Below are 72,089 nucleotides of genomic sequence, written 5' to 3' on the forward strand. Positions count from 1 at the left end.
AAAAAAAAACGGTATAGAAGAAACATACCTCAACAGAGTAAAAGCCATATATGACAGACCCACAGCTAGTATCATACCAAATGGGGAAAAACCAGAAGCCTTTCCTCTAAGATCTGGAACATGATAAGAATGCTCATTTTCACCACTGTTATTCAACATAATACTGGAAGTCCTAGCTAGAGCAATCCAACAAAAGAAAGAAATAAAGGGAATTCAAATTGTAAAGGAAGAAGTCAAATTATCCTTGTTTGCAGGAGATATAATTCTATATTTGGAAAAACCTAAAGACTCCACCAAAAAAAAAAAAAAAAAAACACTATTAGAACTAACAGACAAATTCAGTAAAATTGCAGGATACAAAATTGACATACAAAAATCAGTGACATTTCTATGTGCCAAAAGCAAACAAGTTGAAAAACAAATTTTTTAAAATCCCGTTTACAAGACCTACAAATGAAATTAAATACCTAGGAATTAACCAAAGAAGTGAAAGATCTCTATAATGTAAACTATAAAACACTGATGAAAGAAATTGAAGAAGACACAACAAAATGGAAAGATACTCCATGTTCATGGATTGGAAGAATCAATATTGTTAAAATGTCCATTTTACCCAAAGTAATCAACCGATTCAATACATATCAAAATATCAATGACATTCTTCACAGAAATGGAAAAAACAATCCTAAAATTTATATGGAACCACAAAGGACCCAGAATAGCCAAAGCTATCTTGAGCAAAAAGAACAAAACTGGAGAAATCACATTACCTGACTTCAAATTGTACTACAGATCTATAGTAATCAAAACAGCATGGTACTGGCATAGGAACAGACACATAGACCAATGGAACAGAATAGAGAACCAAGAAACAAATCCATACATCTAAAGTGAACTCATTTTTGACAAAAGTGCCAAAAACATACATTGGGGAGAGGGCAGCCTCTTCAATAATGGTGCCAGGAAAGTTGGATATCCATATGCAGAAGAATAAAACTAGACCCCTATTCTCTGGCTATATATAAAAATCAAATCAAAATGCATTAAAGACTTAAAATCTAAGGCCTCAAACTATAAAACTTTTTCAAGACAACATTGGGGAAACTCTCCAGGAAATTGGATTGGGCAAAGATTTCTTGCCTTTCCCACAAACAAAGGCAACCAAAGCAAAAATGGACAAACGCAATCACATCAAGTTAAAAAGCTTCTATACAGTAAAGGAAGCAATCAACAGAGTGAAGAGACAACCCACAGAATGGGTGAAAATATTTGCAAACTATCCATCTGTCAAAGGATTAATAACTAGAATATATAAGGGGTTCAAGCAGCTCTATAGAAAAAAAATCTAACAATCTGATTCAAAAATGGGCAAAAGATCTGAAGAGACATTTCTCAGAAGACACACGAATGGCAAACAGACATATAAAAAGGTGCTCAGCGTCACTGATCATCAGAGAAATGGCAAATCAAAACTACAATGAAATATTATCTCACCCCAGTTAAAGTGACTTTTATCCAAAAGACAGGCAATAACAAATGTTGGCAAGAATGTGGAGAAAAGGGAACCCTCATACACTGTTGTTGGGAATGTAAATTAGTACAATCACTATGGAGAACAGTTTAGAGGTTCCTCAGAAAAACTAAAAACAGAGCTACCATATGATTCAGCAATCCCATTCCTAGGTATGTACCCAAAAGAAAGGAAATCAGTATATTGAAGAGATATCTGCACTCTCACGTTTATGGCAGCACTATTCACAATAACTATGATTTGGAAGCAGCCTAAGTATCCATCAGCTGAAGAATAGATAAAGAAAACATGGTACATATACACAATGGAGTATTAGTCAGCCATAAAAAAGAAAGGTATCTTGTCATTTGCAACAACATAGATGGAACTGGAGGTCATCGTGTTAAGTGAAATAAGCCAGGCACAGAGAAACAAACTTTTTTATGTTCTCACTTATTCTTGGGAGCTAAAAAATTAAAACAACTGAACTCATGCAGCGAGAGTAGAATGATGGTTATAAGAGGCTGGGAAAGGTAAGAGGTCGGGGGGAAGTGAGAATGGCTAATGGGTACAAAAACATAAACAATGAGTAAGATCTAGTATTTGATAGCACAACAGGATGCTATAGTCAATAATAATTTTAAAATAACGAAGAGTATAACTGGATTGTTTGTAACACAAAGGATAAATGCTTGAGGTGAGGAGTACTCCATTTACCCTGATGTGATTATTATGCATTGTATGCCTGTATCAAAATATCTCATGTTCCCCATAAATATATACACCTACTATGTACGCACAAAAATGAAAAATTAAAAAGAAGCATTTTAATAAACCAAATAATGTACAGAGAATGTATTTTTACATTATTTAGCAATAATAATATGTTAAAAACAATTATGGCTAACATTGATATTGATAATATTACTATTGGTAATATTGGTGTCAATTACTTAGTCTGCACCAGCCATGATGCCAAGCATATTACATGGATTATCTCATTTCATCTTCTCGGCCCCATGGAGTAAGCTTATTCAATATAAATTTAATTCAGAAGAATTTCCTACCTGGAGTCTGAGACCCTCTGTTATTGGCATGTAATGATTTTTCTGCAGCAATGTAAGGATACATGTTGTATCTATAAATCACTATTTTGCCTTACTACATGCAATTTACAGACAATCTTGTCCCTCTGTATCCCAAACAAGGCAGAAGAATATTGTGAATCAATATCTCAATGGGATTCTATTTAAGTTGTGGCAAAAGTCATAGAAGGAGTCAGGCTATTGTTAGGCTTATGTCACAGGTCTACCTAGCTTTACACTTTCATATAAGACAGTGTCTTGGTTTTTCTGAATAGCTACCTCTGGGAAAGAAAAACAAAGTCAAAATACAAGACGTTGCCCAGTATAGTGTTTATTGCACAAAGTACTGAATTTAAAGACAAAAGACCAAGAGTCAAAACTCTTCATGATACTTACTAGCTGTGTGATCACATGCAAACTTCACACACTTATTTCCCTTTCCTCATCTGTGGTATCTTGAATTTCTTTGAGTTTCCTCAAAATGGCTATTTGAATTCTCTGTCTGAAAAGTCACATATTCCTGTTTCTCCAAAATTGGTCCCTGGTGCCTTATTTAGTTCATTTGGTGAGGTCATGTTTTCCTTGATTCTCATGATTCTTATAGATGTCCATCTGTGTCTTGACACTGAAGAGTTAGGTATTTATTGTAGTCTTCACTGTCTGGGTTTATTTGTACCTGTTCTTCTTGGGAAGGCTTTCTGGATACTGAGTGTTGTGATCTAAGCTGTATTTGCTTTAGGGGGCACCCCAAGCCCAGTAATGCTGTGGTTCTTGCAGACTCATAGATGTACCACCTTGACAGTGCTGAACAAGATCCGGGAGATTTCTCCGGATTACCAGGCAGACTCTTATTCTCTTCCTTTACTTTCTCCAAAACAAGAAGCTGCCCCCTTCTCCCTCCTAACCCTTGTTTTGAGCCACTTGAAGCTGTAACACCCCTGTGGCCACCACCACCGGGACTGTGCTGGGTCAGACCTGAAGCAAGCACAGCACCAGGTCTCACCCAAAGCCTGCTGTAACCACTCTCTGGCTACTGCCTGTGTTTGCCCAAGGCCCTAGGACTCTACAATCAACAAATGGCAAAGCCAGGTCTGTGTCCTTCCCTTCAGAACAGCAAGTTCACCTAGGCCCCGGGTAGGTCCAGAGATGCCATCTGGGAGTCGGGGACTAGAGTCAAAAACCTTAGAAGTCTAACTGGTGTTTTATTGTACTGAGGCTGAGCTGGCCCTCAATCCACAAGACAGTTCTTCCCACTCTTCCCTCCTCTTTCCAGTGGTAGAGGAGCCTCATCCCTTGGCCACCCCCACAGGCCCATTAGGACTACTGCCAGACTAAGGCCAATGTTCCCTTAAGGCCCATGGGCTCTTCAGTCAGCTTGTGGTGAATGCTGCCTGCCCTGGGATTCACCCTTCCAGGTAGTGGGCTCCCCTCCGAGCCGGAGCAGGTTCAGAAATGCCGTCCAAGAGCCTAGGCCTGGAATTGGGGACCCCAAGAACCCACTTGGTGCTCTCCCCTGCTGTGGCTGATGTGGTACCTTAAGGTATAAGATTAAGTCCCCTTTACTTTTCCCTTTGCTTTTCTTAAGCAGAGGGAGTCTTGCCCCATAGCCACCACAGCTGGGAATGTGCTGAGTCTCACCTGAAGCCAGAAAGTTTCAGAGTCCCACCAAAGGCCCTCGATGTAGTACCCGGGTATCGCTGCTGGTTATTCAGTCAGCAAGTGATGAATTCTGTCAGAACTGGGTCCTCTCCTTCAAGGCAGCAGTTCCCTTCTGGCCCAGGTGTGTCTAGAAATGTAGTCCAGGGACTAGAGCCTGGAATGGGGGCCCATGCTGCTGTGGCTCAGCTGGCATCCAAGATGCAAGACAAAGTCCTCCCCACTCTACCCTCTCCTCTCCTCAGGCAGAAGGAAGGGGTCTCTTTCGGAGCCATGAGCTATGCAGCCTGGGGCTGGGGAGGGGTGATGCCAGCACTCCCATAGACACCCCAGCTGATGTCTCAGTAGGTCACGTGCCCCCTCAGTCCTCTGGCTCTGGGCCCAGTTTAGCACTAGGACTCATCTAAAAGTTGCAGTACTTGTGGTTCAGACTGCCTTTCAAGTTTATTTACAGCCCCTAAGCACCTTAGCCCTTGGTGGCAAGGTATGTGGGAACTCAAGTTCATACCATTGCGATCAGAAATCCCCATGGCTTGGGCTGGTTTAAATGCACCCTCCGTGGGCAGGCATCAGCTAAGTTTGGTCCGGTTTTCCTTTTTGCTCTATTTTTTTTTTTTTTTTTTTTTTTTTTTGAGACGGAGTCTTGCTCTGCCGCCCAGGCTGGAGTGCAGTGGCCGGATCTCAGCTCACTGCAAGCTCCACCTCCCGGGTTCACGCCATTCTCCTGTCTCAGCCTCCCGAGTAGCTGGGACTACAGGCGCCCGCCTCGTCGCCCGGCTAGTTTTTTGTATTTTTTAGTAGAGACGGGGTTTCACCGTATTAGCCAGGATGGTCTCGATCTCCTGACCTCGTGATCCGCCCGTCTCGGCCTCCCAAAGTGCTGGGATTACAGGCTTGAGCCACCGCGCCCGGCCTCCTTTTTGCTCTAACAGGACAGAACTGAGTTCAATGCCTCACAGTTGCTGTGCTCTCCCTCCCCAGTACCCGGAGATGCTCTCCACACATGCTGCCACCACAGCAGATGGGGAAGAGGTGGCGTCAGCGATTCAAGGCTGTTTTTTCCACCTCTTCAGTGCCTCATACGGTGATACAAACCAAAACCAGGTACTGAGTGGTCACCCGATTTTTGGTTCTGATAAAGGTGTTGTGTGTGTGTGTGTAGTTGTTAAATTGGTGTCCTTGCAGAGGGGGTGGGGGACAATCTGTGGAGCCTTCTCTTCTGCCATCTTGCTCCACCATCCCCTTTTCTTATCTGTGGGATTGATGATAAAGGCACCTATCCACCAGGTAATTTATGACGATCAAATGCAGTACTCTGGCTCTGTGACAGCACTTAGTGTAGCCGATGAAATAAGCGCTGACTAATCATTTGTTTTCTTTCTGCAGAAGAGTATAATTTATTCAGTCATCTGTCCTTATCCTATGAAGAAGAAAATAGACTTTCACCAGCAAATTGTGGCGCACATGTCCTCAGTCTGTTTTTAGTCACTTCTCAGTCCTACGTAATAAGCATACTAGCTAGCCAAACCCAAATATGTTTCTGCTTGAAGGCTTGGCCTTCAAGCTTTGGCACTCTGGGAGACAGCTTGCTACTAGCTCTGTCTGGTTACCAGAGTTCTAACTTCGGTGCCACCCCTTCAAGACACACTAGCACAGCCTTGACACATGAAAGTTGATGAACAAACTCAACACATTTGTCCTATAATTACAGGCTTTGGCAGCCAAGTGTCAATACATTGATTTGCTAGACTTTAAAAAGCTTTATTGGGTCTTAATGACCAATTCAACCTTGCATATGACCAAAAATGACTGACCACAGCTTTGGAACTCTTCTGGATTTGACTGAGAATATGTTAGCCCAGTGCTCCTTGTTGTGGTCCCTTCTCCACTTGCTCCTGAACCTCCAGGGGATCGCATTAAAATGCAGACTTTCCCCAGAGCTACTTAATCAGAATCTGGGGGTGGGGCCAGAGATCAGCACTGTTAACAAGCACTACAGGTTTTTCGATGATTACAAAAGTGAGGGCTGGTTGAGCAAATTCAAGGTTATCACCCAAACTACTAAAGGCTTCAAGGACTATATATAAGAGATAATGCTTCCATCCAGGACAATGTTTAAGTATATTGAAATGCTTAATTCTCAAATACGAGTTATGATTTTAAAAAGGCAGTGCAACCTAAGAACTGTAAACTGGTGGCAAAAGACCTTAAAATTTGCTTTGGATTTCTACCCACATTAAAAAGAATTTTTTTTTCGTATATCACAAGTCATTAAGCAACTACTCACATTAATCAAGTGTATTGGTTGCACTAAAATAGGTAGATCTGTCCATTATGCAATAAAATGATTGACTTTAACGACTTCAGTAGAGTAGGTATTATATCAGTCTCTGATAATCAGAATAAGCACAGTAGATAATCACTTGCCAAGTCAATCACTAGCTATAACAATTGAATGTGAACGTCTGTTTTGAACTTTGAGTTGGAGTTAAGTAGGAAAAATACAATACACTGAGCAGTAGAACTTCCATTTCAGGCTCAATTAGAGAAAAAAATATATGCCATATTTTTCCCTTCCATTTCCCTTAATTGGGTCATCTAAATAAATGTTTTGAGGCTAATGGGAGCCAGATTTTTCAGTGTGGAACCAGGAAGTTATAAGTAGGTAAAAGAGGCTAAGATAAACCCTGTGATGTTGGATTGGAATTGAAGGTATCAGTTTTTAACAAAGACAGATAGATGGATGGATACAGGCTTATAAATAAAGTTCTTCACTAAAAAGAGCCAGAACACTAAAGAAATGACTGACTCCAGGACTTTGATAGGGAAATGGCTAATAAGCCTAGAACTTCCTGTTGTACCAGAAAGTAAGTGCTCAAAGAATGATGGGGACATGTCAAAAGGACATATAAGCCAGATCAATTAGGCTAATAAATAATAATACAGGTAAGAAACATTGAACAAAGTAAAAATCCATGAGTCCATATTTATATAAATAAATGAATGAAAATATAATAAAATGGAAGGAAAAGGAAAACTCTACCTTACAACAAAATGCCAAATCATAATGTAGGAATTAAAAAATTACCATTTAGCAACTTTCATGGTAATAATTGATTTGGTCATGAATCATCAATGGATGCTAAAACTAATGCGTGAAAATTTGATGAGAAGCAAGATATTTATATAATCTTAAAGAATCTCTCCACAATATATTTATTCATTGCTTATTAATAAATATGTACATAGTTATTAATTTTATATTAGAGTAACTTGGCAGACATCATCTTAACAAAGTAATAAATGTGAACAATGACAGTAGGAGGACGAATATCATGTGCCTCCTAATATTGTGTATTGAGAAGAGCACATCATTTCTGTAGTATTTCTGCCAAAAATGCATAATCTGAATTTAATCATCAGAAAACATCAGACAAACTCAAATTGAGGAATATTTTGTTTTCATTATTTCCACCATTGTTTTTTTCTATCTTAGATTCAACAGGTACATGTGCAGGTATGATACCTGGGTATACTGAAAGATGCTGAGGTTTGGAGTATCAATGATCCTGTCACCTAGGTACTGATTATAGTCCCCAATAGTTTTTCAACCCTTGCTCTTCTCTCTCCCTCCCCCACCAGTAGTCCCCAGTTTATACTCTTGCCATCTCTATGTCCATGAGTACTCAATGTTTAGCTCCCACTTATAAATAAAAACATGCAGTATTTGCTTTTCTGTTCCTGCATTAATTTGCTTAAAATAATGGCCTCCAGCTAGATTCATGTTGCTGCAAAGGACATGACTTTGCTCTTTTTTATGTCAGCATAGTATTTTGTGGTGTATGTCTACCACATTTTCTTTGTTCAGTCCACCATTGATAGGCTCCTAAGTTGATTCCATGTCTTTGCAATTGTGAATACTGCTGCAATGAACATATACATGCAAGTTTCTTTATGGTAGAAGGATTTATACTCCTCTGGGTATATACCCAGTAATGAGATTGCTGAGTCGAATAGTAGTTATGTTTTGTTTGCTTGTTTGTTTGTTGTTGTTGTTTGAGACAGGGTCTTATTGCCCAGGCTGGAGCGTAGTGGTGCAATCATGGTTCACTGCAGCCTTGACCTCAAGCAATCCTCCCACCTCAGCCTCCCAAGTAGCGGCGACTACAGGTGCATGACACCATGCCTAGTTTTTTTTTTTTTGTGAAGTGGTGTGGGGGTCTCACTTTGTTGCCGAGGTTAGGCTGGTCTTGAACTCCTGGCCTCAAGTGATCCTCTTACCTCAGCCTCCCAAAGTGCTAGGATTACAGGTGTGAGCCACCACGCTTGGTCTGTTTTAAGAACTCTCCAAACTGCTTTCCAAGTGGCTGAACTAATAATTTACATTCCCACCAACAATGTATAAGTGTTCCCTTTTTTCCACAGCCTCACCAGCATCTGTTGTTTTTTGACTTCTGAATAACAGCCATTCTGACTAGTGTGAGATGGTATCTCATTGTGGTTTTGATTTGCATTTCAAATTGAAGAATATTTTAAACAGCAAATTTTAAAAACTGTCAATGTCATAAAAGATAACGAAAAAATGAGGGAGACTAAAGAGAAATGACATTTTAATGTAACCTATGACCATAGATTGGATTTTGGATCTACAAAAGGTATTGTTAGGACAAATTTTAATGAGATCTATGGGTTAGGTAATAGTATTGTTCAACATTAGTTTCCTATGGCAGCTCTAGTTTACCTGCCACAGTCTTCCTATATCCCATCAGTCTCTGATGGGAAGAGATGCAAAGATAGCTATTCGTGAAAAGGGCCTCCTCCTCTCTACAAATCCCTTATCTCTTCTGGGTATGCTATATGGTGCAAGTGGGGCTCCTTGGGAAGTTGATTCTGAGATGAAGATCAGCATGCACTTAGTTTTGTTAGGAAGTACCCACAGAAAACAGCATAGAGAAGAAAGGGAAGCTGAGCTGAGATGTAGTCTCAGTGAAGGCTCAGCCAATCCCTTGGGGAGTTCTGGCACTGGATGGCGCTTTGGAATTCTGGGGGAATATCCCCAGTAATGGGATGGCTGGGTCAAATTTCTAGTATTTCTAGTTCTAGATCCTTGAGGAATCGCCACACTGTTTTCCACAATGGTTGAACTAGTTTACAGTCCTACCAACAGCGTAAAAGTGTTCCTATCTCTCCACATCCTCTCCAGCATCTGTTGTTTCCTGATTTTTTAATGATTGCCATTCTAACTGATATACCTAAAGGATTATAAGTCATGCTGCTATAAAGACACATGCACATGTATGTTTACTGCAGCACTATTCACAATAGCAAAGACTTGGAATCAACCCAAATGTCCATCAATGACAGACTGGATTAAGCAAATGTGGCACATATACACCATGGAATACTATGCAGCCATAAAAAAGGATGAGTTTGTGTCCTTTGTAGGGACATGGATGCAGCTGGAAACCATCATTCTCAGCAAACTATCACAAGAACAGAAAACCAAATACCGCATGTTCTCACTCATAGGTGGGAATTGAACAATGAGATCACTTGGACACAGGAAGGGGAACATCACACACCGGGTCCTATCGTGGGGAGGGGAGAGGGGGAAGGGATAGCATTAGGAGATATACCTAATGTAAATGACGAGTTAATGAATGCAGCACACCAACATGGCACATGCATGCATATGTAACAAACCTGCACGTTGTGCACATGTACCCTAGAACTTTAATAAAAAATATATATATATAAAAAAGAAAACTCCAAGACCCCAAGCAAATGGGTGATAGACAGAAACAGACCATTAACACAGGAAAAACACATAATAAATACAAAATGTTCAATTACTAATAACTAACTAAATAAAATGCTACCTTTTAAATTAAAAAAAATAAAAGAAAATAAATAAAAGAAAAAAAAAAAGAATTCTGGGGGAGCCGAACCTTTATACATCCACATCAACCAGGCCTTGACTAAGGGCATAACACTGAGCAAAGCAGCTGTCATTGGCTGGTGTACTTCCTAAAGGGGCTGATGCCTGAGGATTATCTGCCAGTAGCACTCTCATCCCAGCAGCGAGCAGATTTTAAGGCCTTCATTCCTGAAGGGGAAACAGACTATTTCAAGGGGATCTCACACACACACACACACACACACACACACACACACACACACGTAAGATCCATGGCACTCACCAATGCCTTTAGAACTTTTTTTAAGAGAAGGGACAGAGACATGCTACAAAATACCAGGACCTGAAAAGAGAGAATTAGGCTGCTGAAAAGATCCAATCACATTCGCATTACTTTTATTATGCGTTAAGAAGTTTTAAACTGCTTACTAGGAAGATGAACTATCCCCTGCTTTCTAACTCATCTTTCAAAATTTGCCTTCCATAGTTCTGACTCACTGCACATCTGAATACCTATTTAAGTGTTCCCAAGTTCCCAAGAGAATTCGGGGACTGCTGTCTGCTCAAGAATGCAGTTCTCTCTGCGGCCTCACAGGTCTTCAACTGGCACTTCATCTTTGCTTCCCTAAACTTCTGCTATCTTGGACCTCAGAGACTATTTGATGCTACAAGAGTGAAGGTGTCTGTTTCCTTCTACAGTGCCAGGTGTAACGTTTGGCACATAATAAGCGCTCAATAAGTATCAGTCAGTGAGCTGACTAAATGGTGTCTTCCAGTTAAAAGTTTAAACTTCTCCTTTGATGCTGGCAAATGTTTCCAGTATTTGTGCTATGGTTTCCCTTTATTTACCCAAAACATTTTCCAGAAGTTTTGCTGACTTAGAACCAAAAGGATTAAGATTACTTCTCAGGCATCCCTCTGCCCAGATATCCAAATGCATAATCTGGTAGTTAATTTAGTTCAATCCTTGAGTGCGGGTGGCGGGGAGGCCGGGGGAAGAAAAGAAAAAAAGTTGAGGCTTAGACAGTTACATAACTGTTCAATGAGAATTCAATATTTTACAATTAAAAGTCAAGCATACACACACATAGACCCCAACCATAATCCTCCCTTGGTAAAGGCAAACTAAACTTAGCAAAAAAGGTACCTATAACATTTTAAAACTGCTTTTTGTAAAAATAAAATCATTCTAGATGAAGATTCAGAAGTCCCTACTTCAATTCGCAAAATTTCTGCAACTATTTTTTCACCTTTTTCTGCCTGTTTACATAACCAAACTCTTAGCCCGAGCTAGTGGATTCTCTTTGCCTACATTTTAAAATATCTCTGCTTTTTGGCCTGGATTCTCCCTGCTATCACTAGGCTGCTCTGACCGAAAAGGTGCGTTCATGTTCTTGGCTTTGCCAATAAATTAACTTTATAGCTAACTTGGCAAGGTTCCTTGAGTCGGGGAGACAGAAGTGGAGTATCAAGTGGTCAAAGAAGGGAAAAATTTAGTTTACAGATTAATAAAACTTGAGGATGGACACTGTAAACTTTTAAAAGCACTGTTAGTTTTAAAGTAGTGAAGTTATACCACATAAAGATATGTACAAATAAACTGTAAAATAAAGTGTCCGGCTGCATTAGGTTCATAAAAAATGATTTTGTTTGGGATAAAACATAAAAATTAAACATCTCAATTTCTTTAATACTTTATTCAAATTCTTAGGTCTAATTTTTATAAATCAGGGTTATTTGACTGTATTTGGATTTTATGTATCTGAGCAATTAAATGTCTGACACGATTTTTAAAATATTTATATTCACAACAAATACAGTGGGTCTTTGCTTCTTTTAAAAATGTCACAAAATTTTTTAAAATGTCAGAAAAGTATTCAGAAAGAAAAATATCTTTCTTAGTAATTTTCCCAAGGTTTTGTCATGTCAACATCTCTAGGATCCTAAAAAACAATTTAGTGATCACCTCTGCATATCACATCAAACGGGGGATCCGTGAGCCCCACAACAGCCATTCAGCGGGTTCTGTTTTCTTAGTGCCTAGCACAGATGCCTGGTCCAGAGCAGGGACTCAATAATTGTTTAATAAATAACTGAACAGAACTGCCTCATGGCAGAAAACAATCTCTGACGATCTGATGATGTAAAAGTAAAGAACATTAGCAGAAGTAGTATACGTTCATGAATAACACAGGGAAAGAAGGAGGAAGAAAGGGAAGGTAATATGGAGATTGCCAGTTAACACCTTTGATACTTTGGAGGATTTTAAGTCTAAGAACTCCTTTCTGTTGTGCACCTTAAGAGCATGCTGCATCATAAAATGATTTTGGCTGCATAAAACTAATGTACTTATTTTATGCCTAATACATTCCAGGCACTGTTCTAGATAGTGAACACAGCTATGAACAATTTCCCTACTCTCATGGAGTTATACTCCAGTGAATCTACATCACTACCCTAAAAGACAAATATTGATCTGACACTCATTTTTATGAGTAGGGAAATGACAAAGTTTTTCTCTCATAGTATGCTTGAGATCCCTGCCTATCCAGTGGTTAAGTGGCACAGGCTTTGCATATGCCTACTCTAACTGAAGTCAACTATAATTACAGAAGACCAACCCAATCATTTAACATTGTATCATACCAGTTGATATGTTAAGCAAGTTTTCACCAACAGGAAAAGGATCCATTAAAAAATATATACATACAGCTGGGCAGGGTGGCTCAGGCCCCCATGGGATTAGAAATCCCAGCACCTTGGGAGGCCGAGGCAGGCGAATCACTTGAGGTCAGGAGTTGGAGATCAGCCTGGCCAACATGACAAAACCCCGTCTTTACTAAGAACACAAAAATTGGGTGGGCATAGTGGCGCATGCCTGTAGTTCAGCTACTTAGGAGACTGAGGCAAGAGAATCGCTTGAACCCAGGAGGCGGAGGTGGCAGTGAGCTGAGATCACGTCACTGCACTCCAGCTTGGGTGACAGAATGAGACTCCATCTCTAAAAAGAACAAACAAAAAATTTAAAATATATATATACACACATATACACAAACACATTTCCTGTTTTCATGTTTATAGGCATATTAGAAAGATTAATATGACCTGATTGTGCATAGTGTTAAGTATTGTTATATATTTTAATTAGACTTCAAATGTGATGAATAATCAAGACAGGTTCCCCCCACTCCCACCATGTAACTCTTCTTTCCCTTATAAACCTATTTCCATGGGCTTACTTGAAATTTGACCAAGTAAAATTTTACCTGAAAAATGATGTTACATGCTAGAGTATAATATTTATAAATTCAAAATTAAATATGTGATTTAATAAAGATTATTCATTTCAACTTTCTAGAACAAGACAATATATAAAGAAAGTTTGTTCTCAAAAAGAAACAAATCCCAGTCTCCTTGAAAGATATTATAGACCTAATCATTGGAAACCAACTACATATTAAGAAAAATCACTTAATCCTAAAACCTTTAATGGATTTTACAAATTGGATATATTAAACATTTTGAGAGCATTTAAATTTTATGCTGAATAAAACCATATTTAACTAACTTTATAGGATTCATTAATGTTATAATTTACCCAACAAAACATATTGGGCTCTATCTTCTTTGGGTTTCATCAAGCACTATGTGTGGTAGCAAGAAAACTAGATCTAGGAGACTCAGGAGGGCTGGGTTCAGGTCACATCACTGATGTGTGACCTTAAAGGTGTCATTTAAACACCTTGAGTATTGTTTTTTAATCTGCAAAATGAAAATATCTTTCCATCTCTAAAGATCCATATAAAGACTGAGTAAAAGTAGGTGGAAGTACCTTGAAAACTGTAAGAAGTTAATCTGTGTGCTATTTGTTACTACTACTCAACTGCCCTCCTGGTAATAGAGAAACTTAATCAGAGGTCTCACCACCCCAAACTGAGGGGCTAATATCCCAATAGCTGCAAGGTTCCTATAAAAGCAGGCCAGACCACAGTGAACTCTTCCTATTAGGTGGTACAAAGGTGTCCTTCATCTCCAGTTGGGTGGTCTTGTACACAAAAAGAAAACTGGGCTCACTCATTTGAGAATGACTCTGTGTCTCAAACTCAATATATTTAGTGTAGTTGCAGTACAACAAACTCATAAAATCACCTCTTAATTTTATTCATTTCTGGCAACTCTAGTCAGCCATATGGTTTCGGATTTCTTTTTAAATTCAGATAATGGTTGTAGTAAATTTATTCTGAATTATCCTCCACTGATTACTTTCTGACCATGATAAATTGGAGTATTTGATGATAGGGTGTTTATCTTTGCTGCATCTCAGGTTTTCACCTAAACTGTCTTGACTAGATTAATCATCTCTATTAAAACTTTGTGCACATATTACCACCTTTTTCTCTCCCACTCACCCAATTATCTTTTCTGCCATGCCTTGCTGATTATATTTCAAAACCCTTTCCTAAAAGTCATTCTTTAGTCAATGTTGGTAATTTCACCATATTTATCAGCTCCATTTTTCTCCCAACAAATGCTTTATTATATCCATAGGAAAACATTAGGTACTTGGGATATGCAAGACACAGCCTCTACTCTCAACCTCACCTCTACTTTTCCACTTAATCATTTCCTTTAATTACCTTATATACTTAAGAGTAACTCCTCTGTATTCATATTTACTCTCCATGAATATATCCCAATGTTATTAAAAATAATTTCCTAGAAATTGGAACATTAACTGGTTATATGATGATTAAGGATTAGTGTGAGATGGTATCATGGTTTATGTTTTTAAAAAATGAGACTTTACCACTTGAGATAAGTACTGAAATACTTATGGATAAAATATAATCTCTGGGATTAGTCTTAAAATAGTATGGGTGGGTAGAGAGGAACAGGACCAGATTAGCCATGGCATTGGGCCTGATTTATAAGTATATGGAGAGTTCATTATACTATTCTATCTACCTATTTTAATATTCTCCGTATTAGAAATGAAAAAAGATTTTTCTCTTCATTTTCTACAGTCTGGGCTACTCTTATAAGATCTAACATAATATTTAGATAACTTTTGTCATTTAAATAACACTATAAAACTCAATAGCCAGCCAGGCGGGGTGGCTCATGCCTGTATCCCAGCACTTTGGGAGGCCGAGGCTGGTGGATCACAAGGTCAGATCGAGAGCAGTTTAGCTAACATGGTGAAACCCCGTCTCTACTAAAAATACAAAAAATTAGCTGGGCGTGGTAGCACGTGCCTGCAGTCCCAGCTACTTGGGAGACTGAGGCAGGAGAATCGCTTGAACCTGGGAGGCGGAGGTTGCAGTGAGCCGGGACCGCACCACTGCACTCCAGCCTGGGCAACAGAGAGAGGCTCTGTCTCATAAAACAAAAAACAAAAAATAAAAACCAAAAAACTAAATATGCAAAATACAAAATTATATGCAAATTATATATACTATTAATAGCTACCATTTGCTTACATGTACTAGGCTACTAGGCATTGTCAAGGTAATTTATGTACATAAATTATCTCACTTATTCTTCACAATTAGCTCATCAGGTAGTTATCACTAAAAGCCCAGAGAAATTAAGAAACTTGCCCACTATCATCAGGATAAAAATAAACTTTGAACGTTCATTATTAGTTCCTAATACGAAGAAAATATCCCACAATGACTTAAACACAATGCCCGCATCCATATCGATATCCTTTGTTTCCAAATTATCATAAGCTATTAAGCAGACTTGGCCAAAGACAAATTTGAAATCAGTTTACATTTACCTAGTTAAGTCAATACTTGGACTTACAAATTTTATTTTATTTGCATTCACAAAGAAATCAAGTATAACGCTGACTGTGCAGAGTCACTGTTTACAGCCACATTTGGGAGGGAGGGAGGGAGGTGTCAAAAGTATAAAGGCAGCAGGTTCAGCCCCTTAAAAATGATCAATAACCATATACAATCATGAGAAATCTTGGCCTAAATATCACAATGATCAATCCCCTACATGTTAGGGCATTGAATCCTCTGAGCAGTTCACAAATTTTAGCAATTACTTTATATCTTAAACTTTTAAAAGTTTCATGCAACTGTGGATTTTAATGCAGCACAATTCCTTAAAATTGTCAATACTTCCCTTAATGGAATTAGTGCATTCCTAAAAATACATGCATTTTTACAAATTATTACAACTAGATTCCCCTCTATACAATATTTAAATACCAGGAAATAAAACTTCTTAAAATGCCTATTTAAGGGGCAAAATATTTTGTTTTTGGTTTGTGCAACCTGCTGGCTTTTAAAAAGGGTGAGTTTCTTTGGCATGAAAGGAAAACATAGGAGACATACAAATCTTTGCAGTTGCAAATGAACAAGTGAGGGCACACACTTCCTGGAATACAAATCTCACTAAATACTTTTACTAAAATACCTCGGTCAAGGAGACCAGAAAAGTCTTATAAACGTTTTTAAGAAATTTCAAATTGATTTACTATGTAACACATCCAGTAACAAATGTCTTTACACAATTTCTTTAAAAGCAAGTCCTTCTCCTATCATATGGTAAAGTATTTTATTTACAAAAATTACATACAGTTCTCATGAAACTGAGGTATTAGAAAATTAAGATATTCATACAGCAAAGAGGTAGTCATAAAAATCCATATCTAAATATAAGCTTATTTCTTAGCATTATAAAAACCTTACATAATTACACTAAAACTATTTCATTATAACCCCCATATTGCATAAATAGTAGTAGTAGAAGATAAATTTGGCACTTCAGTGGTCTTTGTTATTTCTAAGTCTGTTTCATATTGAGATTAAACATTGACTTGCTCCCAAAGTAATGCGTGTTTTGAGCTCTTTCCTCAACAGTGTTAACAGGTTGTACCAAGCCTGGCACTGTCTTTGTATCCACGTGTTTGCTATCCCTATTTCTGCTCTTTTGATGAATTACACTTACCAGATGACCAGCGAGGGTCAAGGAACACACCGTGGTGATGGAAGACAGCAAAATTAATCTGGTTCTTCTAGAAATAACATTGGCCTTTCGCCTCATCCCTTAAGTGGATCTTGGAGGTTAAAAATATGACAGACCTCCATGTTCCAACTTCACCACTCATGAGATGACCAATCTCATTTAGAAGTGAAATGATTTTAAATTCATCTAAAATGAGAAACTATTAGGGCCAACTATACAAATATTTTAAGGCTAAAAAGATGAGTCTCGTCAGAAACAACTTTTGGCACTTGAATCTGCATCTCTGCAACCCAAGGAACTTCCAACAATAAAATCTGAAAGGGCTGCTTTTCTCAGAAAGGCTACATAATGAGGGCAGTGGTTGGTGGGGTGGAGAGTGGTCAAACACTGTATTAATGAAATATATTGTCAGTATAAACAGTTCAGCTATACTTTTGCTCCAAGGTAATTTTTAGTGTTATTTTAAAAGATTTTTCAGAGAGTCTTGCTATGCTGTCCTGGCTGGTCGCAAACTAACATCTCAGCCTCCCAAAATGCTGGGATAACAGGCATGAGCCACCACATCTGGCCTAATTGTGATCCTTCCGTTTTACATTTCAACCTATACAAACACTCTCTGTTATTACCGCCTAAATTATCTAAAGCTCTGCTGTCCAATACAGTAGCCACAAGCCACATGTGGCTAACTTTAATTAAAATTACAAATTCAGCTCAATCATCCCAGCCATACTTCACGGGCTCAGTAGCTACATGTGACTAGTAACTACCATATTGGGGAGTGAAAAGGACACATCTATCCTCATATGAAGTGTTACTGGACAGGAGTGATCTGAAGAAAGTGTAACCGTGCTATGTTTATGAGATTCTAAAAACTTTTTTTAAAAGTTGCTTATAAAAAGAGTATCATAGGCTGGGCATGGTAGCTCACGCCTGTAATTCCAACACTTTGGGAGGCCGAGGTGGGCAGATCACTTGAGGTCAGGAGTTCGAGACCAGCCTGGTCAATATGGTGAAACTCTGTTTCTACTAAGAATATAAGAAATTGGCTGAGCATGGTGGCATGCGCCTGTAGTCCCAGCTACTCGGGAGGCTGAGGAACAAGAATTGCTTGAACCCAGGGGGCAGAGGTTACAGTAAGCCAAGATTGTGCCACCACACTCCAGTCTGGGCGACAGAGTGAGACTCTGTATCAAAAAATAAATAAATCTAACACTTCTGGGCTACAGGTTAATGATGATGCGTTCACTGGTGTGAAAAAATGGTATCAACCTTCTGGTTCTTAGACTTTAGACTGAATTTATGAAGTATTTAGGGTTCCATATAAGGCCCAAATAAAACAAACTCAGATAATTTACAGCATTACTATAAAGAATAATGTAAAGATTTGGCATGCATGATAAAAGTAATTTAGCAGTTAAATGATTAAAACAGATCATTTCATCTTTCCACTTAAATCTGAAAATCTTGACATATAGAAGTATTCACAGCTATTTAAAGCTCCTCACAAGACAGGGGCAAAGGCTCTTTAGATATTGCTCTATTTTACTTTGGTGTCTTACCAAGGGTGGGGTGGGGGGAACATTAGGTGGCAGTGTACAGACAAAAAAGTAAATTAAAATAAAAATTGTCTTAGAAATAAACTGCTATGAAACAGACTAAAAAGATAAACTTTTGACTGAACACATGGAAAATGTACTGATATCTGACATATGAGTTGACTAACTGAATACTTTTAGGAAAATCAAGTTCACATTATTTTCAAATTTACTTTGTCAGAACACACAACAGTGATGACAATTATGTAATACGTCTTCCCCATAACTCTTAGATGAAAGGCAGGAAGTGGGAAATAATATATTGCTTGTTGCTGTTTTACTTAGTGGGTAAAAGCAAAACAACCCAATCATAAAATGCACACAGCTGTATCTAAAAGAAAAATGCAAACACAACTTAACCATACTTTATTTGACTGCATCTTATTTAGACAGCTTGCACATTTCAAATCCCATTAAATCTCTCTCCAAAAGGATATGGGACAATAGAAGAAAATTATGCAGCAATATCCAGTCAAACAGCAGTCCAATATTTTGAGATACACGTGATATTTTATAGATACTCAACTCATATCTGACGTCAATATAATTTATGGTTATGTTTTTACAAACCTGAAAGCCCTGTAACATTACAGCACTCATTTTAGTGATGTCATGGTGCACTGAAAAGTAACTCTGATGCACTACCAATTTGATTTTATCTATACTTCTGAAAAGTGATGAACTTCATGATTTTTAGACACCATAATAAATATACACATCCAGTCTTAGACATGTCAGCCAGTACCATAACACAGGGCAAGGTAAAGTTAAAACATGAAAAACAAACTGCTTTACATAGATTTGTCGAGCAAGTGGGAAGGGTAATTTGGGAAAGAGGCAGAAAATATTAAAATTGACTTTTTATTTTTTCGTATTTTGCTGGTTTCAACTTCAAAAACTACTGTCTGGTTTCTGATCTGTGGACTTTGCTAAAGTAGTTTCATCCCAATGTACAGGAAATTATAATCAGCCCACACATCAAAAATGATAGTATACCCGTTAGCTTCTTCAATACTAACATATATAGCTTCATGGTAGCATGTATAAAAATGTTCAGCAGTACCAACTGCCAAACCAGTGTCAGTGGATAGTACAGTCAGTCCTAAAGAGGCAGCACCCCATTAAAAGAAAGTTGCACCTGTTTTGCTCAGTTTTAGCCAAGTGAACCCATGCTATCAATTTCAAATAGAATTATTTTAAGCTTATTTAAGAAAAATAACAGCCTATTATCAAAAAGTAAATTATTGTTTGAGGCTACTTCAACCTGAATGGAGTCTTTCAGTGTTGGTGTTGGGTTTTCATGCTAGAGGTTAAAATTTTAATCTACTTAAGTAAAAAAATTTTTTGCATACCCAATTAAAGACATAAGGCATACACTGACATTTAACATACACCAAACAATATGGCAACCATCTGACTTTTTAGTCACACAGTTAACGTCATGTTTACAAACACTCAATCAGTTCAGTTAATTCGGCAATTTCGGAGGAAAAGGTCAGTATGATGGTTTCATTGACAATCTGGCAAAAACACTAAAATGGTTGAACCAATGACCTACCATCTATCTACTTTACAACCATCCCCATTAGTGATTCAAGCAAATATATGTTCATCAACCATTATGCATCAACCAGCAAGTCAAATATAAAGGAGTGAAATAAAATTTGATGACATAAATATGTTTTAGTTCAATTTCCTTCATATTAAATAACAAAAGCATCACTATGGTTGGTATTCTTCTAAATGCTAGTGCCTAAACGAAGTTTAACCAAAAACATACTGAAAAGCTGAGTACTGTGTGGTTACCACATTTTTATTATAACCAGTATCCTGCCCATTAAACTTTCACGAGCAATATAAAATGGAAAACGTTGTCTTTAAAAATAAAGAACTATAAGTAATTCCACCAGCAGAAAGTTTTTATTTTCAAATATAAATTGTGTATATTTTTAAAGTATTTGTTACTATGTTCACCTTCAAAACACTATACTGAGCAAAGAGCAGCTTTCCTTTTAAAAAAAAAAAAAAAAAAAAAAAAAGCAACAAACTTTCCTGAAAAGGGGCCTTTACCAACTGTTAATGGAGGTAGGGTTTTTTAAAATACAGTAATTAGAGCCACAAAATATATTCCAAACCAAATACTAGAGCAGAAGTAGATTATATTCAAATGAAAACAACAACAGATTCCTACAGTTTTCACAGAGAATGAATCTTTTTTCTTATGGGTACCTAGGTTTTCCAGTTAAATAAATTATCTATCACAGGTTTACTGACTCAATTGAAAGCAATTAACTTTAAAATTTGTTACATTGCATTGACTGGCCAAAACACAATGTAACTAATAAACATGGTGGCGGTTAAGAAAACCCACAGAACTCATTCCAAAAAAGATCTTCATTTCCCCCTTTTGTTTTTCTGGCAGAAGAAAAGCAAAGCTCCCCTAAGAATTTGCTCATACAAGTGAAAATAAAATAAAGCAGCTTAAAATGGATACAATGCACCTTGAAATTTATTTCCAAGACCAAGAACCTAAAGGGGAAGCATTTTAAGAAATGAAAGCAATGTGAATCCAAATCAAGTGGGAAAAACAAATTCAGCTACTTTGTAAAAGCTGTTCTTCACAGCGTAGCAGTAATTTTGATTAAATAAAATCATATCAATTTACACTAATTTTCTATTCTTTTCCAAAACTTCCCTTACTCTCAAAAGAAAAAGTGCATCTAAAACCCAGCAATTCCCGGCTCCATCAACTTTTCTTATCTTTTTTGGGCCATTTATCAATTTTCCAAGTAGATTCAACTTGTTACTGTAAGGAAAAAGGGACTTCTAAAGTAAACCATTCTGTTATTCACCTGAAAAAAGTATCCAAATTATAAAAATCTGAAATAATTTATTATCAAATTTAGAATTTAAATAAAAACAAAAGTTTGCTTGCAAAGGCCTTAAAGAAAAGGAAAAGATAGCATGCATTCAAAAACTAGAGATGAAGACAAATATACTCATCTACACAGGCACCGGCAGACAAAATTTAATTGTTACCTTTACTCATTGTAAGACATACCCCACCCTACATTTTTTTCATTCACTAATCACTGAGGTACCAATATTCAAGAATGGAAAATTTAATATTGAAAAAATTAAACCTAAAACTGAAGCGTCTTCTCCCTCACCCCCTTCAGAAAACTAGGGCAGGTTTTGTGTGAAATGTTAGTATACTTAGAGGCTTTTACAATCCACATTGGCTTTTTTAAGGAACAAAAATTATGTTCCACTTACTGGTTCTGTGAAAAAATGATCACTGTGTAAATAACATTGTCAGCAGACTTTGCAAATGAACACATAAATCTTGGCTATCAACTGGCACATCTTGTTGGTACCAAAAGAACTCCTGAAGTTTAAAACAATCTTTTAATTCAGAACAAATGCGCCATGCCAAAGTGCAACAAATATTGTGCGACACTCAATGAGACACTGACAGATAAGAGCTGCATGGAAATTACTAAATCCACCTGCAAAGCAATTCTGTACAAATTGCATTGCATGCAAAGGTCGATTCTGTGTGGTTGAAAGTTGTTTCTCGATGTCAGTTTCTCAACGCAGCCACAGTTTAAGTCGCAGTGCATCAACTCCATTTAAATAGTATCTGAACAGCCTCTTATCTCGAACAAAACCAAGATTTTCATAAAGTTTCAAAGCAGACTTATTTGTTATTTCGGTTTCCAAAACAACCTTCAAAGAAATGAGAAAAAAACTAAGTTATAATTACATAATTTGAAAAATCACTTACCAAGTAAACAATTTTTCAAAAATCATGTTATTTTAAAAATTGATAGTGAAAACAATAAATAATATACAGAAATAACTCAAAAATAGTCATCAAAATTGTAATATTGTATTTGGGTCAAGGGCTTGGAGGACCACTGGAGATGTATCTTCTGTTATACTGATTTTTGTGATGTTTGAAATTTTTAGCAATGAGAGTATGTTTTATACTAAAACAAAGATTAATTATTTCCCTGTGGGGAAAGGTAAAATGACTAAGGATGAAAATAAAATCAACAATCAAAAGTACTGGTTTATTTCCTTAAAATAATAAGCCATATTATTAAAAAGAGCTATTCAGATTGACTTCCAACTTCCATATTTTCATTAATGTGTCATTTATCCTGGCAATAACTACAACATTTGTCTGGAGTCTAGACCAGAGTCTGCAAACTATAGACTCTGGGCCAAATGCGCCTGCTGTCTGTTCTGTAAATAGAAGTTTTAGTCAAACAGCCATGTTTATTTGTTTACATGATGTCTGTGGTGGCTTTCTCAATACAAGGGCAGAGCTGAGCAGTTGCCACAAAGACCTATGGTCCACAAAGCCTAAAATAATTACTAATGGGCCTTTTACTAACAGTGTTTGCTGAATCCGGACAAGAGGTATTCAAAATGTTAGAGTGTGTCATAATCACCTGAAGGGCCTGTTAAAATAGATTGCTAAGCCCCACCCCCAGAGTTTATGAGTAGGTTTGCAGTAGGACACAAAAATCTGCATTTTTAACATTTTTAAATTGCCAGATGATGATGTTGCTGCTGGTCAAGGGACATTTGAGAACCACTGGTCTAGACAGTACCTCAACTTATATCCAAAATTGAATTCATAATCTGCTCTTCCTCCACAATTCTATATCTCAGTAAACAGGATCACCATCCCACCACATCAATGCCTCAAACCTGAAACCCAAGAGTCATTTTTGAACCTCATTCCTCTCCAACCACCTATATGCATCCAAGCACTGATTTTGTCAATTCTCCCTGTTAAATCTCTAAGTAGTCCTCTTCTTTCTATGCTCGATACACCACAGTGCAAGCCGCCATCAACTCTCACTATAATTACAAGAGCCTCCTAACTCAAGAGGTCTCCCATTCTCTATAAATAGAGTTAGGCTGATGCTCTTGTTAATTCTCTACTTAAAACTGTTTATTGATTCCCTCTTGTCCTCAAGAGAAAGTCCACAATCTAAAAACAATACCAACAGACATAAAAAGTCCATCAATATACTGGCCTCAGCTTTGCTTTAGGTCTCTCTCTTCTTGCTTTCCATGCTCAGCACTGAATTTTCAGTTTCTGGGACCCACCATGATCTCTCCCACCTTAGACCATTCAAATAAACTGTTCTCTCTCTGGAAGCATGCTCTTCCTATCCTCCTCTCTTTTGGCCCTACCTTGTCACTTCCAGATTGGGGACAGTGCCCCTTTCCTTTTATATCACCCAGCAGCATTCTGCACTGTTCCTATGACACATTCTTATTCAACATTTGATGAGTGGTATGTCATCTCTCCTAGCTGGTAAGCCCAACAACAGCAGGGACCAATGCTAAATCTAAACCTTTAAAGGATCTAAAATGAAGTAATTAGTTCAGGATGAAGAAAATAAATATGCTAAGAAAACCTAAAATAAAAGTTGTACAGGAAATAAACTGGTTTAAGATAAGTAAACGTCAATTTCTCTCTGCACTTAAAAAAACACAATTTGGCCAGGTGCGGTGGCTCATGTCTATAATCCCAGCACTTTGGGAGGCCAAGGCGGATCACTTGAGCCCAGAAGTTTGAGACCAGTCTACGCAACGTGGTGAAAACCCATCTCTACAAAAACTTTAAGAGTTAGCCAGGTTTGGTGGTGTGTGCTTATAGTCTCAGCTACTTAGGGGGGCAGAGGTGGGAGGATCACTTGAGCCCAAGGGGTTGATGCTGCAGTGAGCTGTGAGTGCACCACTGCACTCTAGCCTGGGCGACAAAGCTAGACTTTCAAAAAACAAATTAAAATACTCACCTATACACACACACACAATTAAATTTCTAGTAACGTATGTCATACTAGAGTCTGTAACACCTCAGTCTGGTCAATACAAGTTTTTAGTTTTTAACAATTCTCTTGGGTAATTCCTGCAATTCTGTTATTAGGTCCAGCACCTAATTATAGCTAAAACGTTAAATCAAAGCAATTTTTTTTTTTATTTTATTTTATTTTTTTTTATTTATTTTTTTTTATGTATCCCCGGAGGGGGTGCATCGTTCCTGGAGGTACTGCAATACCAGGTCGATGCGTGGAGTGGACGGAGCAAGCTCCTATTCCATCTCCCTGCTCCAAAAATCCATTTAATATATTGTCCTCGGATAGAGGACGTATCAGATATTAAACAATTTAATTTGAGAAACACTAAAGTCGCAACAACTCAAAACTTGGAATTGATTTCAAATAAAAAGTGACAATTTTAAAATATGACAGCTAATATTTATTGGAGCTGTACTATGTGCAATGTAAAGCATTCTACATGTATTATGTAGCTTTATTTTCACAATAACCCTATGAAATTGATGTGGTTATCCATTTTACAGATGAATAAAACTCAAGGCCACCAATAGAGCAAGGACAGAACAGGGTCCAATTATGAACTAAAGTTTCATAGTAGCTACCCTACTGTACCTCCCCCGATTATTTCCCAAAGTAAAGCAAAGCAGTGACCAGGAAATCTAACCTACTTAACATGAAAGGGATTCTAAGTCCACCATCATTAATATTCAGCAATCTAAAATATTCCAAACACATCTGAGGCTACCACCACTACGCAAATACACACTTGAGATGTGGTTAAGAACTGAGTTCAAGTTTGTTGGCATCCTAATAGATTAATGAAATGAGGCTCAATTACATAGAGAAAAAATTACACCGAGGTCTCACTCAGTTAAAATGTAAAGATTCTCCTGGCATACTCATATTTTCTAAACAAAGTGATTCTTTCTTTAGAAAATTATTTGACACAACAGAAAAATGCCAGGATAAAGTAACTAATTTTTAATTCTCAAATTCTTATAAACATATTAAAAGAATATCTGGATTTATATTAGAAATTCACCATAAAACGAGGTTATTTTGGTCCTAAAGAAACTTGACAGAGTTGAATTCTACTTAACAGCAAAAAAAAATTACAGTGAAATTCCACTGATCCTCTTTGCAACAGCAACAGACCATTATCAGGATAAGCCAAACCATTACAAAACATTACTGTTTAAGATAGTATTTTTTAATACTGTAGGCTGGAAGCTCCTGGAGGGCAGGCTTGTTCATTGCTAGAAGTTTAGCACTACCACACTGTCTGGGACCTAGAAGCCCTTCCACTGCTATTTGCTGAATAAACAACAAACAGTACTGCTCTTCACAACATCTCTTTAAGATCAGAATTAACATCATGTTGCAGAGACAAAGAGAAAGACCAGAAAAAGTTAAACAGCCTGCCTACAGTCATACAACTGGCAAGTGACAGAAGATAAATACGGAAACCAGGCTTCTCATACTCAGTTATTAGGCCAAACTACTCACCCAAAATCCTTGCAGTTTAGCTAACCCCACTGTATTCTGTTCTTTACCTTGCAGCCTCTATCACATAGCAAAATATTTCCAGTGAAACTAAAGATGTTTTATATATATACACATATATATAATTAGAAAATACTTAATAAACGTAATAAATATAGTTAATTAAAAAGCTAAAAAGTAATCTTTCATATCATGGGGGAAAAAGAATGACTGTACCTTTTCTAAGTTGGACTTTTCTAACTTAGAAAAGTATAAGTTATTTCAAAAAATAACTTAGATCTCCTTGTGGCTCCTAATAATCTAATTTAGTCATTAGTGCTAATGTGATCTATTTTATTCTTTTAATTGTACAAATACAGTCAGCTACCAGATTATCTGTCTAAAAATTACCAAAATGTCTTTTGCATTACCTTTATATTGCTAGAAATAAATAGCATTAGGTAGGTCAAGCAAATCAGGTTGTAGGTAAAGTCATGGGTTTGAATAGCAGATTGTAAACAGTCCGCAACAAGTTATATAGCATGCTATTTACAGAAGAAACTGTCTAGTAAAAATAAAAAATGTATGCAACAAAAAAAGAAAGAAAACACCAAATTGGATGTGTGATACTGTTTGGCTGTGTCTCCACCCAAATCTCATCCTGAATTCCCATGTGCTGTGGGAAGGACCCGGTGGGATGTAACTGAATCATGGGGGCAAATCGTTCCCGTGCTGTTCTCATGAGTGAATTAAGTCGCACGAGATCTGATAGTATTAAAAAGAGGAATTCCCCTGTACAAGCTCTTTTCTCTTTGCCTGCCACCATCCACGTAAGATGTCACTTGTTCCTCCCTTGCCTTCTGCCAGGATTGTGAGGCTTCCCCAGCCATGTGGAATTGTAAATCCAATGTGGTATTCTTTCTTTTGTAAACTGTCCAGTCTCAGGTATGTCTTTATCAGCAAGGTGAAAACAGACTAATACAACGTGCTACAAGGGTAGGTAGTGAACTTTCTTCTTCTGTTTCTCAAGTTTTCTGTAATGTTCATTATGGTTTTTCAATGGAAAAAATGTCTTTAATGTAAATAAGCAAAAATTAAATGACATGATTTTCAACTGAAAATATTTCAAGATACTATAAATTTAAATTCCATTAAGAAATCCTAATTCCACTGTATTCTGATCAGCTATCTCTGGCTATTCACATCACAGTAATCGACCTAAAACTCTTTTTTTTTTTTTTCCTTTTTGGTGAGATGGAGTCTTGCTCTGTCCCCCAGGCTGGAGCACAGCGGCACGATCTCAGCTCACTACAACCTCTGCCTCCTGGGTTCAAGCGATTCTCCTGCCTCAGCCTCCCCAGTAGCTGGGATTATAGGCACACACCACCACACCTGGCTAATTTTTGTATCTTTTTAGTAGGAACAGAGTTTCACCATATTGGTCAGGCTGGTTTCGAACTCCTGACCTCGTGATCCACCCACCTTGGCCTCCCAAAGTGCTGGGATTACAGGCATGAGCCATTGCGCCCAGCCTAAAACTCTCAAAACAAACAAACAAACAAAAACAAAAAAAAACTTGAAGTTTTCAGAGATTAAGATTTTTTTTTTTTTTGAGATGGAGTCTTGCTCTGTCGCCCAGGCTGGAGTGCAGTGGCCGGATCCTAGCTCACTGCAAGCTCCGCCTCCCGGGTTCACGCCATTCTCCCGCCTCAGCCTCCGGAGCAGCTGGGACTACAGGCGCCCGCCACCTCGCCCGGCTAGTTTTTTTTTTGTATTTTTAGTAGAGACGGGGTTTCACCGTGTTAGCCAGGATGGTCTCGATCTCCTGACCTCGTGATCCACCCGTCTCGGCCTCCCAAAGTGCTGGGATTACAGGCTTGAGCCACCGCGCCCGGCCAAGAGATTAAGATTTTAAGGATATCAATGGCATAAACATCGAGGCACTATTCATCATACTGATACTGATCAATCACCTGCCCAAATTCTAATTTACTTCAGGAAAAAAAGTCCATAAATGTAAATGGCCACCAAGTAGGTTGATTTTAGGTACACAGATCCTACTTTAAAATCTACATCATAGAAAACTCATTCATTCTATATGTATTTATCTTATTCTTTCTTCTATTGTGAAACATGAACCTAAGGCACTTGTCCTAGCTGCTACACATCTGGCAGCCAGAGCATGTGGGGGTGTAAATAAATTTAAGCCAGATCAGCACACTGGTAATGTATTTCTTACTCATGAAGTAACAAATCCACTTGTTTCCTCTTTTGATACTATAATTATTTGTGTCAGCTCCAAATACATAAAAATGAAAAAAATTTTTAGCTATACTGTTTTAACATATACCTAATTCTGATATGAAAAGTTGGGAAAATCACAGTAAGACAAAATGAAAACATCAACTAGACCAGGAACAGTGCAGCATTATTTGGAGAAAAACATTATCTACCTTTCAATTCTGTGATTACTAATAACTCTGGCTGAATACTCTGAGCTTAAAATGACTAGTAACAACAAAGAACAATATAAACATGACTCAAGGTCACAAATTCTGTAGACAGAATAGAAAGTGAAAATTGTTTGATGTGCACAGTAAGCTTTCACAGAGATTTCCAAATGTATCTTTTTTTTTTTTTGCCACGGAGCACGGTAAGGTTTCACGGAGATTTCCAAATGTATCTCTTTATGAGACAAAGTCTCACTCTGTCTCCCAGGCTGGAGAGCAGCAGTGGTGGCGGTGCAATCTTGGCTCACTGCAACCTCCGCCTCTAGGGTTCAAGTGATTCTCCTGCCTCAGCCTCCTGAGTAGCTGGGACTACAGGTGTGTGCCACCACGCCCAGCGAATTTTTGTATTTTTAGTAGAGATGGGGTTTCACCATGTTGGCCAGGCTGATCTCAAACTCCTGACCTCAACTGATCCGCCAGCCTTGGGCCTCCCAAAGTGCTGGGATTACAGGCATGAGCCACAGTGCCTGGTCAAATGTACCTCTATTAAAAGGTTCACAGATTTTAAAATCTTTATCTTTGTAAGAATTTTAAAAATAGCAGAATAACCTAAGTAGTAGAAAATCTAATTTAAAACCCTTGTCAAATGTCTTTCATAGATTTGCAGATAATTTGTCAAAATTTCTAAACCCTTTAAAAGAAAGGAAGGTTGGTCTAAATTAATGAAAGTGAAAGCACATGTTTATTTGCATTTTCATTAATCACTGTATTTTTGGAGATTTATCATTTCAAAGGCATTTTAACAACTTGGAAACCCTGAAGATGCCTTTTAAAAAAAAAATGCAGCCAGGCGCGGTGGCTCAAGCCTGTAATCCCAGCACTTCGGGAGGCCGAGACGGGCGGATCACGAGGTCAGGAGATCGAGACCATCCTGGCTAACATGGTGAAACCCCATCTCTACTAAAAAATACAAGGCCGGGCGCGGTGGCTCAAGCCTGTAATCCCAGCACTTTGGGAGGCCGAGACGGGAGGATCACGAGGTCAGGAGTTCGAGACCATCCTGGCTAACACGGTGAAACCCCGTCTCTACTAAAAAATACAAAAAAAGCTAGCCGGGTGAGGTGGCTGGCGCCTGTAGTCCCAGCTACTCGGGAGGCTGAGGCAGGAGAATGGCGTAAACCCGGGAGGCGGAGCTTGCCGTGAGCTGAGATCCGGCCACTGCACTCCAGCCTGGGCGACAGAGCGAGACTCCGTCTCAAAAAAAAAAAAAAAAAAAAAATACAAAAAACTAGCCGGCGAGGTGGCGGGCACCTGTAGTCCCAGCTACTCGGGAGGCTAAGGCAGGAGAATGGCGTGAACCCGGGAGGCGGAGCTTGCAGTGAGCCGAGATCCGGCCACTGCACTCCAGCCCAGGCGACAGAGCGAGACTCCGTATCAAAAAAAAAAAAAATTGTCGGCCGGGCGCGGTGGCTCAAGCCTGTAATCCCAGCACTTTGGGAGGCCGAGACGGGCGGATCACGAGGTCAGGAGATCCAGACCATCCTGGCTAACACGGTGAAACCCCGTCTCTACTAAAAAATACAGAAAACTAGCCGGGCGAGGTGGCGGGCGCCTGTAGTCCCAGCTACTCGGGAGGCTGAGGCAGGAGAATGGCGTGAACCCAGGAGGCGGAGCTTGCAGTGAGCTGAGATCCGGCCACTGCACTCCAGCCTGGGCGACAGAGCAAGACTCCGTCTCAAAAAAAAAAAAAAAATTGGCCGGGCGCGGTGGCTCAAGCCTGTAATCCCAGCACTTTGGGAGGCCGAGACGGACGGATCACGAGGTCAGGAGATCGAGACCATCCTGGCTAACACGGTGAAACCCCGTCTCTACTAAAAAAAAAAAAATACAAAAAATTAGCCGGGCGAGATGGCGGGCGCCTGTAGTCCCAGATACTCGGGAGGCTGAGGCGAGAGAATGGCGTAAACCCGGGAGGCGGAGCTTGCAGTGAGCTGAGATCCGGCCACTGCACTCCAGCCTGGGCGACAGAGCAAGACTCGGTCTCAACAAAAAAAAAAAAAAAAAAAAAATTGCTACTATGAACAAAAATAAGACAATTGGTGTTTTTAGAAAGCTTACAGAAAGTTCAGAGAGAAAAACAAGTTAACAGCAATACAAGTCAAAATTTAAAAGTGCTTAAACAAGAGAGAGAGGGGTACAAACATCATGCTGGAAGCACAGAACTAATAATTCAAAAAAATATTTATGAAGCAGTTACTCTATCACAAATGTCACACTAAGCACCAAGAATATCGCAACAAACAACAGAAGGTATCTCTGTCCTACACTGTGCTAAGGCACTGAACAAGTGAAATTAAGTGCAATAAATATTACAAAAAGAGTAACAAAAATAAGAGAAAAGTGCAATGGATTCTGTCCAGAACGATCAAGAAAAACTTAAAGGAGTTGTTGGTATTTGAATTGGGTCTTAAAGACTAAAGTATTTTAACAAGGAAAGGAAAACCAGATAGCTACCAGATCTTATAGAGTAAACAAGAGTTCATATGGCAAATTATTCGATGTGAATAATCTTGGACGCAGATAAGCAAAATTTTTATACCAAGAAAAAGTTATCTAATCAAGAGACAGAGGTATTCACAAACTGCAAAAACCATCCATTTAAAATTATACAAAAGGAAAAAGTTCACAAAGTTATCCCTGATGTCAGCCTAAAGATTAAGTAATATTCATTGTTGCAAAAGAAAAAATGAATGAATCAGCATTAGCTTTTTAGGCTGGAAATGCATACCATTAAAATGTATCATTAATTTAGAATTTAACCTTGAGACCAAAACAACACAAATGTTCATATCATTCCTGAGAACTTCCAATGAAAAGCCAACACTAGGCCGGGCACGGTGGCTCAAGCCTGTAATCCCAGCACTTTGGGAGGCCGAGATGGGCGGATCACAAGGTCAGGAGATCGAGACCATCCTGGCTAACAGGGGGAAACCCCGTCTCTACTGAAAAATACAAAAAACTAGCCAGGCGAGGTGGCGGGCGCCTATAGTCCCAGCTACTCCGGAGACTGAGGCAGGAGAATGGCGTAAACCCGGGAGGCAGAGCTTGCAGTGAGCCGAGATCCGGCCACTGCACTCCAGCCTGGGCGACAGAGTGAGATTCCTTCTCAAAAAAAAAAAAAAAAAAAAGAAAAGAAAAGCCAACACTATCCAAACCTTTGATCAGTTAAAGAAAAGCACACAGCCTGCCTCAAAGGAGTGACTTAGGATAGCGAGTAGGATAACTCAGAAAAAGTTTCATCATAGGAACATAATACTCTCTGCTCTTAACACCCCTGTTCACTGGATCTCTCTACTCTGTGGAAGATCAAAACATAATCTATTATCCCAAAGATCTCTCCAAGCTGTTAAGCAACTTTTGTGAAACCTGACTTTTCTCGATGAGCTGACAAGCAGTGTGGCTATGGTCCAAACATGGACCTATACTCATGAACATATCCGATCCAATTCTCTCCTCAAAATTTCAGTTACCAGTCATGTAAAACTTTGGCTACTGCATTTTAATATTAAAAGCTGTGAACAATGTGAGATCCTTTGACATCTGTGAATTATTTCTTTGGAGTAAAATTAGATATTTTTAAATCCCAGGATGACTTCACTGTGCCACCCATTATGTCTGTAGGCCTTCTCATATAACCACCACTTAGAGTGGATCCGTCAGAATAGAGCCTAGTGTGAACAAGAAGCCTGAGAATGCTCAGCAGCAAATCTCTGTATTCTAACACGGAAATGTATTCATGAGATGTTGTTAAAAGAAAAAAGCAATTATTATTGCTAATAATTACTGAATAAGAATTACTTCATTTGTATTTTTAAAAACTATATATTTGCATATATGTGTGTTTAAAAAATGAGAGAACGCATTTCAAACAGTTAACAGTAGCAAGAGGCCAGGAGCAGCGGCTCATGCCTATAATCACACTTTGAGAGGCTGAGGTGGAAGGATCACTTGAGGCCAGGAGCTGGAGTGGTCTCCAGCTGGATAACATAGCAAGACTCCCATCTCTACAAAACAAAAACAAAAACAACAACAAAAAAACAGTAGCTATCAATGGAAAGATGGATAAAGATTTGAAAAGCATGAGAATGGCAGAAGGAACTTTGTTAAAAACACATGCACACATATCATATATGCTGTGTATAAATTTTGTACCAAAAAATCCACTTCTTTTAAGTCACTAAAACAAATTATTAAGGTCAATATTTTGAAAAAAGTTACCCAATTTCACATATTTTGAGAATTCTCTAAGGCATATCTGACCTCTAATAATAAAAATTGCTACTTCTATTACTCATAAAAGTACTAGTACAACTTTGCTCCTCCTCAGTCACCACTGCTATATTAAAGACATCTATACTTCTCTAGTTTATACTTGTTCCCTTCCACACTGTACAACAGTAAATGTTAACATTCCCAATCATCACCAATATTTATCAAGCACCCACTATATGCAGAAACACAGTGCAGTAGGATACAAAGAAATTATGTCTGCCATCAGACCTTACAAACAAGCTAAAGAGAGAAAATGCTCTTACGTTAATGCACAGATAGCGCTACTCTTAAAAAGTGGTTGTCTTCCCCCTAGCAACACTGTCATTATTTAATTCTGAAAAGATTATTTTCAAGTGTGAAGTGTCCTCCATATAGACTGATAGTTTTCCCACTGTTAGAAACTAAGGCCAATATGTAAGCAAATTATAACAGAGTCTATAATAAGAGCTACCTTAAAAAACTGATGATAAAGCCTCTGAATACCAAAATTGTGTACTGAAAATGTCTAAGATTCCACCCACTCATTTTGAAGAAATTTTAGCTCCATTTTAAAATTTGTTCTAGGTCAAAAATTCATGTGTTTTAAAATGGAATATAATTTTCCCCACAAGCTGCATTTGTGTAGTAAAACTGCAATGAAATCTGCAATAAATTACAAAATATTTATAAAAAATACCCAGTAAGAATAATGCCCAGAAAACAAGTATTAAACATTTTTAAAGACTTACCTCATCACAGTCTCCCTCAACCATGGCATATATAGCTTTCTTAACCAAGTTAGTACCTAGAATATAGATCTGAGTATTAATGAAGGTAAAATGTATTTCTTAAAGATAACCTAAATTATAGTATTCATAAGCACAGAAATGTCAAATGCTAGTTTCTATCTCGAATCCAGATACACAGATTATCTCAAACTAAGTGGGAAAAATTTTAGCTATAAGCTAAGAGAAGCCAATAGAACCTATACATTAACAGTACGTTTCCTCTTGAAAGACCTATCTCCCAACATACTCCTTTTTCTCAGACATAATTATTTGCCGCAAGCAGGAGTTTGTTCTATTGTGTTTGAAAGTAGGAGGAAAGGGAAAGAGAAAAAGACAAGATATGGTATGGCCAGAACACCCCAGGAACTCCCCGTGAGTTGGCCAGAACTTACTGCATAACCCGAGCTGATCTCACCAAAGATCTTCCAAACTCCCCTGGACACAAGGCACATGACAACCTCATCAGAACTGCTGTTACCCACAGTAGGTTCCTATAAACTATAGTGAGCATGATGAAGTCTGGTACTCCCAATGATGTCAGTGGTGTGTCTGTAAATGTCTAGCAAAATGTATCCTAGTTTAGGGTCAATTATAACTGGTATATTAAAAGGGAAAAAATTTGCCAAATCTGATTTTAAGAGAAGACAGACAAATTTTATTTAAAAACTCTTAGGCTGGGCGCGGTGGCACATGCCTATAATCCCAGCACTTTGAGAAGCCAAGGCAGGCAGATCACTTGAGGCCAAGAGTTCAAGACCAGCCTGGCCAACATGGTGAAACCCCGTCTCTATCAAAAATACAAAAAACTAGCCAGGCATGGTGGCTCACGCCTATAATCCCAGCACTCTGGAGGCTGAGGTCATGGCAAAACCCCGTCTCTATTAAAAATACAAAACACTGGCTGGGTGCGGTGGCTCAGCCTATAATCCCAGCACTTTGAGAAGCCCAGGTGGGCGGATCACTGGAGGTCAGAAGTTCAAGACCAGCCTGGCCAACATGATGAAATCCAGTCTCTACTAAAAAATAAAAAATTAGCCAGGCATGGTGGCGGGTGCCCATAATCCCAGCTACTCCGGAGGCGGAGGCAGGAAAATCACCTGAATACAGGAGGCGGAGGTTGCAGTGAGCCGAGATAGAGCCACTGCACTCCAACCTGGGCGACAGAGTGAGACTCTATCTCAAAAAAGACAAAAAAATACAAAATACAAAAAACTAGCCCGGGTGTGGTGGTGTGTGCCTATAGTTTCAGGTGCTTGGGAGGCTGAGGCACAAGAATTGCTTGAATCTGGGGGGCAGAGGTTGCAGTGAGCCGGGATCAAGCCACTGCACTCCAGCCTGGGCGACAGAGCAAGACTCTGTCTCAAAAAATAGTAAAACTGAATTAAAAACTCTTAATTTTCAAAGCATGCATACAAGTATGCGTACATTTTATGGCCCAAAGAAAGTATGTCTAAAGGCCAGGATGCAACCCTAAACCCACTGGTTTCTGCCCTCCAAACTAGTCAAACAATTGGCTATAATTTATCATGAGTCCTTATCACTGTTTTTTAATGCATCAAAGGCTCAAACTTACTCCATAAAACAAGCCCAATTCATTAAAAATCTTAGTGGAAAGCTGTAACACTGTAATAAAGTTGGCTAAACCTAACATATTAAGTAAACCTATTTATAGTTACTTCTCATGATATCTAGGACTATGTGAGAGTCGTAGGTTGGACAATAATACTTAATAATTTTTAAGCCGGGCGCGGTGGCTCAAGCCTGTAATCCCAGCACTTTGGGAGGCCGAGACGGACGGATCACGAGGTCAGGAGATCGAGACCATCCTGGCTAACACGGTGAAACCCCGTCTCTACCAAAAAATACAAAAAACTAGCCAGACGAGGTGGCGGGTGCCTGTAGTCCCAGCTACTCGGGAGGCTGAGGCTGGAGAATGGCGTAAACCCGGGAAGCGGAGCTTGCAGTGAGCTGAGATCTGGCCACTGCACTCCAGCCCGGGCAACAAAGCGAGACTCCGTCTCAAAAAAAAAAAAAGTTTTTAAAAAACGTAAGTGACAAAACTGCTAATGATTAAATACTCGTATAGATATTAAACTTTTTTTATGAATACTCGCTAAAGCACATCACAAAATCTGACATGCTTAGACAAATGCTTGTCTACCCAATCCTCCATTGTGAACACAGAGCTACTAGGTCCTAGAGACTAGAAGAGTGGTTTTTTGAAACAGAATCTTGCTCTGTCACCCAGGCTAGAGTGCAGTGGCACACTCACTGCAACCTCCACCTCCTGGGTTCAAGCAATTCTCCTGCCTCAGCCTCCTGAGTAGCTGGGATTACAGGTACCCACCACCGCGCCCGGCTAATTTTTGTATTTTTAGTAGAGACAGGGTTTTGCCATCTTGCCCAGGCTGGTCTTGAACTCCTGACCTAGTGATCCAACTGCCTTGGCCTTCCAAAGTGCTGGGATTACAAGCCTTAGCCACCGCACCCGGAGGCCTATTGAGTTTTATGGTGTTATTTAAATGACAAAAGTTATCTAACCCGGCAATAGAAGAGTGGTGCTTAATCAGGCTTACATCACAGTCACCCATGGAAGCTTCAGCCCCACCTCTGACAAGACAAACAAGAGTCTCAGGGTGAGGGGTCTAAATATGTGTTTTTAAACCACCCTACATGATTTTAAGGATCATTATAAATCATGAGTGTAAGATTAACTAAACATGTCAGGAAAAGTACACCCAACAAAAAATTAAGTTTGGGAATTATAAGAAACAATCAATTCTCATCTCCTGATCTTTTCTGAACTGCAATATACGGTTCATGACTAACACCAGTAATGGTAACAATTTTTCCATAATGTTGGTTTGATTGAGGTCCAGTTAACCCAAATACAGACAAGTGCTTGAAGGCTGGGATGAAGGACCATCATAACGTAATTATAAATTGCAGTATTTCTTATGTTACTTAGTATAATGCAATGCATTTTGAATGTGATTAAAAAAAATCTGGAGGTAAAAACTGATGATCGACTACTTGTTAAAAACTGTCAAAACATTAATAAAGAAAAAATTCATTTTAAGAACTTTTTAAAAATACCATTTTGAAATTAAAAATTAAAAACCGCCTTAATTTTCTTCCCTTAGTTTTTTCATTTCTACATACTTACATTTAAGTCTTTCATTTCAAAACACAAAAATGAAAATAGCTTATCTTAGGCATTCTATGAAATAATATTTTTCTTACCAATGCCATTTCTCCTGTATTTGGAATCCACGGCTAACATGGCTATATAACCTCTGCGGAACATCTTTTTGTGCATATCCAACTTGCAAACGATGGCACCTACACACTCCTCCCCTACCATGGCCTTAAAAATAAACAAACAGTTATGAAGAACACATTGCCATCAGGTACTGCACAATGATCCAGAGAAAACAACAACCAACCATTGGTAGGCATTTTTGACGGGGGAAGAGATAACAGGAACTCTTACAAGAGAGCAGTCACAGAAGTTTCAGAAATCTAAATCCCCTAACTCCTTTAAATGTTCTAGTGTTAAAATTTCTCAATATTCTTTAGAACATGAATTATTTATGCCTACTATTAAAGCCTAGGGAAAAAAGACCAGATTTCCAAAAGGTAAACATTCAAGTACTTTATAAGATTACGTATGAGGTGCTTATAATCACAATTATTTGCAACAAAGACCTACCTAAGTTTCTGGAAGGGGAAATATGCAAAAACAAATTATTAGGACATAAAATATTGTAAAACTTACCCATCAGCAGAATATAATTTTAAATAGTTAAATTTAGTAATAATGGCCAGGCGCAGTGGCTCACACCTATAAATCTAGCACTTTGGGAGACCGGGGCAGGCAGATTGCTTGAGCTCAGGGGTTTGAGATCAGCCTGGGCAACATGGCAAAACCCTGACTCCACTAAAAATACAAAAATTAGCTGGGTGTGGTGGCATGTACCTGTACCTGCTACTTGGAAAGCTGAGACAGAATGGCTTGAGCTGGGGAAGCAGAGGCTACAGTGAGCTGAGATCATGCCAATGTACTCCAGCCTAGGTGACAGAGTGAGACCCCATCTCAAAAATTTAATGAAGTTTTAGTGAAAGCTGCATATAATACATATTTACACCTGAATAGTAGATTGTGATCAGAAAAAAAAAATTTTAATTTTCAGAAAAAGCACAGTTTATAAGGTATTGATTAGATCATACTTAAGAGGTTTTTGTTAATATATGTAAATATAGCATAGTCTCATTTTTAGGATACTCCTGACAGTGTGGATAACTGTCATAAAGCTCTCAGAACACTTATAGTTCAAAATCAAAGCTTTATGTTAAAAGCTTTAATTTTACAGAAATTTCTATTTTAATAAAAATGTACAGCTTTCCAGAGTATTAAATTCTAATCATCCCCCATTTTCATTAAGATTTCTAGTGTTACCATTAAAAATGTTTTTCAAAAATTCCAATGCTGATAAAAAGTTATAGTAACATGGTATTTCTGGTAAATATAAATAGGGCAATATCTCCAACTGTTTAAATAATGTGTAAGAAATTTGTTTTCCAGAAGAAGCTATTTCAACAAAAGCAGAAATGAGTTTAAAAATTAATAAGTAATGTCCAATTTATAATTAATACATATTTTAAATTTGTGACTTTTTTAGTCTGTCATTCTGTAAATTGATTAAAAAGCCTTTTTTTAACTGTGGAGAAATCTTTTAGGCAAGAAAATTCTAATCCATTTCATGCAAACCTAAACTAGGTCAGAAAAATTCTTTTGAAGGAATATGAAATTCAACAACCCACGCTAATTCATTTCTGGTTTATCACACATTCCAAAACTATTTTGGGTCAATAAACCTCTGAAATGATTATTTCTATTTTTTTCCCTCACAATATATCAATCTTTTAAAAACATTTTTTTTTTTTTTTGAGACGGAGTCTCGCTCTGTTGCCCGGGCTGGAGTGCAGTGGCCAGATCTCAGCTCACTGCAAGCTCCGCCTCCCAGGTTTACGCCATTCTCCTGCCTCAGCCTCCCGAGTAGCTGGGATTACAGACGCCCGCCACCTCGCCCGGCTAGCTTTTTGTATTTTTTAGTAGAGACGGGGTTTCACCGTGTTAGCCAGGATGGTCTCGATCTCCTGACCTCGTGATCCGCCCGTCTCGGCCTCCCAAAGTGCTGGGATTACAGGCTTGAGCCACCGCACCCGGCCTAAAAACATTTTTTAAACAAAGACCTGAAGTATGCACAAAAATTGCCTTGAACAACTCTGAAAGCTTTTCCTGATCTGAAAATAACTCACTTCAAATATGTGTGTATATACAAATACATATAAATACATACACAGACATAAAATTATTACAGACCAAATGGTATATTTAAAAGGGCCAGAAAAAATTTTGGCCTGACCTCGTAAGTCAGGCTCATGTGAAATATTATATCGATTATATAAACCTCAGAACAGCTACACCTTATAAACTATTCAAAAATGAGGAAAAATTAAAACAATACAACTGGACAGTACTTTCAATCTGAACAGGAATTTCAAATAAATCTTTGTCCTTTGAGCATGGAATAAGCAAACAAAATATTGTATTAGTTCATTCTTAAGACCTGATTTCTTCCTAATTTAGAATCTGTAGGAGCAAAAATCAAGCTGTATATATCATCTAAAAAGCCCAATATATCATACACCATAGAGATGATATTAGTAGTGAAGACCAATGCTGTATTTTTTTCCTGATAAACCACTCATGAATATATGGTACATTTACAGGAATCATTAAATTGCTTGTCAATTTTTCCAAATAAAAGCTCTGCACATACATTTGGAATTCATGCTATTAAATGTATTTTTTCAGGGATGGGAACTGAAAAATCCCTGGCAAGATTAAGACTGAACACTACAAGGCCAAAGGGTTGTCAGTCTATAAAACTATGAAAAATATGAAGTGAGAGATTCCCAAATTCTAGAACACTACAAATAGAAAACTGGGGGAAGCCAAAAAGTTAAATTTAGAACAAATAAACGGAAGTACTATGTTACATCGCTGAGCATAAGTTTAAGAACTTCAAAAAGGTACCAACAACTGAAAATGTTACTATGAAAAGAGGTAAAGATAAAATGGTTAAGTACAGAGTAACTGAAAGTGTCTCACATTTGTATTTTTTTTTTTTTTTTTACATCTTTTACAATTAGGAAGAATCATAATAAGCTACCATTTTTGTTACTCAATCAAGTATTGGCAATTTTGTAAGGTTCAACCCCATATATTCCATTGACCCATTACAGGTTATCCACAGAAAAGAGCAACATTTTGGAGGTTTCTAATCTCTTGAGATTGATCTTTGTAAGGGCAACTGTCACTTGGTGGCGATAACTTGCTGACACAATAATCTTCACTGAATGGATCAAGAGTATGTCATTTTTCAGGTTCTTATGTTACCATAATGAGAGGCCAGGAGAACTGGGTTCTAGCTTTACCTGGAGACTTAAACATTTTGAGTCACTTTGGTTCTTTTTTTCAATCAAAAAACAGAACAGAACAAAACCTAAGTTGGGCTGGATTATCTCTAGGATGCCTTTCAGTTCTAAAATGTTATGATTTAAAATAAACATACACATTTACGCATTTGTATTTTTTAAAAAATAGTTCCTATGGGAAACTTAAATTTAAAAGTATGCCAAGATAAAGGTTTCAGTTCTAAATGGCCTGGTTGCTTTTTAACTACTGTTTTATTATTGTTTAATACCTCCTGATTCATAGTGGCACTAGTAAATCTTATAGGTCAACCACTTGTGCATATCGCAATTTCTAGATATTCAGAATTTAATATTTAACAAACGAGCTACTAAAGGCTAACATACACATTAGCTGGTGAATTGGAAGGGTTCTACATAAAATCAAAACTAAAGTTTACTAATATTGTTGACCAGAGTCTAAAATGGCAGACAAGTTGAGAAAGGCTTAGGTAAACATCAGGACTCAAAAGTTGACTGAATATCATATACACAACAATTTCCTGGAATTGACAGAAAAACATCTATTTCAATTTGAAATGTGACTCAATCATCTGCTTCTGTGGGCTAACTTACAACTAAATCTACAATTTTTAGCAATTACAGTGGCATTTGATATGACATTTATAATAGTGCTATAAATCATTTTCTCATATTCACTAACATAGACATGTCTTAGAACTATTCTGATACAATGCTTAGAATACTGAAAGAGCATTTTTCAAGAATATAAAATAGTACCCAGTGTTTAAACAAATGTACTGAAGTTTAAGCAAAGTTAAGACAGAAAATAGAACTACCATTATCTACAATACCCAGGTTACATTTTCAAATTACCACCAAGCTAGATAATCAAAAAGACAGGTAAGTATTGTCAAAATATCTTGCAGGGAATTACTAAGTGAAACTAAGCCAATGCTAAAACACTAAGTAATGGTGGCTTTTCCCTTCACATATTATAAAATACTCCTTAAATGGATGTCATCTAGAAACAATATGCTTATGAGCACCTGATACAAAGCATACACCTGCAGTCAACAGTTAAGTTAAAGGGTTCATAGAGACTGAAATGGGCCAATATTATTGTGAAGAAATTACTGGTACTGCCAATACTATGTAAATTTTAAAAAACTGTCCAAAAGTCTTTCACTTACGTGTAATATTATTGTCAATTATAATTTACACAAGCCAGTGTTACTAGTGTTTGGCCACATCTTCAACCAGTTTCTTAAATTAAAAATAAAATAAAATAGATCAGTAACAATTTCACACTTAAGTTTTCTACATTCCACAAAAGGGTATTTTGTTCAAGTTTCAGGAGTCTTTCAGCCACCAGAAGTGTTAGTAGCGCTTTCTGCAATGGAGTACCAGAAAGCAGGCTGGCTATAACCATTCATTGTCCTGTTGAAGTAAAGGGAAACACCTCCATAATTACTGAAAATGCTTATAAGATTTAATTCTCCAATATGGCCACACCAAGTTTGCTGACATTCATGTTCACCAAAACATGTTTATGCATACACTCTTCCCTGATTATAGTTGTAACTGAGAGACTAAAAGGCCTCTATCCAAATAGAACCATGTTCAAATTAAATTACTGTGAAGTGTTTGAGGATGCGGGCGGGCAATTAAAGACGGTTAAACACGATTATAATCTAATGTAAACAAGACACAAGACCCCCACCCCAGTGAAACAGGCCACCATTTAGGCTTGCTGCAGTTACACTAGCATCACGTTAACCCGAATCATGAAGTCTTACCTTTAAAATAGTTTCATTAAATAACTAGGAATGTGTACACGCACTTGACATCATATAACGTACTATGATAAGCAGCAGGAGATATCCACTGCCACACTCTGGGCCCTCGCTCCCTGCCCCGCACAGTCTGGATCACTGCTGGGTTCACCCTCTTTTTATTCTATCCACTTACCAAGAAGCACAGCTGTGGCCAGTTGTGGATAAAATATCTATAGGTATAAATGGAGTAGGGTTCGGACAGATCTTTGGTGATCAGTCTCATGATATCGGGCATTTGTAGCTCGGATTCATATCGGACATATCGTATCGTCCGATCCTCTCCAGGCTCAACCTCCCTGCCCGAAGGGCTTCTTAAGCTGCAGTCGGCGGTCAGGGACGAAGACAGCAGCCGCACCTGCTCGTCTTCCTCCTCTTCCTCCTGCTCGGTGCCCTCGGCCAGTCCATTGCGGGCCGCCGCGGGATCGCTCGCCGCTGCTGCCTCCGTCGGGCTGGGGACCGCAGTTCTTGCATTATTAGAGAGGGAGTGAGGGGGCCTCTCGCCCGAGTGTACCCCGGCTCCTTTTGTTGCAGTCGCTCTGGGGCCTCCGTCAGGGGTGGCCGTGGTCGCGGCCACCTCGGCTACGCTCAGGACCTTGCTCTTGAGGGAGGCGGCCGCCCGGAGGTGCCGCAGTTCGGGGCTAATCAATCCGTTGAGCTGCTGCTGCTCCTGCGGCGGCTGAGGGCAGCGGAGGCACGGATGCCCCTTGGTCGCCACCGTCGCCGACTCCCCGCCCGCCGGGCTCCTGCCGCCGCCGCCGCCTTCGTGCTCCTCGTCGTCCTCCTCGTCCTCGCTGCAGCAGGCGAGGGCGGCCCCCGCCGGGAAGGGACAGTGGGGCTCGGCCGCCGCCGGGGCCGGAGGTGCTGGTGGTGGGAGGAGGCTGCTAGGCCCAGGCGGTACCTCCGCCATCCTAGAAGCGACACAGACCGAGAGGGGAGGCCATGAAACCCGGCCGAGGAGCGCGGAAAAGAGGGGGCGGCGGGTGGGGGGCGGCCGAGGTGGGGGGAACAAAGGCAGAAACCGTCCCTCACGGAGCTGCCCCCCTAATTCCGCGCCACCGCCCCCCCCCCCGCCCGCTCTTCAGCGCCGCCCAGCTGCTCAACCGGCCACCGTCCCCGTCCGCCCGGGCCCACCCGCCAGCCCTGTCACTCGCGGCCCCTCCCCGTCCCCTCCTCGCGGCTCACCCCGCACGGGTCCCCGCCGCCGCTGCCGCCACTCCTCTTCCTCAGCCACTGCGGCCGCCTCCTTCGCAGCCGCGGCCGCCTCCACAGCCGCCAAGGCTCTCACTCAGCCGCCGTCGCCGTAAAGCGCCTCGGCTGTTACCCCGGGTAAAGTTTCCTGGGCCTGGCTTTACGACACTTCCCTGCCTGCCGGCTGCCCCGGCCAAGAGAGAGGGGCGTGGAGGGAGGTGACCTGTGGAGGGGCGGGGACGAAGGTGTCTCCTGCGGGCTGCGGGGAAGGCCGCGTGGTAGTGGGTGGGGCTGTGGGTCCGGGAAGTTGCAGAGGGCTTTGGAGTCACAGGCTCCCAAACCCTTCTCCACGGTTCTGGGGCGCCTTAACCCGCGGTGCTTGCCACACGGGGCCCGGGAGGGATGGACCAGGCAGGCGCTCCCTGCTTCAAGTCTACCGCGCACTCGGAGCTGTAGCGAATCTCGCCAATTCGGGGCCTGTGGAACCAGCTGTTTACAAGTCACCTAAAAATGCCTTTTTAAAGCTGCACACCGTTTCATGTTTGCCCTGACCAGGGGCAAGGAGGATGGGGGAGGAGCGATTAAAAATGGAGCAAATCAGAGAAGCCGACCGAAAAGGAAAGGAAGCTTTGAGCTGTGAAAATATGGGGATGGCTGTCGAAACGTGGTCGTTTGCAGTGTGAATTAAGTTCAGCTGGCCCTTGCCTCTTAGCGGCAAGGGAGTCAGCCCTCTTCTTCTCCCTCCTTACTCTGCTCCTCGCGCGCAGTAAAATTGGAGGCAAAAGTGACTGACAGGTGTTGGGCAATTGCGAGCACACGTGGGGAAGGGTTAGAGCGAGATGGTGAAAGACTGTGACCGGGGCTAAGAAGCTCAGTCCTAAACTTGTGACACAAATAGGTTAGGAAGAACTCACTGGTAAACAGGTGGCCTGATCCTCCCAAGGGATCTGCCTATTGAGTGCAAAGGGGATAGAACTCGAGCTTGTGACTGGGCTCCTTCTGCTCTAGTCCACAGTTGACTCCCGGCAGGTCTGAACTGAGACAGTGTATGTAACCAGCACACTGAACAAATTCAGTTGTGTTAAAAACCTGATTTATAGAGCTGGTTTGGTGTGCCGCAGATGGACATTTGCTGTATATAATTCTATGACGGAACATGTTTGCAACTTTTTGCAGTAATCTAAACTCTAGTATAAAATAACTATTATGCTCATAGATTCTGTGGCTCTGAAATCCAGACAGAGCACAGCTGGGATGGCTTTTCTCTACTCCATTATGCGTAGGGCTTCAATTGGAAGACTCCAAGGCTGAGGAGTAGAATTATTTGAAAACTTCACTTTCACAGCTGGTGGTTGATGCAGGCTAAAGGCTGGAGGCCTCAGTTTTAGTCCATGTAGACCTCTCCCGGTGGTCTTTTAGCATTGATTGGTTTGGGCTTTGTCACATCCTGGTAGCTGGGTTCCAACGGCAAGTATCGTGCAAGAAAGTCAATCAGAAGCATATTGCCTTTTATGACCTAGCCTTAGAAGTCACGTAGTCTCTAACCAGGTGCGGTGGCTCAAAATCCCGGCATTTTGGGAGGCCGCGGCAGGAGGAACCCTTGAGGCCAGGAGTGCGAGACCAGCCTGGCCAACAGTGAAACGTCATCTCTACCAAAAAATACAAAAATTAGCTGGGCGTGGTAGCGCACACTTGTAGTCCCAGCTGCTCAGGAGGCTGAGGAGAATCACTTGAACCCGGGAGGTGGAGGTTGCAGTAAGCCGAGATTGCTCCACTGCACTCCAGCCTGGGCAGCACAGGGAGACTCCCTCTCAAGAAAAAAAAAAAAAAAGTTATGTAGTGTCACTTCTGCTGCATAATATCTAGGCAGACACAAAATTATATCCAGTTTTGAGAGGAGGGGAAATAAACTCTACTCTTGGTGGAGAGAGGCGAGGTTCTCAAAGAGCATGTGGGACCAGAAATATTGCTGTGGCCACTTTCAGAATGTATAACTTGCTACAGATGCATTGAAAAACCAAAACACCTTGATGTGTGGGCGATATAAATGAGATGTATAAGTACAGCGTGATCCCATTTCTGTCTTAAGAAGTACAAAACAAAACCATGTTTCCAAATGTGCATACGTTGTTTAAAGATACATATTTTTTCAAAGTTTCAAAGTGTAACCTGGGTAGTCAGCCAGTGAAACAATGATCTGTTCAAATCATAGTGGAGAAGCTGGCCCAAGAGGCCCCAGATAATTCCATAAGAAATGTTTAAGGGTGAATTTTACTTAGAAAAATACCTCTCAGTCATTCACTTTGAAATGTAAGCCTTTCCTAAAAACCGTGTACCTTCACTGTAGAGAATGAATGGCAGCAGGCCTTCCTGTTCTTTCTGTGTTGTAGCTTGGCATTGAGCTCTGTCAGACTGAGGAGCTGACCAGATGTTGTCTCAAAGTGGTTTTCAGAAAGTTGACAGTTGTAAGGACCTTCTTGAGGTCAGGAAGTAAATGTTACTCACTTTGTATTCACATATCAAACACATAAAAGGGAAATTGTTAAGCTTTTTGACTGAAGTACACCAGTCTCTCTTTCAGTAACCTAGAATGTTTATAATGACAAAGTAAATTCTGACCTTCTCAATACTAGTGGGGTAATTCTAATGTCTCAGCCCCAGTGATTTTTCTTTATATCCCAGTATTAAAACTACAATGTTGGCCTTCTAAATCAGATGACTTCTCTTAAAAAAATTGTCTTTATAACTTATGAAATCTTTTATGTTTGATTCATGTTTACTTGATAGGATGATAGCATTATATTAGGCATAGAAATAGGATTAGTTCACGCTAATGCTTTAGACATATTTACTATTATGAGACAAAAAATAACTACCCCCATGAGCAATACTTCGTAGGAAAGAAAGGGCTCAGAGCAAGGTAAGTGTGGCAGTGATACTCTTCTGTGTGGTTAGTTGATATTTTCATTGTTTTGTAATATCCTATGAAGCAAGTATTTTTTTTTTTTTTTACTACTGTTCTCTTTTGAGGAAGAAGAGAACATGCCTAATTTTTTAGAAGAAAAAAAACTTCTCATTAAATCAATTAAAATAACTAACAGCAATTTTAAAACAACGTCCTAAAGCAATATCTTGAAATCAGCTTGGAAGGAGAACAATTTCTTTTTAATTCTTTCTAACAGTGAGGCATTTTTCTCTTATTGGCTAGGTTTAGAGAGAAAACCTAGCTGTGTACCTACCTGAAAGGTAACTGTGGGAATGAATAATGGAAAGATGCTTTAAGTTCCCTTGACACAGCAGGATGGCATTGTTATATGCCATAGGCACACATACTAAATAATTTAAATATTTGTGTAGTTTTCTTTTACATATCATGTGGTTCTTAATCCCAGTAATCCTATCTATTATACATAAAGCCCTGAAAATCAATGTCCTTAACTTTGTTTCATCTTGAATGAAAGAAAGAACATACATCAAATTTGAGAGCTGAAGAATTTAACCTAAAGGATGAATATTAGTATACTGTTGTACTACCTGTAATCTTAGAACACTCTGAGATGCCCAGATAAAGGGCTAACAGTTTGATTCTTCCCTTCGAATTTGGGGAATGGCAGCCTGTTCTTTAACCTTCTTTCCCCTTGCCAATAGTGGATGGCAGTCCCAATTGTAGGTAGACATCAATTTTGTGTGTAGCACTGAGGCCTCTGAGGACTATGAAGAACCAGAGACAGTTATGGTCAAATGGTCCCCGTTTCCATTACTTTCAGCCTCACACTAACTCTTCATAACATGCCTGAAGACATGGTCAGGATGATTCTCACAGATACACCTGGGCTGGTGAGACATGTTGGAGAGAATCATATATTCCTACATATTAGAGCCACTGCAAATTTTTGGTCTCCAATTTAGCTATGCCTTCAGCTGTGTAGAATTGTTTTAACCTGTCTCCAAGGCCAGCTTCATCCAACAGCAACTATCCTCAACCACTACTTGCTTCACACCCTCAGCACATAACCCTACCTCCATTTCACTAAAAAAGTGAACTATTTCATAGGTGCGCCTTCTACTGCCATGCCTATAAGTTCATCTGTATCTGAACTTACCCTTACCTTCTCCCCGCCAGTCTGAAGAGGGTGGAAGATGCGTCAATTCTTCATGACTAATAACTCCCTCTACCTGTGGGGTTGATGCTGTCTCTTCCAGTCTCCTTTGGAACCTGTCCCATCATTGTTTCTCTCTCCTGAATTTTCCATATTACGTTTGCTAGCTACTGCCTCAAAGTTTATAAACATGCCCCTTTTAGAGACTTTTCCCACTACCATCCTTTTCCTGCCCTCTTTTCACCACAAACTCCTAATCTGCAATAGCCATCCACTGTCTCTACTCAGGTGCAATTTCACTCTTCAGTGGTGGGTTGGCTTCAATCTCAGCCCTTCTTCAAACAACACTCTGGCAAAAAAATCACCTGTTATGTCCTAAATAGACTCTTCCAGTTCTCACATCACTTTATTCCATCATGGCATTTCATCCTGCCATGCTCTTCCAGAAACTCTTCCCTTGGCTTCTCCACTCTCTCTTGCCCTCCTTTGGACATTCTTTCTCAGTTGTTCTTAATAATAGAAGCTTTTAATAATAACAATAGCTACCATTTATTGTGGTCTTCCCATATATTAAGTATGTTATAAATAATAGCTCGTTTACTTCTTATGATAACCCTGTGAATTGGTGGTCAGAAGTCAGACCAGAATTGGATCACTGGCCTATTCCTGAGCCAGACACTGGAAAGGGGCTGGATTTACTCTTATGTCAATCAGTCCTGTTTGAGGTAGAGTATGAGGTGAGCTTCTCCTGATGTATATGGCTGGGGGATGAAGGAGTATCTAAATAAAATTGGAGTTCAGATCCTGGCTCTGCCAATTACTGACTGTGTGGTGCTGACAACTTAATGTGTCTGGGCTTCAGAGTCCTCATATCGGATATGGATAATATTACATGCCTTGTAGGGTTTTGGAAGGGTAAAATGAATTATTATAGGAAAAGTGTTTAATACAGAGCATATAGGAAGACACCGTAAATGTTAGCCGGTCTCCCATCTCACCCATCCATCCTCAACATTTCTACCACTGCCACCCTTACAAAATACTATTTTGTATAATATTATGGCACTCCCTGGCTTAAATCTCTTCAGTGACTCCCATAGCCTAATAATCAAATCTAAACTTTGGTTAGGGTGCTTTGGCCACAAGCTCAATCTGGCTTTTAAAAAAATAAGGAAATGTGACAGTCAGAGTCAGAGTGAGGTTCAGGATTAGTTGTTTCAGGATATCATTGTGAACCCAAGTTTCTGTCTCTCTCCTTCCATTCACAGAGTCGGCTCCATCCTAATGCTGATTTCCTTCATTGTTATAATATGGCTGCCCAAAGTGTTTGGGACTAAGTGCTTCTTTATTCATGCCCAATGAAAGGAAGGGAGACGCTTTCAGTAACCCTCACAGATTTACTTCTCCAGAAATCTCTAGCAAACTTCTCTGGCTATATTCTTGGTTAGAATATATCACACGCTATTTCTGAGTCAATCACTGGAAGGGGACTGAGTGAGGCGAGCTTCCTTGGAGGTGTGTGGGTGTGTGGAAAAGGGATGTATACTAAACAAAATTGGGTTTGTGTTAGGGAGAAGAATGTGGAGTGGATGCTGGTAAGGCAACCGCTTACGTTCACTACGTAAACAAAGCCCTTTTGGCGATCTTACCTTGAAGCAGCAGTTACTTCTTGCCAGTCACAACTTCAACCCAAAATATTCAATTAATAATTATTGTGTATATAAATGAATGACCCTTGAATCGAGTAACTTGCAGTTGCCAAAAGGTACAAGATGATTTCTGGCCTCTCTGTCTGTACTCATTCTGCACATGAGCACATGATGGTCCCTGGAATCATCACCCCTCGTAATGCACCCCTTTCCCGTCTCTTCTCTCTCTTTGTCTCCCTGAGACACACACACACACACCTCCCCACCTCTTGCAAAACTGGCTTCTCCCTACTCTGTGAGTGCTGCAGACTTCTGTGATCGTTGTTTGTCTGTTGCTTCTTCTAGAATGGAAGTCTTTTAAGGGTAGGAATTATGTCTTATTCCTCTTTTTATTGGTATATACATAATACATTATTTTGAATACAAGAATAAAAGATTGATCTTGTTCTATACCTTTTCAGAATGTAGATCTCACTCTTGGTGTATATACCTTTAATTAAATTTACTTATATAGAACTTCTCATCACATATATGATATACTTGGGTCTTAAGGTTATTTTACTTAAAATAATCACAGATGCTTATTATTATTATTATTATTTGAGACAGGGTTTTGCTCTATCAGTTAGGCTGGAGTGCAGTGGCACAATCTCAGATCACTGCAACCTCCACCTCCCAGGCTCAGGTGATTCTCCCACCTCAGCCTCCTCCATAGCTGGGACCACAGGCATGAGACACCACAACTGGCTAAGTTTTTACATTTTTGATAGAGACAAAGTTTCACCATGTTGGCCAGGCTGGTCTTGAACTCCTGAGTTCAAGCAATACACCCTTCTTGGCCTCCCAAAGTGCTGGGATTACAGGCATGAGCCACTGTGCCTGGCCCCAGATGTATTTTTTATTATTAAAATGAACACTTTCAGGCAATGCGTTCAATAACAATACAACAGTCTACATACATGCGGTTGACTGAATTATTTTGGCTTTAGCTCACTACATCCTGCATCACATGTTTTAGTGAAGGGACATTTTCCATCACTGTGGGGACTGACTCTGTGAAGCCAGTTCAGGAAAGAAAATGATTTTGTAAACTTTGCCTGAATATTGCATTAAAACACAAGTTATGTGAAACAAAATGTTTATTTCATTACTTTGTCTCTGAGTGAGAAAGTGTAGAAACAATAAAGATATTTAAAAACAAGGCTTAGAAAGGACAAAAATGATATGCTAAGAATAGGATAGTGTCACAATGCTTATTGGGGTATGTAGATCTCTATTCCTAATATATTTTGATGCATTCCTCATTTTCATGTGTTTACAAAACTGTCAACCCAAAAATGCAACCATAGTAAGGAAATTGAAAGGATAAAGTAACCAAGATATTTCTCATGTTATATTTATGCACAGTAATGGAAGTTTCTGTGTAATGTACAAACACACAGTTGCTTCTCAGAGTTCCCATAGGAGAAACCTTTGAAGTTCAGGGAGTGGCTAATGGTTCCTTTGATCTTCCTTAGACTTTTTGCACTTCAGGGAGCTTTGAAGGAGGGCAGTTTTGCTTATCACTGGACCTATTGTTAAGCAAAGAAAAAGCCACTTCCTAGATCTATTGAGATAGGTGGTGCAGGACATTCCCTGACCAGCTGTCTGAACTACTGCTTATGGCCTATTTCAAGAGTTAATTCTATGGTACAGCCCAAGTTAACCTCTCCCCTAATTCACTTCAAGGAACTATGCAATTGGTTAACTGCCTCTAGGCTATTCTTTAGTCTTAAAACATTTTTTGAAACTGCTGCCTACATTTAAAGAAATTCATCTTACTATAAAGATTTTTTTTACATAACTCTTGGTATTTTAACAAAAGTAATGCATGCTCATACAGAGAAAAACTGAAAAGAGTAAAAAAAAGCAAAGTATTTTACACAAGATGACCCTCAGAAATAATTACAATATATACTTTTATGTACTTCCAATCTTTTTATTATGTAAATATATGTACACTTCTTTTTATATAGGAGAGATCAGCTTTTTCTGCACATGAAATTTGTGTACTTTTAAAAACCTTAATATTATACAAATGTTTTCTGGTGTCTGTAAAGATTTTTTATGAACATTTAATGAATATCCCCTATTGTTAGATGAAGAGGTCTTTAAGGATTAGAAACAATCCCTCAATGTATCAGGATGTTTACTTTTTCCCACAGGGACTTGAAAAACTAATTTTAGAAATCCCTTAAAGTCTATAAACACATATACAAATCGTAGCCCCCCCTTATCTGCAGGGGTATGTTCCAAAGTCCCCAGGGGATGCCTGAAACCATGGATAGTGCGCTATAGATACTCTTTTCGCAATCTGATAACCTAACTGGCTACTGAGTGACTAACAGACGTGTAGCACAAACAGCATGGATATGCTGGACAAAGGGATGATTCACATCCTGAGTGGGACAGAGTGGGATGGTGTCAGATTTCATCAGGTGACTCAGAACAGTGTGCAACCTAAAACTTATGAACTGCTTATTTCTGGAATTTTGCACTTACTGTTTTCACACTGAGGTTGACTGAAACCATGGAAAGTGAAACCGTGGATAGAGGGGGACTACTATGCACCCATGAACAAGGAACAGAATTTAGGACTTCAGTGCTGAATGAAGACCACTACCATCCCAAAATGGATATCTTCTTTAGTTTGATATGCACTTGCATCAATTAGAGTACCTCTTCAAAGAAAGTTTTTGAGAAATTAAATATGATCAGATTAACTCACTTAATCACCCACTTATTCATACATTCAATGAACAATAGCTGCTCCCCTGCTAGGCATTATAGGTAGCATGAGGAACAGGGCAGACTCGGCACTTGCCATCACAGATCCTGGTCAGGATGAGGAGAAGGACAATTAAACCGGAGATTTAAGTAACATTCAGAAAGGGCTATGATAGAGAAAATAGTGACTACAATGGATGCACATGGCAAGGGCAACTAAGGTTTCCCAATGAAGGCATTATTTAACCTGAGGCGTATAGGTTAAGCAGAAGTTAGCTAGACAAACAAGACAGGGTGGGTCATTCCAAGCTGGAACACCAGAGATGAAGCCTGGGAAGATCAGAATGTGTCTGTAAGATGAGAAAGCTGAAACCAGATCACAAAGGGCCTTGTCAGCCACCCCAAGGGGGTTAAATTTTATCCCAAGGTACCCTTGGAATCTGTTGAAGATTTGCTCTTTGAAAAGATCATTCTGGCCGGGCGCGGTGGCTCAAGCCTGTAATCCCAGCACTTTGGGAGGCCGAGACGGGTGGATCACCAGGTCAGGAGATCGAGACCATACTGGCTAACACGGTGAAACCCCGTCTCTACTAAAAATACAAAAAACTAGCCGGGCGTGGTGGCAGCGCCTGTAGTCCCAGCTACTCAGGAGGCTGAGGCAGGAGAATGGCGGAAACCCGGGAGGCGGAGCTTGCAGTGAGCTGAGATCCGGCCACTGCACTCCAGCTCGGGCGACAGAGCGAGACTCCGTCTCAAAAAAAAAAGAAAAAAAAAAAAAAAAAAAAAAAAGAAAAGATCATTCTTACTGCAGTCTGGAAAAGGGATTGCTATTGGCAGTGGGGATGAGAGATAAGGGAAAGAAGGATTGTTGCAAAATTGCAAGCTGAGGAGGTCCTACAAGATGGCTAAAGTTCTGTAATCATCCTTCTTTTTGTTCAGCCTCTCATCACATTTAGCTTCTGACCCTTTTCAACCAACCTAGCATGCATTAAGTACTTAATAAATGGTTGCTTTGTTTGCTCTTTTACTTGTTTAGTGAAGGAATCCATCACCTAACTCTATTTTGCTCTTCCTCCAAATAATAAGGTATTAGGAGGGAAAGTTTCAGGAGGGAAAGGACCTTCCCCACTCTTTTAGTGGGATAGGGGCACCCCACTTATCTACAGCCATTCAATTGGATGCTGTATCTGAGCTAATTGCTGGAGCTTTCCTTCCCTTTCCCTCTTCTTTCCTCCCTCCTTCCCTCCCTCCCTCCCTCCCTTCCTTCCTTCCTTCCATCCTTCCTTCCCTTCTTCCCCTCTCCTCCCCTCCCCTCCCTCCCTCCCTCCCTCCCTCCCTCCTTCCTTCCTTCCTTCCTTCCTCTCTCTCCTTCCATCCTTCCTTCCTTCCTCTCTCTCCTTCCTTCTTTCCTTCCTTCTTTATTTTTTTTGAGATAGTCTCACTGTGTCACCCACATCACACTGACTAGAGTGCAGTGGCACAATCTTGGCTCACTGCAGCCTCAATCTCCAAGGCTCAAGTGATCCTTCTACCTCAGCCTTTCAAGTAGCTAGGACCATAGGTGTGCACCACCATGCTGAGCTAATTTTGTAATTCTTTGTAGAAACAGGGTCTCACTATGTTGCCCAGGCTGGTCTTGAACTCCTGATCCTACTGCCTTGGACTCCCAAAGTGCTGGGATTATAGGCGTGAGCCCTGGCCAGGCCCAGCCTGAAGCTTTGGTTTTCTTTAGAGAAGTTTTCTGAGCTTGTACAGCCCGCAGAATTCCTGATCTGTATAAACAGGAGCAATGCCTCAATTCTGCCAATATAAGAACATGGGGATTTCATCTATTATAACAGTAATACAAGTTCAACATAAAAACATGGAAAATATAGACAAGTGAAAAATGAAGAAAGACCCAACATAATGCCACAACCAAAGGACAACCACTAGTAATATTTTGAGGCATTACATTTTAGTCTTTGTGTGTAGTTTCAGGAGGATTGCTTTTAGATTACTACAATACACACACATGCATACACATATACATATACATTTATATCCTGATTTTTCTAAACTTAACATCATAGCACTTTAAAAGTTTGTGTTGTTTTGAATATTACCTTAAAATTCTATTCATTGCAAAAGATTTCACTGTATGATTGCATTCCAATCTAATCTAATACAGGACCTTGCCTAGGTTGTGGTGGAGGCATTCATCGCCTAACTCTATTTTGTTCTTCCTCCAAATAACAAAGTGTTGGAAAGGAAAGCAGCACTATAATGTTTATTTAATGTTTGCACTATAAATAATGCTATGATGAGCAGTTTGGACATAAAATTGCTTGGATGCTTAGGATTATGCTCTTAAGATAACTTCTAGAAGTGCTGGGTGCGGTGGTTCATGCCTTGTAATCCCAGCACTTTGGGAGGCCGAGGTGGGCGCATCATGAGGTCAAGAGATTGAGACCATCCTGGCCAACATGGTGAAACCCCATCTCTACTAAAAATTAAAGAATTAGCTGGGCATGGTGGCACATACCTGTAGTCCCAGCTGCTTGCGAGGCTGAGGCAGGAGAATTGCTTGAACCCGGGAGGTGGAGGTTGCAATGAGTGGAGATCATGCCACTGCACTCCAGCCTGGGTGACAGAGCGAAACTCTGTCTCAAAATAATAATAATAATAATAATAATAATAATAGTTCCTAGAAGCAAACATATTTTTTTTTTTTGAGACAGAGTCTTGCTGTCTTGCCCAGGCTGAAGTATAGTGGTGTGATCTTGGCTCACTGCAGCCTCTGCCTCCAGGGTTCAAGCAATTCTCCTGGCTCTGCCTCCCGAGTAGCTGGGATTATAGGCGCGTGCTACCACACCTGAATAATTTTTGTATTTTTAGTAGAGACGAGGTTTCACCACGTTGGCCAGGCTGGTCTCGAACTCTTGGCCTCAAGTGATCCACCTGCTTCAGCCTCCCAAAGTGTTGGGATTACAGGCATGAGCTACCATGCCCAGCCCCTAATTATTTTTTTAAGGTTTTTAATGTATGCTGCTGATTTAATTTACAAAGAGAGTGTACCAAATTTACATTTCCACTAACAACATATGAGAATACTTGTTTTAGTTAGGCAATATTTAAAAGGAAACTGCTAATTAATACACAAGGAAACAATTTTAAAATAATAAAGAATGTTATAGTGTTTTTATGTACCTATAGTAATTAAATAAGTAAAGGAAGAAATCGACCACAAGGATGTTAAGCTAGACCTATACTAATAGACTAATTGGCTGTATCATTAATGTAGGAAGTTAGTATCAGGGCTTTAGAATTCCTTGGTATTATTCTAATTTTTTCTTTATGTATTTATTTCTGTTTGACTCTGCTTTTTCTTACCCTTAGGCCGTAGTTTATTATAAGCTCGTTCACATATTTAAAAAGGTACACTATGTACCACAAACCATAACACTAACATTAACTTCTCATCTGTGTGGTTTGGAATAAATGGCTTTGAAGTTCATTTAGTAATGAGTTAATTTTAGACAGAAAAGTTAAAAGCTAATATTAAATCAATAAAAAATAATGACTTAACAAGAGAAAACACAAGAGGGCAATCTTGCACAGCAATAAAATATGTTTGCATAAGAAAAAAATTTCAACATTTTTAATCCACTGTGATATTTTCAGTAAAAGAAATGTAAGGTCTTATCAGTATGTATTATCTTTTTATTAATAGTTATATTAATAGTTGCAAGAAAAATTAGTGTCAAGGAAATCTAGTGTCAACATTCACACAATGAATTTTGCATTAGTTGAGTTGTGTGTGTGTGTGTGGTTTGTTTGTTTTTTAATCCTGGAAAGTGAATCTATTCTCCACTGAGAAATGACGTCCTGTATATATATATATATATATATATATATATATATATACACACACAACACACACACACACACACACACATATATATATAAATATGTATATCACCTGGTTTTAATTTGTGGAAAAATAAGGAAATAGATGACATCATTTTTTTTTCTCCAGAATTTACTATATATATTTTTCAAAATGGAAGTATCTTCATTTTTTTTTTCTGATTAGGAATGCATGATCCATTAAATTTCAATGAAAGATAATTTTTTATTTTATTTATTTATTTATTTTTGAGACAGAGTCTTGCTCTGTTGCCCAGGCTAGAGTGCAGTGGCACGGTCTCAGCTCACTGCAACCTCCACTTCCCAGGTTCAAGTGATTCTCCTGTCTCAGCCTTCCAAGTAGCTGGGATTACAAGTGCATGCCACCACACCTGGCTGATCTTTTTATTTTTAGTAGAGATGAGGTTTCACCATGTTAGCCAGGCTGGTCTCGAACTCCTGACCTCAGGTGATCCACCTGCCTTGGCCTCCCAAAATGCTGGGATTATAGGCATGACCCACTGTGCCTGGCCGAGAATTTTCTGTTTTAAAAAAAATAAACAGTAACTTGCTAAAGGAAGAGCATGGTGTAATTATTATATATGGGGAATATTTATGATGTTTTACATGCTTTAATTTCCTGACACTTTAATAGAATTGTAATTTCAGTCAGCTCAGGATGTCCTAAAAATTACAGGCATAAAAAATAGTAGATTTAAGGCAACTGCAAGCATCTTTGTATGTGCAAAATCACATATATCTTGATATAATCCACAAAGCAGTATCAGAGATAGCATCTGTATAGTCTTTCTTACCATCTCTCATTGCTCTCTCCCAACTCAAACGAATTTGGAGTTTCTGTGCCAAACAGCATAGGAAATAAAAAGGGAAGGTAATAGAAATAGACTTTTTCTGAGCATACTGGTGAGAGTGAGCCTTAAGAATTCTGTGATCAAGTACCTGGTACTTAGAAAAGTAATATAGCATAGTAGTTAACTACATGGAGTTTGAATCCCTAATTTCTGCCACATACTAACTATGTGACGTTGGGAAAGTTTCTTAACCTCTCTGTGCCTTATTTTCCTTATCTGAGTAATGCAATTATAATGGTATCTGTCTCATAAGGTTTGTTGTGAGACATATAAATGCTTAGAGCAGCGTCTGGTACAAGGTAAGCTTTTTGTAAATATTTGCTGTTATGCAAGGCAGCCTAAGAAAATCTGTAAAGGAAATAGGAACCCAGATATCAGAATATGAAATACAGGTGTTGGACCATGTGGGACATGCAAAAGAGCATTAGCTAGACCTACAAGAAGAAAAGTTCAGATTATAGCCATCCTTTTTCAAGCTACACTTGGCCAGGGGTTTTCCACAGTCCCTCAAGAAAAGAAATTTAAGATTACCAACAGCAACTTACTGAATGCTGCGAGAATTTTGCTCATGTTAACTATGTAGAAAACCATACCTGCCTCTTCCTCCACTATATATACATATACATATACATATACATATACACATATACATATATATAAAAGTCATTCTAAAGTACTTTTAATTCTCATAAAACTCTTCATTAAAGAGCTCTGAAGGTCCAGTACTGTTATTGACAGCATCTGAACTGATGGTTCTTATTTGAACAGTGGAGTTAGGATATGGGTTTTCTGGGAGGCCAAATGAGAGAAGCAGCACCTTAATACAGAGAGTTGCTTAGTGAAGCTTATTTCTGCTATATGGAATATGGCTGGCTCTGGAAAGTAGCTTAATCAGGTCACTTTCATGTTCACAAAACAGTCTCTCTTTGAGGAAGAAAGAGAGGATTCCAGTCCTGAGACTGGAAATTCAGGACGTATGAGTTCTATTCCTCCAAATGCCATTGCTACTTTCTGAGAACAGGCAAAGGATTCTCTTTGTTCTTTGGGTTCTCTGTTTGTTCTTTGGGTAAAATTCTCACCCCTATTATCATGGTTTCTAAGTTGGTTGAAAAATCTGAGTGAAAAGGTAAATTAGTCATTAAAAAAACTATTAACTATGTTGTACTTTTTTTTTTTTTTTTTGAGACAGAGTCTCACTCTGTTTCCCAGGCTGGAATGCAGTGACGCTATCTTGGTTCACAGCAACCTCCGCCTCCTGGGTTTAAGCATTCTTGTGCCTTAGCCTCCTGAGTAACTGGGATTACAGGTGTGTGCCACCATGCCTGGCTAACTTTTTGTATTTTTAGTAGAGATTGGGTTTCACCATGTTGGCCAGCCTGATGTCGAACTCCTGACCTCAGGTGACTCACCTGCCTCGGCCTCCCAAAATGCTGAGATTATAGGCATGAGCCACTGAGCCCTGCCAACTATGTTGTACTTTTGTTTTGCATGATTCCATCTATATTTTAGTTTCCACTTAAGATAAAATGGTTAAAATCTTGAAATATCTTGCTAGAAGGAATCATTATAGTAAATTAAGTGCTTGTGCACATTTCTACAGAGATCATTTTGGAATATCAATGAAAATTTCTTTCATATCTTTGCATCTTCCTATCTTGAGCAATCCTGAATTCTACTGAAGTTTGAGAGAAGCCCAGTGTGCTGGAAAGTCTTTACAAGGGAAGGCTGCCTGATTGACTTTACTATAACACAGTTTTCTTTCGGTGGATTACCTGGAGTCGACAGCTTTAACTTTCCAGGTTCTGGCACATAATTTCGAGGTTGTGATCTGAATGTATTAGAGCAACCAAATTTACAAGAGACTTATGTTTATATGGAGCAGGCACTATGCAAAAGACAAACATAATCCCTATCCTCATTGAGTTTAAGGGAGGGAAACATTAAACAAATAATTGTACAGCTAATTATTACATTAAACTCTGAACAAAAAAGTTCTGGGTGGGAGATAGAGAGCATGTGATGAGGCATGACGATCAAGCAGATTATTGGAAAAGACTTGTTAAAAAAGTTTATAATTTGGCCTTTTTGTTTAGTTAAATATGCATTTTCATGCTGTAATCATTTTCTGTGTCTGTCTCCAAAATGCATGTGTCTGTTCCACTGACTTATAATTTACAGTCTGCGTATCATGGTTCTCTAACTTCAAATTGCATCTTCCACTTCAACTTTTTCTACACTTTTATACAGGCCACTTCCAACTCTCGACACATTCTTTATTTAAATATACTAACAATACATATGAAGTTATATATAAATACAGTGTTCTTTCAGCCTAGGAGAGTTCTGTCTTTCACTAAGCATTAACATCATTAGTCAAAGTCTCTGAATTTGTGGGTTCTTTAGTGCCCTCCTACAAACACTCCTGGCAAAAACAAAATAAACCACTAGGAAGTTAAGGTATGTGCTCATCAAAGTCCTGTAACTTGAGAATGAAGTAGCAGGAAACAGCTACCCAGCAGTGTTATAAACATGTATAGGCCATAATCCCAGAGTTTTGGGAGGCCAAGGCAGGAGGATCTCTTGAGCCTTGGAGTTCAAGACACCCTGGGAAACATAGGGGGTCTTTACAAAAAAGTTAAAAATTAGCTGGGTGTGATGGGGCACACTTGTGGTCTCAGCTGCATGGGAGGCTGAGGCCAAAGATTGCCCTTGAACCTGGGAGTTCCAGGTTGCAGTAAGCTATGATCCCACCACTGCATTCTAGCCTGGGCGACAGAGTGAGACCCTGTCTCTAAAAATAGATAAATAGACATATAAATAAAAATAAAAATGTATAGCAGCATTAGTTATAATAGCCAAAAGGTAGAAACAGCCCAAATGTCCATCAACAGACAAATGGATAAACAAAATGTGGTATATATGTACAACGGAATATTATTCAGAGTTAAAAGGAATGTAGTTCTTAAAAATGCTACATGAAATGTGGCACATATACACCATGGAATATTATGCAGCCATAAAAAAGGATGAGTTTGCGTCCTTTGTAGGGACATGGATGCAGCTGGAAACCATCATTCTTAGCAAACTATCACAAGAACAGAAAACCAAACACCGCGTGTTCTCACTCATAGGTGGGAACTGAACAATGACATCACTTGGACTCGGGAAGGGGAACATCACACATCGGGGCCTATCATGGGGAGGGGGGAGGGGGGAGGGATTGCATTGGAAGTTATACCTGAGATAAATGACGAATTGATGGGTGCTGACGAGTTGATGGGGGCAGCATAGCAACATGGCACAAGTATACATATGTAACAAACCTGCACGTTATGTACATGTACCCTAGAACTTAAAGTATAAAAAAAAAGAAAAAAAAAGCTACATGAATGACCCTTGCAGACGTTGTGCTAAGTGAAATCAATCAGACACAGGAGGACAAATATCGTATGATTTCACTGACATGAGGTACTTAGAATAATCAAATTCGTAGAGACAGAAGGTAGAATAGGGGTTCTACCTATTCTACCAGGGGCTGAGCGGAGACGGGAATGGAAAGTTATTATTTATCGGTATAGCATTTCTCTTTGGAATAATGGAAAAGTTTGGGAAATGAATAATTGTGGTGGTTGCACAACATTGTAAAGGTACTTAATGCCGCTGAATCCTATACTTAAAAATGGTGAAAATGGTACATTTTATGTTATGTGTATCTTATGAAAATAAAAAATATACACACACACAGACTCAGTGAAAAGCTGGGGAAAAATACTGTAAGCTATCTAGATGCCTGATGCCTTGTGGATTATAAATGTGTATCAGTATTGTTTCGGTTACAAAGCTAAAACCTTAGAAAAAATTCCTTTAACTTTTTCTTTCCACACTGAATCTTTTTACCTCTTCTAGCTACCTTATAGTTGTTTTACTGTCATCCACAATATTTTCTGCCTGTATTATCATTATTGTCATTGTTATTAATTTTTTATTGCTGTTGTTGTTCTGGTATCCCATTTATATTGAGGGTTTGAGGTACCCAGTATTAGCCTGTAAAAACATGAATAAAAGGAGAGTATGGTAGGATAGTGCTGCTCATGGTACAATAACTATATGATTCTATTGAGCTTTTGTCCTCAGTGTATCAGGACACTATCAGATGTAACTGCGGCTTTTCATCTAGTTTTGTGCCCCTTAGAGATTACATAGACTCAGATGAACCTCAAGAAGTTGCCTGGAATAGGATGAGCTCCACAAACTAACTGCAGGATTAAAGATGGTCTGTCCAGTACAACAAAACCCTTTTAACAAATTGTTAGAAACATATGTCGAGCCTTTTTGTTTTTCTAACACCTACTTGGCATTGTAGAAATAGCTAAATCACCACAAAACATGCTTACTATGCTACATGCTGGGAATGGGGGAGACCTGTTTTGATTTATAAGAAAAAAACCAATTCATGAGTTTCAGCATTAGCCAAATCTCTTAAAGAGTTTGTTTTACGATTTTAAAAGATCTTAAGAAAATACTCCACTATTCTTGAAATAATGAAAATTACCTATAATACTTTTATTATTTAAAACTATATATATATATATATATAAAGGGTGGGTGTGGAGCTCACGCCTGTAATCCCAGCACTTTGGGAGGCCAAGGTGGGAGGATCACTTGAGGACAGGAGTTTGAGACCAGCCTGGGCAACATAGTGAGACCTTGTCTTGACAAAAATAAATTTAAAAAATTAGCCAGGCATGGTTGCATGAGTCTTTAATCCCAGCTACTCAGGAGACTGAAGTGGGAGGATCACTTGAGCCTGGAGATCAAGGCTGCAGTGAGCCATGATTGCACCACTGCACTCTGGCCTGGATGAGAGTGGGACCTTGTGCGCCCCCTACAAAAAACCCCAACCTTCCTCCCAACTACAAAATAATATATTTTCATTTAAAAATCAAACAAGAAAAGCAAATAAATATGCAAGTTTTCCATTCTGGCCCATTCTGGCCCACTGCAGACAATACCTTTTCTCTGAAATAACCAGTGTTACCAGGTTCACATTTTATCTAGCTAGATCATATAAATAAAATAAATAATAAGTAAATAACATAACAAATGAATAATACATGTTGTGAGTATAACAAGAACAAAAAAAGTTTTAAAACTTGCTATTTTACTCTAATTTACTTTTATTTTATTTTATTTTTTTTGAGATGGAGCTTTGCTCTTGTTGCCCAGACTGGTGTGCAGTGGTGCGATCTCGGCTCACTGCAACCTCTGCCTCTGGGGTTCAAGTGATTCTCCTGCCTCAGCCTTCTGAGTAGCTGGGATTACAGGCATCCACCACCATGCCGGACTAATTTTTTGTATTTTTAGTAGAGATGGGGTTTCACCACGTTGGCAAGGCTGGTCTCAAACTCCTGACCTCAGGTGATCCACCTGCCTTGGCCTCCCAAAGTGCTAGGATTACAGGCGTGAGCCACCGCACCCGACTAATTTACATGTTAAATTATGAAGGGTAAGTAGATTATTACTTAGATTATCAGATTTGATTTATAAATATTACCTCGTTTCTTTAGCCATGGGATAAGTACGAAACATAGAAAAAGTCCAGAGTAGAAAAAATGATCTCGTTTATGTCTGTCTTCCCCATTTCACAGGCTGGGAACTGTGGCTAATCGTTGTAGCCTCAGAACTTAAAACAGAGGTTGGCACAAAACAAGCTTGGCACAAAATAAGTGCTCAATAAATGTTTGTTATGTATTGTTGGCTCTACTGGGCAGTATTTATTATCTTGAATTGGTAGCATTCAGTCCCAAGATGTACATTCCAGGCTACAATTCATTGCTAGTGCAATAAGTCAAGCTGGATTGTCTAGAAGACACCACTAGATACTGCATGGTGAATGCCACAGGCACCTACCTGCCTTAAGAATCCAGGAATCTGAAGATTTAAATTATGCACAGATAGTTTTCCTCTCCGAGAGTCCCCAAACCCAGGGGTAGAGGTGGTTCAAAGCACATTTGCAGGGGGGATGAGAACATGCGGTTTTCTGTTCCTGTGTTAGTTTGCTGAGAATGATGGTTTCTAGCTTCATCCATGTCCCTGCAAAGGACATGAACACATCTTTTTTATGGCTGCATAGTATTCCACAGTGTATATGTGCCACGTTTTCTTTATCCAGTCTATCATTGATAGGCATGTGGTTGGGTTGGTTCCAAGTCTTTGCTATTGTGAATAGTGTTCCAATAAACATACGTGTGCATATGTCTTTATAGTAGAATGATTTATAATTCTTTGGGTACATACCCAGTAATGGGATTGCTGGGTCAAATGCTGTTTCTGGTTCTAGATCTTTGAGGAATTGCCACACTGTCTTCCACAATGGTTGAAGTAATTTACACTCCCACAAACATTGTAAAAGAGTTCCTATTTCTCCACATCCTCGCCAGCATCTGTTGTTTCCTGACTTTTTAATGATCACCATTCTAATTGGCATGAAATGATATCTCATTGTGGTTTTGATTTGCATTTCTCTAATGACCAGTGATGATGAGCTTTTTTTCATATGTTTGTTGGCCACATAAATGTCTTCTTTTGAAAAGTGTCTGTTCATATCCTTTGCTCACTTTTTGATAGGGTTGTTTGTTTCTTCTTATAAATTTGTTTAAATTCTTTGTAGATCCTGGATATTAGCCCTTTGTCAGATGTATAGATTGCAAAAATTTTCTCCCATTCTGTAGGTTGTCTGTTCACTCTGATGATAGTTTCTTTTGCTGTGCAGAACTGCTTTAGTTTTTTGTTTTTTTTTTTTTTGAGGCGGAGTCTCGCTCTGTCGCCCGGACTGGAGTGCAGTGGCCAGATCTCAGCTCACTGCACACTCCGCCTCCCAGGTTTACGCCATTCTCCTGCCTCAGCCTCCCGAGTAGCTGGGACTACAGGCGCCCGCCACCTTGCCCGGCTAGTTTTTGTATTTTTTTTTTTAGTAGAGACGGGGTTTCACCGTGTTAGCCAGGATGGTCTCGATCTCCTGACCTCGTGATCCGCCCGTCTCGGCCTCCCAAAGTGCTGGGATTACAGGCTTGAGCCACCGCGCCCGGCCAGCTCTTTAGTTTAATTAGATCCCATTTGTCAATTTTGGCTTTTATTGCAATTGCGTTTGGTGTTTTTGTCATGACCTCATTGCCAATGCCTATGTCCTGAATGGTATTGCCTAGATTTTCTTCATGGGTTTTTACGGTTTTGGTCTTATGTATAAATCTTTAATCTATCTTGAGTTAATTTTTGTATAACATGTAAGGAAGAGATCCAATTTCAGTTTTCTGCATATGGCTATTCAGTTTTCCCAACACCATGTATTAAATAGGGAATCCTTTCCCCATTACTTGTTTTTGTCAGGTTTGTCAAAGATCAGATGGCTGTAGATGTGTGGTGTTATTTCTGAGGCCTCTGCTCTGTTCCATTGGTCCATATGTTTGTTTTGGTACCAGTATCATGTTTTGGTTACTGTAGCCTTGTAGCATAAAGTCAGGTAGCGTGATACCTCCAGCTTTGTTCTTTTTGCCTAGGATTGCCTTGGCTGTATGGGCTCTTTTAGGTTCCATATGAAATTTGAAGTAGTTTTTTCTAATTCTGTGATGAAAGTCAATGGTAGCTTAATGGGAATAGCATTGAATCTATAAGTTACTTTGGGCCGTATGGCCATTTTCACAATATTGATTCTTCCTATCCATAAGCATGGAATGTTTTTCCATTTGTTTGTGTCCTCTCTTATTTCCTACAGCAGTGGTTTGCAGTTCTCCTTGAAGAGGTCCTTCACATCTCTTGTAAGTTGTATTCCTAAGTATTTTATTCTCTTTGTAGCAATTGTGAATGGGAGTTCACTCATGACTTAGCTCTCTGTTTGTCTATTATTAGAGTATAGGAATGCTTGTGGTTTTTGCACATTGATTTTGTATCCTCAGACTTTGCTGAAGTTGCTTATCAGTTTAAGGAATCTTTGGTCTGAGACAGTCATGACAGTTATGTCATCTGCAAACAGAGATAATTTGACTTCCTCTCTTCCTGTTTGAATACTTACTGCTTTCTCTTCCCTGACTGCCCTGGCCAGAACTTCCAATACTATGTTGAATAGGAGTGGTGAGAGAGGGCATCCTTGTCTTGTGCTGCTTTTCAAAGGGAATGCTTCCAGCTTTTGCCTATTCAGTATGATATTGGCTGTGGTTTTGTCATAAATAGCTCTTATAATTTTGAGATGTGTTCCATCAATACCAAGCTTACTGAGTGTTTTTAGCATGAAGGGGTGTTGAATTTTATCAAAAGCCTTTTCTGCATCTATTGAGATAATCATGTGGTTTTTGTTATTGGTTCTGTTTATGTGATGGGTTACATTTATTGATTTGTGTATTTTGAACCAGGCTTGCATCCCAGGGATGAAGCTGACTTGATCATAGTGAATAAGCTTTTTAATGTGCCACTGGGTTTGGTTTGCCAGTATTTTATTGAGGATTTTCGCACTGATGTTCATCAGGGATTTTGACCTGAAATTTTCTTTTTTTGTTGTGTCTCTGCCAGGTTTTGGTATCAGGATGATGCTTGCCTCATAAAATGAGTTAGGGAGGAATCCCTCTTTTTCTATTGTTTGGAATAGTTTCAGAAGGAATGATACCAGCTCCTCTGCATACTTCTGGTAGAATTTGGCTGTGAATCCATCTGGTCCTGGGCTTTTATTTGGTTGGTAGGCTATTAATTACTGCCTCAATTTCAGAACTTGTTATTGGTCTATTCAGGGATTCGACTTCTTCCTGGTTTAGTCTTGGGAGGGTGTATGTGTCCAGGAAGTTATCCATTTCTTCTAGATTTTCTAGTTTATTTGCGTAGAGGTGTTTGTACTATTCTCTGAGTGTAGTTTGTATTTCGGTGGGATCAGTGGTAATATCCTCTTCATCATTTCTTATTGTATCTATTTGATTCTACTCTTTTTTCTTCTTTGTTAGTCTGGCTAATGGTCTATTTTATTAATCTTTTCAAAAAACCACCTTCTGGATTCATTAATTTTTTGAAGGGTTTTTTGGTCTCTCTATCTTCCTCAATTCAGTTCTGACCTTAGTTGTTTCTTCTCTTCTGCTACCTTTTGAATTTGTTTTCTCTTGCTTCTCTAATTATTTTATTTGTGATGTTAGGGTGTCAGTTAGAGATCTTTCCTGCTTTCTCCTGTATTTAGTACTATAAATTTTCCTCTAAACACTGCTTTAGCTGTGTCCCAGAGATTCTGGTATGTTGTGTCTTTGTTCTCATTGCTCAAAAAGTTATTTATTTCTGCCTTAATTTCATTATTTACCCAGGAGTCATTCAGTAGTAGATTGCAGTTTCCATGTAGTTGTGTGGTTTTGAGTGAGTTTCTGAATCTTGAGTTCTAATTTGATTGCACTGGGGTCTGAGAGACTGTTAAGATTTCTGTTCTTTTGCATTTGCTGAGGAATGTTTTACTTCCAATTATGTGGTCAATTTTAGAATAAGTGCAACATGGTGCTGAGAAGTATGTATATTCTGCTGATTTGGGGTAGAGAGTTCTGTAGATGTCTGTTAGGTCCACTTGGTCCAGAGCTGAGTTCAAGTCTTAGATAGCCTTGTTAATTTTCTGTCACCTTGATCTGTCTAATATTGACAGTGGGGCATTAAAGTCTCCCACTATTATTGTTTGGGAGTCTAAGTATCTTTGTAGGTCTCTTAAGAACTTGCTTTATGAATTTGGATGCTCCTGTATTGGGTGCATATATATTTAGGATAGTTAGCTTCTTGTTGAATGTGATGATTATGTGTCTTGCAATTGCTCTTCTCAAGGGGTATCTTTGTGGTGTTCTCTGTATTTCCTGAATTGGAATGTTGGCCTGTCTTGCTAGGTTGGGGAAGTTCTCCTGGATAATATCCTGAACTGTGCTTTCCAACTTGGTTCCATTCTCCCCATCACTTTCATGTACACAAATCAAACGTAGGTTTGGTCTTTTCACATAGACCCATGTTTCTTGGAGGCTTTGTTCATTCCTTTTCATTCTTTTTTCTCTAATCTTGTATTCTTGCTTTATTTCATTAAGTTGATCTTCAACCTCTGCTATCCTTTTTCTGCTTGATCAATTTGGCTGTTGATACTTGTGTAGGCTTCACGATGTTCTTGTGCTGTGTTTTTCAGCTCCACTGAGTCATTTATGTTCTTCTCTAAACTGATTATTCTAGTTAGCAGTTCCTGTAACCTTTTATCAAGGTTCTTAGCTTCCTTGCACTGGGTTAGAACATGCTCCTTTGGCTCAGGGACTTTGTTATTACCTACCTTCTGAAGCCTACTTCTGTTGATTCGTCAAACTCACTCTCCATCCAGTTTTGTTCCCTTGCTGTCAAGGAGTTGTGATCCTTTGGAAGAGAAGAGTCATTCTGGTTTTCGGAATTTTCAGCCTTTTTGCACTGGTTTTTGCCGAGACCAGTTCAGTCAGGGAGACCCTAACCCAGCAGCGCTAGAGGAATTAAAGACACACACACAGAAATATAGAGGTGTGGAGTGGGAAATCAGGGGTCGCACAGCTTTCAGAGCTGTGAGCGTCAAACAGAGATTTACCCACTTATTTATTAACAGCAAGCCAGTGATAAGCATTGTTTCTATAGATTATAGATTAACTAAAAGTATTCCTTATGGGAAACAAAGGGATGGGCTGAAATAAAGGGATGTGTTTGGCTAGTTATCTGCAGCAGGAGCATGTCCTTAAGGCACAGATCACTCATGCTATTGTTTGTGGTTTAAGAAAGCCTTTAAGTGGTTTTCTGCCCTGGGTGGGCCAGGTGTTCCTTGCTCTCATTCTGGTAAACCCACAACCTTCCAGCATGGGCATCATGGCCATCATGAACATGTCACAGTGCTGCAGAGATTTTGTTTATGGCCAGTTTTGGGGCCAGTTTATGGCCAGATTTTGGGGGGCCTGTTCCCAACATGTCCCCCTTCTTTGATTTGTAAAGTGATAAAAGCAAAGGCAGCTTTGTCATGGTGAGCTACTTCTTGCAGGAGTCAGGATCCACATCTGCAGACTATACAAAGACAAACAACACAGATTAAAAGCACAATTGTTATTGAAATCACAGCACTTCCACATGTTTTTGTCCGTTTTAATGGATTACTAGCTGCTAATCTGTCTGCAGCTCCTTCAAGCACTACAGTTCCTGGCATTAAGGTCAGGTGTGCCTGGGATGCTTTAAATATTTGTTCTTTTAATTTTGCAATATCCAAAGACAAGTTTGTAGAGTGTCCTTCTAGATGCTTTTTTATTCTTTCCCAAATTTTGATCTTACTAAGAGCTATTAATAGTTTCCACAAATCCTTATGTTGAGCTCCACAAATCCTTATGTTGAACTGTAGGCACCTGTGAGAATCTCCTGATATGTGCGTTGTGAAGACCATGGGAAAAGTGTGGTATCTGGGCCAGATAGCATCGTTCCTCACTGCACAGTCCCTCACAGCTTCCCTGGGCTAGGAGAGGGAGTTCCCTGACCCCTTGAGATTCCTGGGTAAGGTAATGACCCATCCTGCTTCAGCTCACCCTCCGTGGGCTGCACCTGCTGTCTAACCAGTCCCAGTGAGATGAACTGGGTACCTCAGTTGGAAATGCAGAAATCACCCACCTTCTGTGTTAGTCTTGCTGGGAGCTGCAGATGGGAGCTGTTCTTATTCGGCCATCTTGCCCAGGAATCCGTATGTACATATGTAATTGTAGCTTTTCTCCAAGAAAAATTTTTATTAACTTTAAAAAAATTTTTTATTTAGAGACAGGGTCTCATTCTGTCACCCAGGCTGGAGTACAGTGATGTTATGATAGTTCACTATAGCCTTGAACTCCTGTGCTCAAGTGATCCTCCCATCTCAGCCTCCTGAGCAGCTAGGACTCCAGGCATGTGTCACCACACCCAGCTAATAAATTTGTATTAACTTTTAAAATTGTAAGTAATTATACATGTATCTGATAAAATTTCCAATAGTACCAAAGTGTATAGAATTAAAAGTAATCTTCCTTCCAGCCAAAATTATCAATCTTCCTCCGAAGGATAACTACAGTTATTGGTTTCTTACATATCATTTCAAAATAATCATATTATGTATAAACATATGTATGGTATATATTATGTTATACATTCTTCACCCCAATAGAAGTATCCTATATATTCCATTGTATTTTTTATTTACCTTCACTTGATAATATATATTGGAACTCTTTTCCTATGAATCCATGTAGTTTCACTCCATTCTTTCTATTGACTGCATAATATTCCATTTTATAGATGAACCATAATTCCGTTAGTCCCCTGTTCATTGACACACATGTTTTCCAAAATTATTTAGCTATTTTAGGCTGGGTGCAGCGGCTCATGCCTGTAATCCCAGCACTTTGGGAGGCCAAGGTGGGCAGATAACTTGAAGTCAGGAGTTTGATGCCACCCTGGCCACCATGGTGAAACCCCAGCCATGGTGGTGGGCACCTGTCGTCCCAGCTACTCAGGAGGCAGAGACAGGAGAATCACTTGAACCCAGGAGGGGAAGGTTGTAGTGAGCCGAGATTGCGCCACTGCACTACAGCCTGGGAGATAGAGCAAGACTCTGTCTCAAAAAAAAACAAAAACAAAACCAAAAATTATTTAGCTATTTTAAACAGCACAGCCTTTAATAGAGTTGTACATATATCTTTGAACACATGTGAATATTACTATTAGATAAATTCCTAAAAGCATAATTTTTAGGCCAAAGGTATGTGCATTAAAAATTGTGGTAGATGTGTTTCAAATCATGCACCAAAGACATTGTACTAATTTACATCCTCACTGTACTAATGTATGGGAATGCTAGTTTTATTAAATCCATGTCACTATGGCATATTATCAAACTGGGATTTTTAATTTACCTATAGGTGAAAAATTGTAACTGGAAAACTGGAAATTGGAAACTGACTGTTACCATCCATTCCTGTTTTTACGTTGTGTTTTGTCCTAAGCATTCTTCCAGAAATGGTTAATGAGTTAACAGAGGATAACAAGACGTTATCTAAAATTCGTTTCTTATAAGTTATTTGTCATTAGTATCTTTAAAAACACAGATTCCCTTCCCCCTAACTTAATAAGCATTTATGGGAAGCTTTCTAAATGCAGAGCTGTACATTCTGGCTCTGGAGGGACAAAAAGATTAACTGGATAAAGGGTCTATCTGAGAGCTCACAATTTAATGGGAAAAATGTAAACAAAAAGACATGCTCTTAAAATATTCTAAGAGCTGTAGGGGAGCATAAGAGGTGCAAGGGATTACTTTAAACAGATTGAACAGGGAAGGCTTAACAGAGTAGGTGCAATATGTCCTTGAGGGATAGAGTATTAGTTTTCTAGGGCTGTTGTAACAACCTATATGCCACAAACTGGGTGACTTAAAATAGCAGAAACTTATTGTTGAGATGGAGCAGGGATGCCTCTTAGGGGCCTGCCAGGTACCCCCTTCCCAAGCATGGAAATAAAGGAAAATTGTGGGTTCCTTCAAAGCAAATTGCAGGCATCTAGCTAGCCCTGAGAAGTAAATGAACAACTTGATACGTGAGAAAGTGACAATAGCTTAAAACAACAGCTAAAGAAGTTGTAGTCACGAGATGCTTTGTTCCTTATGGAAACTAAGGATAACATCTTCACATATGTCCCTGAGTTGTTTTTCAGAAACTCAGATCCCCATGAAGTGGATCTGTTGGCCTGTAGATCTCAGATAAGGGGGAACTGAGGACTGAACTCTGACCACTGTTCTTTGTTCTAAATTCCTTCCTGAGGGGCCTGGAGGAAGTCATGCCCACAGACCAGACCTAAACATTCATTTCTGTTGACCCCAAGTTTTTAGACAAAACTTTGCTTCCATAACCAGTCTTTAAATCAACCTATTACCTGTAAGCACCCCTACTTCAAGATGTCCCACCTTGCTAGGCCAAACCAATGTATAACCTCAATGTGTTGATTTACAAGTTTGCCTGTAACTTCTGCTTTCCTGAAATGTATTCCTGCCTTTAAAAATCCTTGCCTGTAAGCCATTGAGGAGGTCAGGTCATAAGCATGAACTGCCTGATTCTCCTTCTTGGTGCCTTGAATAAATTCCTGTCTTTCTCCCACTACAAAACCTCAGTGTGGATGTTTGGCTTTACTGTGCCAGGAAAGCGGACCCTGTTCAGTTTGGTAACATTGTCTCACAGTTCTGGAGGCTATAAATCCGAAATCAATGTGTTGGCAGGGCCATACTTTCTGAGGCAGAATCCTTCCTTGCCACTCCCTAGCTTCTGGTGATGGCTGTCAATCTTCATTGCTCCTTCGCTTGCTGCTGCGTAGGTCCAATGTCAGCTTCCATCATTGATGGCTGGCTTTACATCATCTTTCCTCTGTGAGTGTTGGTGTCTGTGTCCAAATTTCCCCCCTTTTTATCAGAACACCAGTCATACTGAATTAGAACCCTCCCTAGTGACCTCTTCTTAACTTAAGCATCTGTGACCACCAGATTTCCGAGTAAGTACATTCATAGGTACTGGGGGTTAAGACTTCAACAAATCTCTGGGAGAACACAATTCAACCCGTAACAATGGATAAGATTTTTTTGTTTTTTTTCTTTTTGAGACAGGGTCTTGCTCTGTTGCTCTGGTTGGAGTAAAGTGGCATAATCACAGCTGACTGTAGCCTCAAATTCCTAGGCTCAAGCAATTCTCCCATTTCAGCCTCCCAAAGTGCTGGGACCCACTGTGCCCAGCCAAGATTTCAATAAAAGAGAATGGGAAGCAGTTGGTGGAGCATAGGTATTCTAGGAGAAAAGAATAAGATGAAGACTTATCAAGAAGTACAGGGCATGTCCAGAAAATATCAAGTACTTTGTCTAGTATTGTGAGCAAAAGCATAGTGCAAGTGAGGGGGCTGTGGAAGAGGGCCTTGTGTCCATTTGCTCTCTGGGGAACAGGCAACCACTGAAACGTTCAATCAGGGTGCATAGTTTAATCACTGTGCCTTAAGGATATTACTCTGCGCTGTGCTGTGTGGATGATGGATTGGATGGGGTAACTAGTGAAGGCAGGAGCACCAGAGAGGAAACTATTGTAGCTGCTTCCAAGAGGTCAGGCAGCAAACCTTGAACTTCTAGTCTGTGGGTTATGACGTGTGCACTCATCTTCATCCTCAGACCCTCTACCAGTGGGGTATGAAAGGGCTGCTTGCTTCCGACTTGCAAATTCCCACAATCCAGATGGATCTCTCTTTCCCATCAGAAGAATTGTTTGAAATATACTCCTGTATTTCTTTATCTGACTGGGTTGCTTTATGAGTTGCAGTGTTGCACGTTGCCAAAGGTTATGCACGTTGCTTGCTCTAAAAGAGGCCCGGGGGTTGTTTATGACTCTTTGGAAGGCCTTTCTTTCTGCTTTTTTCCTTAGCATTTTCAGATAGACTCGCCAAAACATCTTGAACCAGAAAATGAAATTTGAAAAGCGTCTTCTCCTTTAAGTTCTTAAGAGCTTTTCTGCACCTTTACTTCAAAAGAGCGTATAAAAGTGGGTTAATGGCCGAATTAAGCAGTGCCGGCCAGGCAGATATTGTCTGCATCTGGGAAGGAAGCGTCCACCC

At 39.4% G+C, this 72,089-nt stretch overlaps 1 protein-coding gene and 1 pseudogene across 1 annotated transcript; both read right to left on the reverse strand.

Moving 5' to 3' along the window:
- Nucleotides 1–19,080: 19,080 nt before the first annotated feature.
- Nucleotides 19,081–43,356, reverse strand: NAA30 (N-alpha-acetyltransferase 30, NatC catalytic subunit). The gene is made up of 5 exons (XM_033187924.1): nt 43,164–43,356; nt 42,115–42,889; nt 36,886–37,009; nt 33,604–33,659; nt 19,081–22,476 (listed from the first exon to the last, which is right to left on the reverse strand). Exons 2-5 carry the CDS (start codon nt 42,886–42,888, stop codon nt 22,339–22,341), a joined length of 1,092 nt encoding a protein of 363 aa, XP_033043815.1. The 5' UTR covers nt 42,889; nt 43,164–43,356; the 3' UTR covers nt 19,081–22,338.
- Nucleotides 24,799–24,972, reverse strand: LOC117071817 (annotated as a pseudogene).
- Nucleotides 43,357–72,089: the final 28,733 nt, after the last annotated feature.

Source organism: Trachypithecus francoisi, unplaced genomic scaffold, assembly GCF_009764315.1.
Source record: "Trachypithecus francoisi isolate TF-2019V2 unplaced genomic scaffold, Tfra_2.0 Lachesis_group3, whole genome shotgun sequence".
Taxonomy (NCBI): domain Eukaryota; kingdom Metazoa; phylum Chordata; class Mammalia; order Primates; family Cercopithecidae; genus Trachypithecus; species Trachypithecus francoisi.

Coding starts and splice junctions, on each gene's coding strand:
- NAA30 (XM_033187924.1), bottom strand. CDS start 42,888: ATGGCGGAGGTACCGCCTGGGCCTAGCAGCCTCCTCCCACCACCAGCA. Junction 37,010..42,114: donor GGCCACAGCTGTGCTTCTTG/GTAAGTGGATAG, acceptor TTTATTTTTAAG/GCCATGGTAGGGGAGGAGTG. Junction 22,477..33,603: donor TTGAGGGAGACTGTGATGAG/GTAAGTCTTTAA, acceptor ATTTCTTTGAAG/GTTGTTTTGGAAACCGAAAT.